General features: G+C 46.6%; 2 protein-coding genes and 1 pseudogene across 2 annotated transcripts in view; all 3 read left to right on the plus strand.

Annotated features, from left to right (window-relative positions):
- The first annotated feature begins 7,715 nt into the window (after window positions 1–7,715).
- Window positions 7,716–8,440, plus strand: LOC146193537 (uncharacterized; annotated as a pseudogene).
- A 17,464-nt stretch (window positions 8,441–25,904) lies between these two features.
- LOC146193538 (carboxypeptidase inhibitor SmCI-like) lies at window positions 25,905–30,478 on the plus strand. Its single transcript, XM_084602791.1, has 6 exons — window positions 25,905–25,984; window positions 27,186–27,374; window positions 28,099–28,176; window positions 29,197–29,382; window positions 29,496–29,540; window positions 30,085–30,478. The coding sequence occupies exons 1-6, from the start codon at window positions 25,936–25,938 to the stop codon at window positions 30,294–30,296; spliced, it is 759 nt and encodes a 252-aa protein (XP_084458917.1). The 5' UTR covers window positions 25,905–25,935; the 3' UTR covers window positions 30,297–30,478.
- Window positions 30,479–71,424: 40,946 nt separating this feature from the next.
- LOC146193539 (uncharacterized) overlaps window positions 71,425–72,089 on the plus strand; it is a 5,400-nt gene continuing 4,735 nt past the window's right edge. Inside the window, exon 1 of the mRNA XM_084600574.1 lies at window positions 71,425–71,692. Coding sequence (XP_084456700.1) covers window positions 71,425–71,692 — 268 coding nt within the window. The remainder of the gene's footprint in view (window positions 71,693–72,089) is intronic.

Here is a 72,089-nt window from a genome sequence, read left to right on the forward strand (position 1 = left end):
GGCTCGGTCATTTGTCAGCGCACCTCGACACAATGCCGGCGCACTGCGTCGCATATGGGAGCAGAAATTATTTTAATGGCAAAGAAGGAGTAACATTTTTTTTATATTTCCACCAGCTAAACGGTATCCCAAGAAGCGAGATGCTTTCATAGCTGCGGTGAAAAGGGAGAACTCGGATGGCTCACCCTGGCAGCCGAACGACCATTCACGAATCTGCAGCGCACAATTTATCACAGATAAGCTCTAATTGAGCACTACAGTTACTGTTGCGCAACAGTTTGCTTCCTATACTTTATTGAACCAGTGCAAAAGAATTCAATGAACGAGAATGTAAGCTTTATGGACGGATCGGTGGCACGTACGGATAGGCTTAGGTTCATGTAGCCTCTTTGTGTTGTTTGTTGCGTTCTCATGCACTTGTTCATGGAAGTCCGATAAGCTGACTAGCCGTCTAATATCGATGAAAAATTACACGGAGGCCGTCCAGTTTATGAGCCATCCCGACTACGTGCCTGCATTCTGTTACAAGAAAATACCTGGTGAAGCTGCTGTGGATCGGCACAACCGTTCTTTGAAAAGACAGAAAGGCAAACGCGTGCTTTCCTTGCGACTATACGCCCCCTGTGTTCTGAAAGTCAGCACGCGGAATGTGCTCCAACACGCTGAGAGTGAGGCAACGGTGCGGTGCGCTTGCTTGAGCGGCCGTGGCAAGACGGTCGTTCTTGTGAATCTCGGGTTTATGTAGCGAAGCAGAAGACGCCGCAGCCCTCTACCACAAGCACTTTTGGAAATGGTGTAACAGCACGAAAAGAAATAAAACGAAAAGGAAAGCTGTCGTCGTTGATTGAACAGTACAATGAAAGATGATCTGCTTGCTCTTGGCAGCAGCGAGTAGGCAATCTCAAATTTCGCGAATGTATCTTTTTATTTTGCAGGGGTTTAGTAGCACTTTATCGCGGCACCGCTAGCCACTTGTAGCATATTTAAGATGTAGTCATTTCAGTTCTCGTGGTACTTAGCATCCCAATGTTTCAATAGTGTTGATTTCTCTGGCCATGTATGCTTCACCATTTGCCACCTGCTTTTCTCTAAATTTCAGAATTTCATTACAGGTGCCGTTTGTGCAAAACAGCTGCATAACAAGCCGATCCTGTCAGATGAACTTGCTGCCAGACAACAGCTTGCAATCCCTTTGCTGACACAAGGAAAATTCATTAAAGGTATGTGCCATCAAACCTCTAGCATTATCATTCAGGGATATGTAGCTTAACTCTCTTAAATGCATGTTATGCTTCCTCTGGTTAGTTTGCTCCAATGTTCTCTGGAAACTCATTCAGCATTCTAAGACTGTGCTATATTTGTATAGGGCAGCAAAATGCCAGCTTTTTCGAATGACAGACGCAAATAGTGGAAGAATAGAGGTGCACTTTCAACTCTCTGTTCTAGCAGTTATTCCTCTTTTTTTCTTTGCTCTGCTTGACCTAAGAAAGCTAAACTTGCGACTGGCTTCAAACAGGAGCAGAGTGGGCTTTCGTTATGTGGCATGAATATCAGACATATATACGAAAGACATGCTCCACCCCTCAACTTGCAGATGGCTACTAGAAGGCTTTTTCTCACTGCTGCAACTTGACCACAAAAGCCACTGGGCCAACACATGGCAGGAGTTTCGCATTCTCTGAATGGCGGGTGCGGACATGTGGAAAGCGCTCAGCGTTGTAACGGTACAGAATGCCTGTGTCCGCATTTTGAGTTGTTTGCTTTGTCACCAGGGTGGACTGGGACCCGAGTTGTAAGAGAAGATGGTTAGAGCTGCAGAGAGCGCAATACTGGGGTGGGCAGATGCAGCTAATGAGAATTCTGAGGATAAAAAGTTTCGCTATGTTTTACTGTAAATGAAAATATCCGTCAATAGTGGCAAGCAAAGAGGAAGGTTAATGCTGTGCGCTGTTTATCTGAAATTCTACTTTATTTGGCAGAGGAAGCTGACATCACTTCAAGCTCCTCAAGAGAAGGTGCCATGGCTCATGAAAATCTGCTGATGGATGCACACAAACCATGCCGCTTCGCTGCACAAAGTAATAATCATATTTTCATTTATCAAAAAACATACGTACAGCTTGAGACCTGCAAAAGCCAAGAGGGGATTTAGTGGCAATGCATGGCAGCTGAGAGCAAGATTTTAAACATCCATGTAGCTTTTTACCTGCGCTGAAATATAAAGAACTACACGATTCATTAGGCATATGGCATAGAGTTTTCCACTGATTAGTGTACATAGAGCATGTTGTCATGACAATCATTTTTTTTTATGTTTGCAGATTGTTTAGTATCTCCCAAAGAGCAACCAACCACTGAAGGATTCTGCGAATAGTGAGCATATCAACTCTTGTAGTTAGTCCTCACAGAGCTGTATTGTCATAGCAGTTATCTTTTTATATTTATAGGTGATGCTAACATCTGTGCTGTGTTGTAAGAAAATGGTGTAGTGCTACTTGAAGAACCGAAAGAGTTCACCGGAGCGTACAAATTGTGATCCTGCCTTCACAGAATTTTTCTGTTTCACCTCATTGTTCCATATTTACAGTGACTGTTTTTACACAACGCGCTTTACTATTGAATTTATTACCTAGCTTACCGAGGGTATGACAGAACATTTTTTAAGAGATAATAAATCATCTTCTGAAGCACTGAACTCATGAAAACCATTTTTACAGACTGTTTCTTCATAGCACACTTCTCCCACAAAAACAAAAATTGTAGGCATAAAAGCGGCTTTAGTCTTGTTGATATTGCCACCTGACGGTTCGAGACGGTTCGGTTGAAAGACGAAGAAGTTGGAGACTCTCGGGCGCTTCGGCTAGCTAGGAGTGTGGACTCTTGAGCTTGTGTCTTTGTTTTACCGTTTCCCGGAAACCTCTGTCTTGACTGTGTGTATCTGCCCCTGTTGCCGATTCCCATAAATCTCTGTCATCGTGACAGTTTTGGTGGAGGTGCTGGGTATTTGTCCTCTCAATGTCGCACACCCCTCCGCGAATCAACGACACCGAGCTTTTGCCTGTGGACACGCCAGTTCATCGCGTCAGCCGGAGGAACCTAGGCCTTCCTCCCGAACACGGGCCCTTGGAGTCCACTTCAACAACGAGCCTCCGGCCAGCCGCGCAAAGTACTACGTCGGTCATGCAAGTTACTCCTGTTTACTTTCAAAACCCCCGAGTGCCGAAATCGTTCCATGGCACTGCGCATGAAGACGTTGAGGATTGGCTAACTCAGTTCGAACGAGTCGCATCCTTTAATCAGTGGGACGACAACTTAAAGCTACGGAACGCCATTTTCTGCCTGGAAGACCATGCTATGACATGGTATGAGAACCGAGAAGGCACATTAACATCATGGCCTCAGTTCGGCCGTTCGGCCGTCTTATAATAGCGGCGTATGTCAGCCTGAATAGGCGCGAACGAGCAGTAAGTGCTCTACAATCTCGGAAACATATGCCAAACGAGCCCGTCATGATGTATACTGAGGACGGGACGAAACTATTTCGACTTGCGGATCCCAACATGTCTGAAGACAGAAAGCTGCGCCACATGATGCATGGGGTTAAAAAACAGCTTATTGCTGGTCTTGTACGTAGCCCACCAACTACAGTTTAACAGAGGCGGTTACCACGGAAAAGATCCTACACCAGCGCCGCTCGGCGGTCTACGACAGCCCAATCCTCGCTACGACTGCTGCCGAGCTTCTTACAGCTGCTGTAAGCAATACTGAACACCTCCGAGATCTTATTCGTGCAATTGTACGCGAGGAACTGCAGAATGTTTGTGGAACGTTCCAACCCAAGGGTGATTCTCTCGCACATATGATCAGCGAAGAGATTCAGCAAGTCACGCAGCCATCTCTGCATGTTGCTGAAGCTCAAAGTGCCCCTATTCCTGATTATTCTCGTCCGACTTACGCTGACATTCTCCGACGCCCAGTTCCCGTATAAGCTCCGTTGTCTACGTTACCACCAACGCAGTGCATGCCCGTCCAGCAGCCAACGCAATACATTCCTGCACAGCAGCCAACGCGGTACGTGCGGCCACTGCGGTCAAACATTCGAAGACGTTGAAGGACGTCTGGCGGGCCCCTCGGAGCCGCCGCCTTTGCTACCACTGTGGGGAACCTGGTCACATTTTCCGGTGGTGCCCTTATAGGGAACTCGGACCGGAGGGTTTTTACACCAACGCACCTAGACGTACGTTCGGTCATCTACCTCGTGACATTGTAGACAACCTCGCACAAGAGAGCCTCCGGATCGCGCGCCGACAATCCAGGTCTCCATCCCCACGTCGGCAATCCTCTTCAACAACTGGTGACTTCCCGCGAGTACCGCCTGATCGCTCGCCAAGCCCCCACCGGGAAAACTGAGTAGAGCGACCTCCGGGAGCGGGGCCGTTAAATGTCAGCACAAAGAAGTCCCCCCAATGAAATCAAATATGGATTTTCGAGCAGAAACGACAGCATTTGGTTCATGAGACCGGCTATCGTTGGACATCCCTGTGTGCATCGATGGTCATAACGTCAGCGCTTTAGTGGATACCGGAGCAGACTTTTCGATTTTGAGTGGGAAACTGGCAGCGCATCTTAGGAAGGTTATGACACCATGGTGTAGCACGCAGATACGCACGGCTGGGGGGGCATGTAATTACTCCTATTGGACAGTGCACGGCTAGAATCCAGATTCGTACGTCAACGTTCGTTGTCAGCTGCGTCGTTCTCCGGGAATGTTCTCGTGATTTGATTCTCGTTGTGGATTTCCTGGGGGAATATGGCGCCATCATCGATCTCCAACAGCGAACTCTCAACGGAGAAAGTGGCTGCCAGCCCCCACCGAAGGCCAACGTACGTGCGCCCTACGAGTTTCAGCCGAGTGTGTTTCAGTGCCTCCCCGCTCCAGCGTGTTTGTGAGTGTTCTGTGCGACGGGCTTCGGGACGGGCCGATAGTAACTGAAGGCAACCGTTCGCTTTTATTTTCTCATGGCATCTGTGCAGCTCGACGCTTAATTATTCTCAGCAATGGTCACTCTGGTCTTCTCGTCACGAACTTCACGAATGAATCTCGCCACCTCTATCGCTCTACTGCCATCGCTTTCGGCGAACTGTTAAAGGAAGTTTCTGAATGTTTTGCGTCTGATATTGATACTCCTAGTGTTCTAGACCACATCGATGTTAGCAGTGACCTTTTTGTCTGTCAACAACGCGACCTGCGTGCCTTACTGCTGGAGTACGCCCCGTGCTTTGCCTCATCATCGAAAGTCCGGCAAACTTCTATCACCAAGCATCGCATCTTAACGTCTGACGACACCCGACCTATTGACAGCAGCCGTATCGTATTTCGTCCAAAGAACGTGAGGCAATTCAGACACAAGTCCAGGAAATGCTTAATGATGATGTTATTCAGCCGTCTAAAAGTCCGTGGTCATCGCCAGTCGTGTTGGTTAAGAAAAAGGATGGCACGCTGCATTTTTGCGTTCATTATAAGGAACGGAATAACATCACAAAAAAAGATGTATATCCATTGCCCCGTATCGACGATTCACTTGATCGACTTCTCAACGCCAAGCTCTTTTCCTCCATTGATTTAAAAAGTGGTTATTGGCAGATAGAAGTGAACGAGCGCGATCGGGAAAAGACTGCCTTTGTGACACCCGATGGCTTATATGAATTTAAAGTATTGCCTTTCGGTCTGTGTTCAGCGCCAGCGACGTTCCAGAGAATGATGGACACCGTACTTGCTGGTCTTAAATGGCAAACCTGTTTTGTTTATTTTGACGATGTCTTCTTGTTTTCAGAAACGTTTGACCAACATATCTTAAGCGGCTGCGAACGGTATTGGACGCTCTTCGCTGGGCCGATTTGACACTCAAACCGGAAAAAATGTCAATTTGGATATCAGCAGCTGAAATATCTCGGTCATGTGGTTAGCGCTGACGGTGTCCGGCCTGATCCTGATAAAACAGCCGCTGTAGCTAATTTTCCCATCTCTACCACGAAGAAAGCAGTCCGAAGTTTCTTGAGCCTGTGCGCGTACTATCGCCGTTTCATTGCCGATTTTGCCAAGATTGCAGGACCTTTGACGCGCCTGAGACGTGATGACGTCCCGTATGTCTGGTCTTCCGAGCAGCAGGAGGCATTCACCGAGCTGCGCCAACGGCTGCACAACCCTCCCGTTCTTGCACACTTCGATGAGGACGCTGCCACCGAAATTCACACCGACGCCAGCAACGTCGGTCTGGGTGCTGTTCTGGTCCAGCACCAGCAAGGCGAGGAAAAAGTGACCGCTTATGCCAGCCGCAACCTTTCTCGGGCAGACTCAAACTATTCAACTTCTGAAAAGGAGCGTCTCGCCGTCGTTTGGGCCACAGTGAAATTTCGACCTTACTTCTACGGCCGTAAATTTAAAGTTGTGACAGATCATCATGCTTTGTGTTGGCTGGCTAGTCTTCGAGATCCATCAGGGCGTCTTGCACGGTGGAGCCTTCGTATGCAGCAATTTGATTACTATATCGTTTATAAATCCGGACGCAAACATGAAGATGGCTGCACACTGTCTCGATCACCCGTGGAGTTGGCCCATGACAGTACGGATGAAGACGCCCATTTGCTTGGCATTATCAGTTCCTCTGATTTAAAGGCCCGGCAAAGGGCTGATCTAGATCTCAAAACTGTGATCGATCATTTGGAGGGTTTCGATTCTACAGTATCTCGACTGTTTGCTAAGAACTTGTCATCCTTCTGTACGCGCGACGGAATCCTCTACAAGAAAAGCGCCGGCAACAGTGACCGAGCCTATCTTCTAGTCATCCTTGCAGATCTCCGCGATGAAATCCTTCATGCTTGCCATGATGAATCCACCGCTGGACACTTGGGCATTGCACGCACTCTAACCAGAGTGCGCCAGGCCTACTACTGGCCCAAACTTACCGCCACCGTTCATCGATATGTTAGAAGTTGCCGCGAGTGCCAACGACGCAAGGCACCGCCATTGAAGCCAGCGGGTTTCCTGTGGACTGTGGACTCTTGAGCTTGTGTCTTCCCGGGAACCTCTGTTTTGACTGTGTGTATCTGCCCCTGTTGCCGATTCCCATAAATCCCTGTCTTCGTGACAATATAAAAATGATTGAAAGCTTCCTGCTTCAAGTTCAACACGGGTATTAGGCAGCCGCAATGTAACAACCCTGCCAAGGGGCGCCCGCACCTAACACTGATTTCAGGAAGTGTAGCTTAAAAAAGGGTCTACTGAGATGCTTCGTTTACATACCTCATTAGAAAATATCACGTCTAATACAGCTGGTTTTCTTTTTTCTTGGCATTACTTGCAGGCACCAAGGAACAGCCATTGCAAGAGTGCAGTTGTCAGCAGTGCAGCTGTGGTAGAATGAGACGAATAGAGCTTGTACTTGCTGAACAACAAAAAATAGTGCTTCAACTTGACAAAAATAACCTCAAGATAGAGAAAAAGCTTGATAATGTCGATCCAAGGCTTCTGATAGTAAGAATTCTTCATTAACAGTATTGATTTTACAGGACTTCCCAGCTTCGAAGGTTTCAAGACCTTGTTTGATTATTTAGGCAACCGTGCCAATAATATCTTCTACTGGGGCACTGGCAAAAAAGACACAAATGACCGTCGTGGCCGCCCAAAGGAATGGGAACCGGTCAATGAATTTTTCATGACGCTAGTCCGCCTAAGAAAAGGAATGTCTGGCAAAGAACTTGCCCGCAATTTCTTCGTATGCGAGAGCCAGGTAAGCCGCATTTTCACTACATGGGTGAACCTACTTCAACGAGAGCTGATAACACTCACCACACTGCCAACCCGAGAGGCCATCAACCGCACCTGCCGAAGTCTTTTCAAGTATTTGAGGACACACGGCTGATTCTGGATGCAACAGAAGTCCGAATCCAACAACTATCCTGACTGAATGCACGAAGGCAGACCTTTTCACCCTACAAGCACCACAATACGTACAAAGTGCTTCTAGGGTGCACCGTTTTTGGGTACTTGACATTTGCATCCCGCCTTTGGGGTGGTTCTGTGTCTGATAAGTCTATCCTTGAACACACTGGGTTGCTTGATCAGTTGGTAGAAGGAGATGCCATATTGTTAGATTAGAGGTTCACCTTCCCCTACATACCAGCAGAAGTGACCATTTATCGATCCCCATTTAGAGAACGTCATGAAAAACAGATGCCACCAGCCGCAGTTAATGACACGAGGCGCATTGCCTCTGCTGGAACACATGTTGAACGGGCTATTGCACGTGTGAAAAGCTTTCGGATCTTAGCTCGGCTATTCCTGATTACTATTATTGACATCGCAGGCCATGTTTTTCAGGTTTGTTGCTACCTAAGCGATTTCAGGAACCCACTAATCAAAGATGAAGACACACCATAACCACTGAGGAGAATATTTGAGTTATTTTAGTAGCTTGGAAAGAATTGCAGCCAAAACTGCAGTTCTTTTATTTTCATTCATAGTACCCACCATTTTGCTGCTACACTATGGCAGCGCTTTGCGTGCTGCCTCCTTCCCTTTTTCAATCCAGCTTCAGTTCACTTCAGCTTTCCGATTTTTGCGGTTAGGCCATCATCCCTAATTTGGCGAACGTAGAAGCTCCGCTGGAATTTCTTATAAGAGACCTACTGTCCGCCTTTGTAGAGCTTTCCAAGCCTTTTCACTCTCTTTGTCAGCATCTCGGGGATGAATGCACGCTGGGCAAAGTGCAGTAGAGCATTCAGCATATCACATTTCCAAGACTCGTCAAATCTAATGCGCTGCACATGTATGGGCGCTGGCATGTCTGGCTGCTTGTTTTCAGTCCAAATGGCGAAATCACACCACTTGTTTCCGGTAATAGCCATCTGGCCCTGAAATTGAAAATATTGCTACGAAAATGACGAAGCTGGCAGTGGCGCGGGGCGGAGCGCTCGCGCCAGGCCCGCTGGCCTTTAAAGCATATTTCATCGTCATGTTATCGCGTCGTTCTGTTTCTGTTGTGTTGCCGTGTTCCATCACTTCTCATGCCACCGCGTAACAATATTATGCATGATCTTTAAGAAAACTTCCCTATTTCCAATCTGGCAGCAGAATATTGGGTCACTGCATGCCATTTCGGTCGCCATCCCCCTTTTTGTAGTCAGATCACTTCACTTCAAGCAAGCCCTCTTGCCCATCAACTATGATGATCCTGTCTGGTGAACTGACAGTTGGCCACTAACCGTATTTCCGTATAATTAGTTCTCAATACTGTCATAAGCTTAACATATTATACTCTCGCTAACAAGCTGTCTTGCAGCACTATGAAAGCACAGCTCACACGTCTGATCAAGGTATCCACAGCAGTGCAGTTAGTCCACTAAATTGTTCAGTATTGTTCAAATTTTAGGACGAAAGCCTTTTATGGCTCATGACTCTCTGGCGTGTCGATGCATGCGGCCGTGCCTCCGTGGCAGCTGTCAGTTATCTTTAGAAGGATTAGGATGGTTTCAGTACTGATAGTTAATCAATCAAAGATGTAGCAGTGAGCGTATGATCATTTGTTGACAATAAATATTTAGTCGATGATAAATATTTATTTACCTAATCAGTAATTGCAATTAGTATTTTAGCCCATGATATTTAGTTAATTAGTGAGGTTTTGAGAAATCGCAAACGCACGCACTGCGTATGCGCAGTGTTCTTGTGCGTAAACCTCAACCGACGCCTAGTAGCCACCACAACTGCGACCGCACAATGATGTCACATTTGACAGTCAGCAGCAAGTCTTCAAATGAAACCAAGCATTGGCCAAACAGATGGTAGAGGTACTGGTGGTTAAAGGCTTTCAACTCTGTAAACTTTAGATCGTCAAAGTGCCCCCTCAGTTTTTATTCAGAATCAGAATTATATTTTAGCATCGCATACACATTGCTGCAGGTGTTGACGACAAAAAGCCTTCTGCAGGCTTGACGAGACTTACATCCTGCAGAGACACAATTGGCAGAAGCAGCAGCGATGATTGCAATTGTGCAGCCAAGAGTACAAAACATTGCGAAAATCCGCAAAAATGCCAAAACACAACCAACAAATATGGATAATTTATACAATTTGCTGTCACAATAAGGAGGCATATTCACAGGAGTGGTTATTAAACAGTATTTTAGCATTTGTTGTCCGTAATGTGTTGGGTAGCGGTCAGATGTACATGTGTTGTGTACTTTGCCCCTTATATGGAAGTCATAACTGGACAGATGGGCCGGCATTTACATTCAGAATGCTTTATTCACTACCTAGATTCACTGCATAGACGAACCTAACTCTATGGAAGCCTGCTTCGAAGTTGTGCGCCAGCAATAGCAAGCAGGGGGCTCTTAGATTGCTGGTCTTCTACAGGAAGCTGCATATCAATCCTTTTGTCCCAGTAATGGCGCCACTGTTACGGGGGTGAAAAGCCGGACCGGTCATATTCATGAAGCACGCGCCTGTTATAGTGGAAGGAGATCACTGTGGGCTACACAGTGCTCCAGAGCACTTGTAGAGTCAGGCAAAGGTGGTAATGGTGCTAAAGCAACAAAATGCTTGCATGTATACTAGACAAACAAGCGGAGAATGTATTGATGAAATGAGAGGGGAAACTGTTAACATATATTTTAAGCAATTACAGCAGACATTCTGTGAGAGGGCCAAATGAAATGTAGCATGCGCTAGCACTTCAATTTTCAATTTGGCTTCTTGGTTTCGGGTCATATGTGCTATTAACTATCACCTTACTTTAACTATCAGCTTCCCTTTCATGAAGACTCAAAAGTAAGCAGCCTTTGTGCAGTAAGAGCCGCGTGCAAGTAAAATCTAAGCGCCCTAGTGTTCTGTTCACTTGAAACATTCTGGTCCATGTTAGCAGCTCCTATCAGTTAGCCCACATCACCTGGGGATGCGGCGACATACACATGGCCGACCAATCAGCCTCCAGGCATGCCACCTGCCGAAAGTATGCTCGAAACGTTGGCAAAGGAGAAACGAATATCGCCGAAACGCAGTAGCAGGGGGTCTGAGTACTAACGAACATAACAGAAATGAAAAATTGATAACTTCCAAGGAAATAAAGGTTGGCTATCTTTGTCTTGCATAACATCGTTTTGAAGCCAGAGTTCTATCCTTGCTTTCATGACTGCTTTCAGCTACCGACAAGCCCATCTCCAAAGTTGATTTACCATGCAGTGAAGCCCGATATGTTTCTGAAGTAAAGGTGTAGGGTATCAGTCTTTTAAATTTATCAAACTAGTTCATTCACTCATACGATGAAGCAGGCTTTCTAGGGCTGTTTCCACTTTGCTGGCTTCTTACTGACCTATAAAGCGTTGTTGTAAGGTTAGCACAACCAGAGAATCTGAAGAACTTAAAAGTGTTTAGGACCCGAAGTTGAGCTGGAAAGGGCATTTTAATTTTTGGTAGGTGACATTGACGTCCATGTAGAGCCATATTGATATATTTGGATCAGTGGAGTGTGACCGGGAGATATTCCTAACAACCTTTCATAACGCAGAATATATTTTCTTGCTAATGGTCCCATCACATTGACCTCAGGTGCTCCACTACATAGAAGGTTTTCTTCTCTAGTAAGGTCGCTTCTATGTCAATGCGCTCGTCAGAGCAGTTGCATCTTTTACAGCCTATGGCTTATTCAAACGTTTCCTGTTCCACGTTCCTTGACATAAAATGAATCATAAAGTTCTGACTAAGATTGTAATATATACACCACAAAGGATAGCATTCAATATTGTTTATTCATAGGGCACCGAGAAAGCGAGAGCATTTTTTTGTGGCCCACTATGTACGAAAACAGAACATGGTAGATAGATGGAAGAAGTGCAATGCATGAATTAGCATTTATAAGCAGGAAAAAATACAGCTGCTTACGAATCACAGAGCATAACGAATTCGTGATTGTATAAAAGCGCAAAAATACTAGAACTGGTAAAACCGATCCTTCACATTTCACGAGAATATTAAACGACCACATTCTTTCCTCGTGTATGGAGAGCAATGAAAGGAGCAAAGCGCATCTCGCATCTACGAGATTCGAGAAAGACAATACAACACTAAACCTAGGTGTGTCGTAGGTGAAGAGCCTGGAGCTTCCTCCTCTGATTAGATAGCACGGCGAATGTTACACACGCCTCAGCCCATTCAGCCGATAGCTGAAGGGTCTAAGTATTGTGGTCACGATTCAATATATTATCGCCAGCCGAGTGGAAACACCCTTCACAGCTGTCTTTCGTAATGTGCAACGAACTTCACGCCACGCTATCTAGAGTCTCGCCGAAGCCATTGTCATGCGCAATCCTGGAAAGAAGGCCTCAAATCTGCGTCCCTGTTTTTGAGACAATCCATCAATGCTCTACATTTGCAGCACTTGAGACCTTAGTGGTGACACGTCTACTGTTACTCCTATAGCAGCTCAATATTTTTGTGGAAACCGTTTACGAACTGACATCAAAAAGTACATGAAGGAATGAATGATTGCAGTTACAATAGGCCATATTCAACGCTTAGAAATAAAATTTGAGAATTCATGACATTGTTACTTTTATTTACACTCATAAGAAACGCAGCTGGTTAAATGGGACGCTCTCACTGGGGCGACCACACTGTATTAGCTGCTTACTCTTTAATAGGTGTGCAACTTAGACCGCTCTTTAATGTGAAAGAGCGAATTTAATTTTCCCCTTACTCTTAACTTCAGTATACTATCAGACAAATATGACGTTATTTTGGGACAAGTATTGCTGAAGAGAATATTTTCGACCTTGTTTATTAGGGGTTGATGTTTTGAAAATAAATACAGAAACGTAAGAGACACCTCAAAGTTATTGGCGTTGATATACACTCGTTTAATACAGAACAGTCAGTTTTTGGTTTGGTTTTCCTATTACATTCCTCAGATGTCTAACTTAGGCGGCGTTTTTTAAGGCATTATTCAAGACACGTACAGAAAAGAAAGAAAAGAAATAGGGCTGCATATGTTGCTGCAAACGAAACAATAAATCAACCAGCAATCAGGATTCGGAGAAATCACGATATAGCGGAATTCAGCATAACTAGTAACGAACGACACCCACCAAGGACCGACAGGGGCCGCATATATGGGTTGCTGTAATCATGTAATAGAGTCAAAAGGTTAGGCGCACAGTCGGCAAAAGGCATCACGCTTTCGAGGGAGATAAAAATAAATAAATAAACCTTGTCTCCATCGGAAATCGAACCTTCATACCTTGGATTCCTAGACGATCGAGCGCTTTACAAACTGCGTCACGCCCCGAATATTTTTTCAGCATGGTATTTATTACATGGGTTTAAATTCAGCGTAGAGTTATGAACATTTTTTACAGAGTAACCAGCCTGTAGGCGAAAAGTCCAATTGGAACATACAACACAACACCACACAATTAGAATACGACGACTTAGCACAACTTCACTAAAACGATGGCAAGGAAAGACAACACCTCAACAATGGCATCCAGTCCGGTTGATAGTCACTAGCTTCGTAAGCGTCTCTAAGCTGGTGTACCATCTCGCCGAAATGAGTAGCGGGGGAGACTAGAGGTTCAGCATTCCGGTCCAACATACGCGTTTTCCACAGGCTGTGCAGTCCAAGAAGGAAAATCATGTCAAAGGGTTCGTGGTCATGTTCGGTGGTTATCAAGTAACGCACACTGTGGGAATTCAAAATAAAGCCTTCTTCAATGTTCTTTGCAGAACGTCCCAAAATAATATTGCATCTTTGCAGGCAATAAAACAGTGTTCGATGGTTTCAGGTGTATCACATAACCGGCAATTAACAGAAGAAACGAAAATACTTTTTTTTCTGAAGCCACACTTTAACAGGCAAAACCTCGGCATGAAGTTTAAAGAAAAACGTTTTAGTAGAAGGCGAGATCGGCATTTTGAGCACCCTTTTTAACACATAATACCCCATATAATTGGAATAGAGTGAACGATATAAGGGAGGCGGGAACAACATAGATATCAAATCTTGATATAAATATTTCCGTGAAGCAGAGAATAAGCACTCATAAGAGAAGCGAGCTGCCAGAAAACGCACTGAATCGTAAACTTCTTTCCTAAAACCAAATAATAAGGGCCGATCGGTAAAAGTGGAAGAGACTACTAAGTTTGGAAGAAGGTTCACTAGGTTAGTTTGGAGGGATGCTCTGGTAATTGGATGGGAGCTATTAGGGAAAAAGAAGAAACGAGCAACTAACTGTCTGACGTAGAGATGTGTCCAACCTAGTCCGCTAGCAGAAACAGGTCTGAATAAGTTATCGCGCCGCATTGGCTCAAAACTGGACGACATATGAACGTCACAAACGTTCGGTGAAAACTGTGGATGCAATTCCTTGCGCAATGGAGTACCTGTAAAACATAATAAAGTCTTGTAGCCAGAAACATGTTACATGCCTGTGCTCGGCCAAAAATTGATAGGCGGTGCGGAACAAAGGTTTGAGCATGGCTTTTGAGTGCCGTGACCCGCTCTTTCCAGTAACGCCCACTAAACTTGAATGCATGAAGGAGAACTCCAAGATATTTAGGGGGAACACGAGACCATTCAATTCCAGCATAATGAGTCGGCATTGCTCCCCATGAACCGAACCACAGACCCGAACTTTTAGACTTATTCATTTGAGCGCCAGATACAATGCCAAACTGCTCAATGGTGGTTATAATTTTGTCAATGCTGGGTTTGTCTGTGCAGAAAAACGCCAAATCGTCGGCGTACGCAAGCACTTTGACTTGATCACTGAAGGCAACATAACCACGGATACTGTGGTTTTGCAATACACTCAAACAAAGTGGCTCTAGGTAGAGGGCAAAGAGTAGCGGTGACATAGGACCGCCCTGCTTCACGGATGATCGAATTGACACAGGCTCCGAGAGGTGACCGTTAACAATCAAGCGAGTGGAACAGCTGTCGTAACAAAGTTGCACCCCTTTCAGTACAGTTGATCCAAGATTTGCACGCTCGAGAAGAGAAAATAGAAACGAATGCGGGACACAATCAAATGCCTTCGCAAGGTCAATCTGGAGTAGAGCAAGCTGCTCATAAGAGCCAGAGCAAGATTCGAGAATTGTACGTGCAATATGTATGGTATTTTGTATGGAGCGTCCCCTCAAGCCACACGTCTGACGAGGGCCAATGAGAACCGTCATGGCATACTGTAACCGATTTGATAGTACTTTCGCAAACATTTTGTAGATTTGCCAACGTGATTGGCCTGTAGCCATCCACTGAGAGCAATTTTTCTTTATCCGTACTCTTTGGAATTGAGACTGTGTGCTTTCTAGTAAAGGACTGAGGAAGGTCCCCCCCATCAAAACTTAAAGCGAAGATCTGCAGCAAAACAGGGCTCAACAAAGGTTTAAAAGTTTTGTAAAACTCGCACGATATGCTATCAGAGGTAGGTGTTTTAAAGAGGGGTAACTAGTCAATTGCATCTTCTATTTCTTCCAACGTGAAAGGACCATTGGTAAGAGTACAGTCCTCATCTGATAAAGGCGTTATAAGAGCTTTAAAGTTAGCTAGTAGATCCGATTTAGAAGTAGCAGAAGCGTCACTGAACAGTGCCGTGTAATAGCTCACAAAGACAGACATGATGTCACACGTTTTCGTTACTAGGGTGCCATTGTACATCATTCCCGGTATCAATTTGGTCGTAGCGTTGCGGTGCTCATCAAGTAAAGCTTGTCGCGTAGGGGTTTCAGAGTGGAAAGCACGATTTGTACGAGATCGAACTCGGGCACCCCTGTATCTTTCAGCGTCCTGTTTTAGTAGGTCACACTTTACCTTAGCAATTTCATCTAAATTTACTCCAGGTGCCTCACATTCTAATTCATCGAGGTTATACAAACGCTTATGCAATGTCCTCTCTTGAACAGACCCAATTTCAATATCTATCGTTAGCACCTCCTGTTTAAACAGCTCCTATGCAGCAAATATTGGCATGACACCTGTCAAACACACTTGTAGCTGGGAGCGTATCCGAAAGGCAAACTCCTGATCATTTACAAGTAAAGAATTTAGCTTCCAAAGCTCCCATTGCGGCCGAAATTTTGAACAGTAAGTTCTCGCGAGCCGAGCAACCACCATACAATGACCTTAAAAGGAAACCGGTACAGTTTCCCACAACAAATCACGGAAAATCAGTGTGGAAGAAGCACAAATCCTGTCTAGGCGCGCGTGGGACCTCCCCTGGATATGCGTGAATAGTGTAGTTGCATGACATGAGGCCTCTGTATTAATGAGTCCTGAGCCATCTATAACACGCGACAACACTCCACCGCTTCTGTCTCTGTGTACACTAGGCCCAGCACGATCATTCAGGTAACATACACAATTAGTCTCCCATTAGCACAACGTTCTTATCACAATCTAGGAGGTTAGCCGTGGCTTCAAACATATAACATGCTCAGCTGCACTATTAAACGCATAAATATTGATAAGTCTCCATGGCTTCCCGTGGAGCAAAAAATCACAGCTTGCTAGCCGCCCTTCAGAGTCGGTATAGTAAGATAACGCAGAATAAGGGAGAGCCTTTCGCAGAAACAAGAAGAAACCCGCCGAAAAACCAATAGCATGCGTCACAATAACATTGTAATTAGACAAAAAGGGTCCTAGTGCCCTCTCTGTATCCTGCTCACTCTCAATCTTCGTTTCCTGGACGGCGACAAAATCAAGCCGCCTGCTGCTGAAAAGTCGACGAAGTTGCACCTGCTTCTGATGAGACCTAAGGCCTCTCACATTCAGCGTTGCAAACACTAGCTCCTCAGGGGTCGCCATGGTGACCACACAAGTGCTAACTAGACTTGCATTTGTGTTTCCGGAGATGGCGACGTCGCCTCCGGACCTCCACCACGACTGCGGGAACGCGAACATTGGCACTTTCCCTTGCGTTTCGACGTGCGCCGGCGGCGGCGATGCTTCACGCTTACCAGATCATCATCTTCACTCGATTCAGCTGCGCATTTTCCCCGGCGCTTATGAAGCTGCTCTTCAACAGGAGGGACGGCCTCAGCTGCAGGTAGAGTGGCCTGACCTGCAAGCTCTTCCTCGGCGTTGACCTCAGTGGCTGGAGTAACCGGGGCAGTATCTTAGGCAGGATTAGAACAGGTGGCAGGCTCCATATCATGTGCCGGATTGGGCGTCTCATATCGAAGCAGCGTCTCACATTCCTCCTTGGAGTCACCTTGAGGAACAACCGTTGTATTAGCTGTGGTAGCCGTGTCCACAGTAGCAGCTGAAAGGTCACTAGCCGCGTCGAGCACTTCTGTGGCGTCCATAATATGCTCTTGTAAAGCCTCATCCGGTGGCCGCACACGATGCCGCAGCTTGTCCGCATAGGTAACGACGCACTCTTCTTCGTTGTGACCGTCACGCTCCGGATCGTGAAACGTTCATCATAATTCCCTTTGTCTATGTGAGGATAGCGGGATTCCGCGAGTGATAGATACTGCGCCTTTAATTTACCGTAAATGAATTATAGAACGCCGGTGGACTTTGATGCGGTTAATGGAATGGTGCTTTTGTTCGCCTTTTATTTGGCGCTTTTTTAACGCTGCACCACACAGCAAACAGAATCAGACCCAGATGTTTACGAGGCATTAGTACAGCAGGCATCAGAGGCATTTGAAATTGATTCACAGGATAGAAAAGGCGCAGTATCCCTCACAATTCTCCGCGGAAACATGTACCCCGCCATAAAGGAAGGAGTGAAGGTGGGAGTGAAAGACGAGAACGAGATGGAGTGGCCGTAGTGGAGGGCTACGATCCACCGCGCTATAATGGCTTTCGCCTCGTCGCATTTTAGTGATCCAAAGTGCCCTGTACAATATTTTGTTCCGCCGGTAACTATGCAACAAGTTGCTTAATGTCCGCTCTCAGCACAGTCAAAAATGTTTCACCCGGATGCGATGCGATCAATGTATGGGATGCGATCAATGTATTTATTAAAGACACCTCATAAAGAATTGGTTGGTTGGTTGGTTTGTAGGGTTTAACGTCCCAAATCGACTAAGGCTGTGAGAGACGCTGTAGTAGAGGACTCCGGAAATTTCGACCACCTGGGGTCCTTTAATGTGCACTGACATCGCACAGCACACGGACGCCACTCCGTTTCGCCTCCTTTGAAACTCAGCCGCCGAGGCCGGGATTTCATCCCGGTTCCTTGGGCACAGTAGTCGAGCGCCGTAACCACTGCGCCACCCTGATCCCTGTTCACTGCTCCTTAGAAATCAGCGATATATACATTACCGCACTGAAATTTTATAGCTAAGTCAACGGCATCGGCTGGCCAGAGTTCACCTCAAATCGGGCGCTAGCTGCCGGCGCTTCGCTCCTTCCAATTCGCCCATGCAGCGTGCAAAGCTAGCGGTGCTCTCATATTCTGCTGCTAATTCGCTTCTTCTTCTGACACTTGCTGCTGCTTCTCCTTTTCCACATACCTGGCAAACCAAATTCGTAACGGCACATATCTCAACAAGTATACAACATTGCCAGACGCAGTGCCACACAGCCTTCCACTCTTTTGCTTACCCTTTCCACTAATCGCCATCATTGGATATCTTGATTGCCGCCTGGGACTTCGTCCTTCAAAAGGCCTCGTCATTTTCGTGTCGTCTAGATTCGACTCGGGTGTCCTTGAGGTGCGCAGACAGCCGTGGAGCAATCGCGTGTTTTAACCGGCGCTTCGGCTGCGCTACCTCGACATTCACGACAGCCTTGGAGGAGAGAAACCTCAGCTAACAACATCTTACCATGCTTAATCGAGCTGCCGCTCAGCAAACTTGGTTACTCGGTTATACGGGTCTAATCTGGCTTAGCAACACAACATAACCACGCATAACAGAGCTTTTACTTGTATAACCGGGCTTAGGTGGGTGAAGCAGCCGCCATTGTTTTCTTCCTTCTGTGTAGGAATATTTAGAACGGTAGCAAGAACTCTTGGGCTTTATTCATGTACGGCAGATATACTTTCAAATCATGAATATCAATTAAAAAATTAGACCTCTAGCACAAAACCCATGACCGCTGTATGGTATCTCTACTCACGTATACGACACAACCGCAGAACCTAACGAAGAGAGCTCAACATACACTGAGTGCAACGCAGCCGGCTATAAAAAAGGAAATCAGTACGACGTTAAGACATAGAAATCAGAGTACTTCAGGGACCGAATGCGACTTAGACATTATCGCAGAATTTAGGAAATTTATTTGCAGGGAATGAATAATTCCTTTTCTGAAAGTCAAAGCATATCAAGAATTTGCAGGAGGACAGCTTATTGGAGGAGGTGAGGTCCTCCGCAAGAATACGTTAGATGTAACACATAGAATACAGCATAAGTGGCCCATATTTAGCCACCTGCTTGCCAGGTTGTTCGGGGCAGGTGTAGGTCGAACTATGATGATGTTGATGGCAATAATGTAGCTGCAAACTAGCTGCAAAGCATCATGTGAGCTAGAGAGATAATTTTAAGCATTCTTCCCGTCGCAATGTTTCTTTTTTTCACCCTACTTGATTTTAGTTGCTCAAATTCACTCATACCTTTTGCGTTTAACAATTGAAGTTGATATTTCTATCACAATATCAGCAATATGTCTAGTTTCCTAGTTCCTATGTCCTATAAAATAAGCCCTATGCCATATGTGTTTACATCAATTCACTCCTACAAAGTTTTTATATTTAGAAAAGATCTGTCCAATTTTCGAGCATTAGGAAGGCCTTCGAATCAGTCGATTTTTATCTTATCTTGCTCTAGAAAATGTACTAGGCAGGCAGCGAAACATCTATTTTATTGCATTAATCTTCACGTATAAACTTCAGTAGGTACAAACCATACATGAATAAGTCTCAGCAGTTGAACAGCCGATAACGATACATTCCCCAAGATTTTTCTCGTGCGCATTTAGTGAGAGCAGATGCCGCTCTTGCTGGGTCATTATTTTTATGCTGCTCGTAAAACTCCGGGAATAGGTCATTACACTGCTGCAGTATTTTATGCCCTCGCATTGAGTAAAAAGACAGTGTTGTATTAAAAGCAGAACATATTACTTTCATATGTCCTCAATGTATTATTGACTACTATCCTCTAAATCATAAGGGCATGCAGGTTGAAATCAGATAACACCAAACGTACACCACATACACTGCCGCGTTCAACAAGGGTAAAACACTCCCGGAAGAGTTTCGAAATGAATGCCTTTTTATTCAATGCAATAGATTCATCGACCCTTCGTTAGCCGCCAGCACAAAGTCATTGATGCTAGCGATGGTTAATGTGAGGTGTCGGAACTGCTCCCATTATCGAAAATCCCAATTAGAAAAAAATATGTAGGCTGAAATATTTTTACAGACAGAAATATCAGATATACACCATTAGTACAACAAAATGCCACCAAATATATTAATTTCGCACAGCATATTTTTTTTACGGTGTAGTGATGGGACAATAATGTTCTCCAGTCATGCAAATATTTTTTTTCGTGAACACTTATAAACATATATATTATCATCACTGATATTCTTTCTTCATATAATGTCAGGCTGCGGGAACAAGGTCGATGATAACAAATGAAGATTCTGGGAGTGCACTAAAGAGACTCATTTTTGGGCTTACTTGCGCCCGCAGAAAAACTAAGTGATTCGCTGGTGGCGATGCAGCAATCGTGCTCGCTGGACGTCGAACAAAAAAGGCCTATCGCGCGTGTCAACGCTCAATTTATAGGCGACGAAGAAACGTCTAGATAAAGCCGCAAACGGTTACTAGAATAAGCTGGAATATTGTAGAAACGCACGAGACTCGCTGAAATATTCAAGATACAGCTCAACTCATCCTGCGCGGCAAAGAAAATGATACTACATCGTTTCGGGACAACAGGCATGAATAAACGAAAATTCAGAATCGATCCGCGCTCTAGATTCACTGTGATAAGGCCGCTTTCCAGCGGCTGTCTAAAAAGAACAAATATTCGAATCAATCGCGGCAACATGATCAGCAGCAAAGGCAAAGACGGACTTCATGCTTTCCTATAGGGATCAAAAGGGCAAGATACATCACAAACATAAAGTTGATACTCCTAACACTTCGGTTATTATCTTAGGAAGTATATCTGTGCCAAATTTGAATGCGTAAATAACCAATATGCAAATTGGTTTTGGTTTGGTTTGGTTTTGGGGTTTAGCGTCCCAAAGCAACTCAGACTATGAGAGATGCCGTAATGGAGGACTCAAGAAATTTCGACCACCTGGGGTTCTTTAACGTGCACTGACATCGCACAGCACACGGGCGCCTAGCTTTTCGTCTCCATCGAAAAGCGGCCGCTGAGGCCCGGATTCGATCCCGCATCCTTGGGCACAGTAGTCGAGCGCCGTAACCACTGCGCCACCCCGGAGGGCAACATGCAAATTAAAAACCTATGCCGTTTGGGTGATCATAACCCGACTGTAAATGTGTCTGCCACCTGGTTCGTTTACTCAGCTGTAGGGGTAAAGAAAAAAAGGAAAACTAGGCTAATGGATGAGAATGGATAGCCAACAAAGCCTTCGGTCTGGCCATTTTTTGTGGCCTTGAAAGGCAACTTCGCCGATTTTTCTGCGATATTAAGTTGATGGCTGATGTAAATTCCTGAATCCTTGCTCATCATAGTACACAAATGCATTTTCTACAACACGTAAGCATTACATAAAACACTGTTATTACTTCAAACAAACGCCTTGCTATCAATTCAGGCATGCAGTATCTACGTGTCTCGTACGATGATTGACAGTCGCGTGCTGACCGCTGCTCTCCCGGGAAAGGCGGTGGTTTATGTTGATACACGTTTTCTTCATGTACGCCTTTCTCTTAAAACTTGGTGTAGATCGTATCAAGAGGTAGTAGCAGTTACCATAAAATTTCTAAAGAGAACCGTTATGATTGTTTCAGTTTACGTCAGAACAGCCACAGGCGCCCCTTCATGTAATAATCTCGGCTGGTTATTAAGTGTCCGTCTGCCATACTCGTGTGTCGGAGTTTTTAGGAGGTGGCGTCAATACCCCAGTCGGATTGGTGATATCTCACCTCAAGCACTCGTGGCAGGCGCGTGCGAGACGCCTTCACTAATGCCCTCTCTGTTCTGTTCAATCGCCCTGGGACAGAAAAAACTGCATGTGCGTCACGTACGTAGTGCTGCCTATGCTCCAGACTTGTCGTGGTGGTCGGGCCCGGGAACTCCCTCGTGGCACATGGAGCCAGACTGCTGGGGAAGGGATTACCACCCTATCAGCATCGGTCTCCATCCCTCACGTCTCCACCCTTTATACCGCAAGTGTTCTGTGATCAACGGGGACAGCTTTTGCTCATGTCTTGGCAGCCTGTCTTGTGATTCTTCGTCACTGCTTGTTGAGCGCATACAAAGAACGCTAAACCGTGCTACGACTACTACCTGGATTGATGGTGGCCGTCCTGCACCAGACTTTGGCCTGCTTAACTCGTGAGCTGCCCGGCGTCAAGCCGAGCTAGGTGCCATGACCTTATTTTGACGCAGGCAAGTACACGACTTTATTTTATTGCTAAGGCTAGCAGATATGAACGCGATCTCTCGCGACGCCAGTGGCAGGCATGGCGTGAGCAATGATCAGCTAAATTCTCGAATCCCTCACTCTGAAAAACGTTGCGTGCAATGGAACATGGTGGCCGTTCTAATGACGCAGCAGCAACAGCATGCTTTGCAGCTAATTTGTCGCCGGGTGATTTTGCAAAAAGAGCAGCTGGAACATGTTTCCCGAAGTACAATGCATTGCTTCATTCAGCTGCTAATCTTATTTTGGCAGGTATCCCTAAAGATGCATATAAGCTACCATCTGCTGCCATTGTACATGGAATTGGAAGTCCCTTCTCTGTGCCGGAGTTGCTGGCTGAAAGTGATGGGAAACAAAAAACAGCGGCCGGACAGGACACAATTCAGCATGAGGTTTACAAGAACCTGAGTAGCGTTGCACTCCCTCAACTGCTAGACACCATGAACAAAGTATGGCTGCATGGCGTCGTAACCGAGAGCTAGAAATCCGCTGTCGTGATCCTTATCCCAATACCAGGAAAGCCCCCAACAGACTTCGCCATTTTACGACCAATATCCTTAACACCAACGCTGTGCAAGTTTGATGAAAAAATCCTAGCCACACGACTTTTGTGATGGCTTGAACAGCAAGGGTTTTATCACCTTGATCAAATTTTATTTCGTCCATACGTAGGTACAAAGGAAGGGTTGGCTGTCTCGGCATTAACTGTTCTGTCATCTACCCGCACACGCAGTGTGCGTACCATATTGGCAATTCATGCTTAAAAAGCATATGACAACATTAGTCATGCTTCAATCCTGAACTCCATTGACATGCTTTATCTCCCTTTAAGAGTATGCAGTTCGGTCCAATAATTTTGAACGGAAGTAAATTTGCAATATGTCTGCGTGTTGATGACGTTGGTTGATTTGTTTCTCTACGCGCCGCGCCCCAGGGATCATTATGTTAAAACAGCGCTAGAACACGATAGATAGAGGCAAAACGCATATTTTGCTGAACTGACGACACTTTCATTCATGAGGCATACACAGCGTCGGATAAAAAAGCCCACAACACGGCTCAGATCTCCTGTAGAGCTCTTAGAATGACGCACAGAAGTACAAGACCTCACGCTGCATATTTGGGCATTCCACCAGTACTGATACTTACCTACACTTGGAGTCGCCTCAGTTCACTTATGAGCTAAATCTAATGGGAAATTTCTAGAAAAACTGAAATTACCCCTGCGAAGTAAAGAAATCTACCATGGTGCAATGATTTCTTAAGATTCGGTGAATTTATATTTTCGGCGAGTGGGCTAGGCGACAGTTGCATATGAAGCATGCTTACGTGTTGTCTGTTCACCACGTAGTTCGCCGACTACCTGGCTACCTTCATAATCATGGATGCTACGGCGCATATACCAGACGTTGTGGTCTGCTTGGACTCGCTATCCTTTTTGGCCGGTGCACTGGCTGTGGCGTCCAGAACGTGCATAGATTGCCCTATCTACAGTGCGCATGACATTCATGGTTTATCCGTCCTCACTATAGCGAGCGTCTAACGTGCTATGCCTCTTAACGTCAACATCATACTTTGTTTTGCAATCATCGACAGGCCGAGTTCTGCGACGTCAAGGATCACGGTTATGAAAGAGCCGTCGACGGCTTCCTTCTTCAATGGGGTAGGCAACAGCAGCACAGGTACGACGCTTGACCATTGCCTGTTCATCAGCCCGGTCTTGCTTCGCCACTTTTGGGTGCATTCGGATCGCCCACATGAATGCGGTCATGGTTTTATGTATGTTTCACTATATTCCGAACAGGCAAACGCTGTCAGGAGGCCTCTTCTGAGTGTCAATGTGGAATCAAATCCGGGCCCTCCTAAGCAGGGTACGTATAAGTCTGATCCCAACACACGTTCGCGGAGTGATTCCGTTTCCCATGAACAATTGACTGCTGCTGGCAATCAACCTAAGGTTGCAAAATGTATGCTGGACTCCTTGTTGGCCCAAACAAACTGACACAGAATATTGCGGACATCAAATCTTTTGAATTGTCTGACAATGCCACGTTCGAGGCTTTGCAAGCCCGTGTCTCTTCAATGCAATTCCCTACGGCATCTGGTAGCGTGCCGATGCCGTTCAAATTAAAATCCAGTCAATAACACAAGAAACCTGAAATGTTTCTTCAATAAATGACAACTTAGAAAACTGATCACATAGAAACGATAGCATCCTGGATTTTCTTGGCGAAGAACTTGACGAAGACTACGAACATCTGCCTTCAAAATTACCGTGCGATTTGAACTCTCATGACCTTAAGTGTCATGAGACGGGCTTCGAACTAAATTACTGAGCTTTATCATTACACGAAATTCGCTTGAGCGTTTACAGGCTATAACCAAATGCCTCAAGGTGAGATAGCTAGCGAGCATACACTGTGATCAGGATATTATCACAGCGAATGTTTCTCGCGGAAGGGATGTAGGCTTTGTCATTCCATTCAATTGCGGCCGTAAGCACCTACTCTATCTTCAATGCGAGCAGTAGGAAACCCGCCGGGGTGGCGCAGTGGTTACGGCGATCGACTACTGTTCCCAAGGATGCGGGATCGAATCTCGGCTTCGGCGGCCGCTTTCCGATTGAGGCGAAAAGCATAGCACCTGTGTGGTGTGCGATGTCAGTGCATGTTAAACAACCCCAGGTGGTCGAAATTTCCAGAGCTTTCCACTACGGCGTCTCTCATAGTCTGAGACGCTTTGGGACGGTAAACCCCACAAACCAACTAACCAATGCGAGCAGTAGGGAAGTACTGAGTACGTTAAATTGTTAACTGCTGCAACGAAATATTTTACGTGAATAATTCATATTTTCGTGAATAGTGTCCTCGTTATTACCATGAACTAATCTCTATCAGATATGTTGCTGTCACAAAAATGTGCCAAGCATTTGATATTGTTCCCTTGTCATATATTTTTTCTTATTCGCGTTTAGATCACTTCGCATCCCATAGGTGATCGGGTGAATACAATTGCTCAACTCTTACTGTTTCGATGTTGTATGTGCCAGCTGCAAGTGATAACGCCGGAAATGAAAGACACAGGATGTGAAATCCCCTGAGCCAGACACAAGAAGACTGCTTTGTTACATGATTTGCGTTATCTGAGACGTATGATGAAAGGGAGCTATGGATGGCTGCGCAATGATTGTTCTTACCCTATTATGGCATTGTTTTATCGAATATAAAAGCTGGCTTGTGCCTGGCAAGTGTCATTCACGAGCCGGCCAGGCAAGCGCCTTTCAGTTTTACAGTTGAAATGAACATGAAGGCCTACGTTTTACTCCTCATTGTCAGCACCGCTTTCGGTGAGTTATAGAGTTATAAGGGTTTTTCGTTTTTGGTTTTAAGGTTTCCGTACAGTTGCCCATGAAGTACGTGTTATGTAGCGTAACTCTATAAACATTTTTCGTCGAAGGTAACGGTAGCCTTGGTGAAAGATAAGCCTGCTATTGAGGTCATCATAGAAGGTGAACGTTTGTCATACGGCAAAAAAAACTACTTCAGACAAGTCGTCCTTTTACTTGGATTATGGTAATTAAAATTAAAAAACTGAACAGGCCTACGCGCATACTTGTAGTCGCGATGACGAGGAAGTCGAAATCGTTTTGAAGACGTAGGAGTTTTATTGTTTAAAATGAAAATGCAGTGTACTCTACTGATGGGCGACTTCAATGCCAATATAGGCAAAACACAGGCTTAAGACCAGGCATAGGGTGAATATGGCATTGGCTTTAGAAAACGCCGAGGAAATTACAAGTTGAATTCGCAATAAGCAGTACCTTAGGAATCAAGAATATCTTCTTCAGCAAACGCAAGAGCCAGAAGTCAAGTTCAAAGAGCCTTAATGACGAAACTATATTCAAATTGGTCTCATAGTATGTTCTAAACTTCGCATTATGCAGGATACAGAGGCAGTAAGAAAGGTGCGGTGCAATGAGCGGAGGATAGTAAGGTCTCGAATTAGTACAGATTTTGAAGAGGCAACGGAACAAATCAGTGGAAGATGACCATCGAAGAATTCGCGATAAAATAAAGTCTAACAACTCCGAATGTCAATACAAAACCGATATTGAGCTTTATTCGGGGAAGGAGACTCTAGTGTAGAATCAAAATAACGCCAATTTAGGAGAGATAATAACTTAATGTGCAGTAGAAAGTCGGAGATAGGATAGTTGGACAAAACATCGGTAAACTATCTAAGCAGAAGAAAAGTAACTTTTACGTAATGCCAAACATTGGACGAATGCCTCAAAAACAAAGAGAAAGAAAAGACCTATCCAAGATATTAAAAGTAATGGGTAACCGTAAATATTTGTGTGGAACTTTGGACCACTAATGTGCAATAAGGCGAGAGCCGTATTCCTGATTTTACTGCATCCGCTTTTATAAGCTGTGTTGTGCGGCGTTCGAGAAAGCGCCAAATGTAACGCGCCCTGGAAGCTACTAATGTGGAATTTGTTGTTATTCCGCTCATAATAACGAGAAACATTAACTCTTTGTTTCCAGCGGCGGACGACTTTCAAAAGAAGTGCAACCAAACGAAGGACGAAGGGTCATGTCGTGCATTGTTGCCGAGGTGGTGGTTCAATGCGACCGCAGGAGAGTGCCAGCCATTTACCTACGGCGGCTGTTTCGGCAACGAGAACAGATACTTGTACAAGGAAAGATGCGAGCGCACTTGCATGGGAAAAGATAGTGAGTCTGTCATTTTGTATATACAAAGTACTACTTTGAAAAAAGAAGGCACATCTTGAATAATTTAGAGAAAATATTTATCTCGATTTCGAGGCTGATAACAGCTCCATTAAAAGGAAACATAACAAAACAGAAATAAACGCTACTTTATAGTATTTGAGGCCCCTGTACGTCTGTTAAACACGTTCAGTCTTATGAGAAGCACACGGCGTATCGTTCGCGCGTAACAGGATAACCACAGCTCTGTGACATATGCGCAGTATTGTATGAAAATTGTTGCGCTGCAAATGTTTCAAAATTTACGTGAACAGCTAGTTCAGAGAACATGCAAATAACCTAACAAAATCTACGCGAAGATAAAAACTTTTTGAACGTTATTTATCTAGCCACAGTCTGACGAGTATAGACAATGCCTTTGATCCCGAGAACGTGTAGATTAGTAGGAAGAGGAAAGAACACATCATACGAGAAATCATATAGTCAGACTAAATATCTAATCTGGGAAAGCGTCTGTGCGGTTTGCCTCTATCACCCTATCGTAGCCAAAAGCCGAATTATCTGTGCATCAGTTGAATATTACCACGGCTCGCACAGAAAGTAATATGCGTGAATCATTGATAATATATTTTGTCATTTCAGGGTAGATCTTTTTCCGCATTCTAAGTTCTTGTCTTTTTGCTCTGCTGTGTTTTCATGGAAAGTAATGCTTTTATTGCCTATCCAGCTACGGATCCTCCTTGCCCAAAACACGCAGGACTCAAGGAAGCGCAAATCGGGCTACCAGTGAACGAAAATGGTCCCGGTAAGTGGATTAGCATCTCGAACTATACTGTGTGACTTCTAAAGCCAGATAAAGCCGACCTCAAAGACATATAATTATGTGACTACAACATTAGGTTCGTATTTATTTCGCAGTAGGGTTATTTTTTGTAGTAGCGCGGGGCCCTTCAGCGGAAATGAAAGCTTAAAGAGTTTCTTTGGCACCACCGGTGGCATTTTCTTTCCGCTTCCTTCACGATGCCAGTGCACTCTCCTTACTACACTTTCTGAAAGAGCGAAAATGAAGGGCTGTATTTTAGCCACCGGCATAAAGAATATTCGCATATTGCAGTGAATTCAAGTTTGTCGACACTGGGGAGTGTCGCATGGTGAAGGCAACATTTCCACATGCACCCTCCAAGACATGCTTGGGTGCTCCGTACTGAGCAGCTCTGTACCATATAGGTAAACTTGGGGGTGGTGTTAGGCGCATGATTTGCCCTTTAAGCTGCGGCTTCAAGCTTTAATAGAGGCTTAACAACGATATATATAAGTGAAAATTGCATTTGACATCTTTCACTAGAAATAAAGATAGGTTGTGATGAATTACAGGGACAACGATCTGTGTGTAAAATCCATTTGCTTCATAAAATAAGCATTTCCTATAATGTAGACTCGGCTAAACCGGCATCTCGGCCTGGCCATCCAGACGATATTCACCGGTTCGACTATTTGTGAAACTAGGTTGTTCGTGCACAGATCAAGATAGTTTCACATTGACCGGCATAACCAAGACCGACGTTAACCGATTTTGTGCTTAACTACCGTGAGGTAATCACGGGCGGATTGCTGTAGTCGCAACTCACATGTACGCAAATGTAAGGTTCGGGCAGTGACAAGATCTTTGATGGCGTGGTATGCTGAGACAAGTTTTCATAAGACACTCGAAGGCACTGAATAACAATGAAAATATCTCACTTTGTGCACATCGTACATTTAGTTTCGTGTGTAATGTGAGTTTTATTTCCGATAATGAAATTTGTACTTTTCGTATATTTACCAGAGACGGTGTCCAACAAGAACTGCGCCCAGAAGTACGAAACAGGGCCGTGCAAGGCTAAGATTCCAATGTGGTGGTTCAATACCCAGTCTGGCAAGTGTGAGCAGTTCAACTACGGAGGCTGCGGAGGCAACCAGAACCGCTACGAGACAAAGCGACTGTGTGAGATCACCTGCGGAGCCAAGAAGCGTGAGTGTTTTATGGAATTCATGCACACGTTATAGAGCACCTCTACACTTCTAAGTGAAGTTAATGTGGTTGCCCCTTCCGCTATAAACGAGCATGTGTTTTTTTATTCACAGCTATTGCCTGGCCAGAACCTCTAGAGGCGCTCAGTGTACAGCCTGGTATGTACAGGTTTCGTTAAACCCTATTAATGTTATTACTCTCCTACCCTTGAAAAGAACCTTGAGATGCTCCCTTTTTATGCATATATGCGTTTGGTAAATTACTCTTCTTGAGGCGGTTCACTCTCAGTAAGGAAAAACATGGAGGGAACCAAATTCTATTAACTGCTATTGGTGCGAACATTCGTGTTGTTAGGCAAAAATGGAACAGAGCTTCATTTAAACTGCTTGACATGAAACAGGCTTTTAGTCAAGCCTAAAACTCTCAAGGGTCCTCTTCAGCCATACGCAGGCTACCCAGCACTTCGTGAAATGCTCCCCGGTCAAACAAGGAAACCTAGAAACGTCCATCAAAAACCTGAACTCGTTCTCTCTAATACTGGGAAACGCTGCACTAATCCCGAGACGGTAAAATGGACTGCTAGTGATTGAAAGTTGAAAGATGTGGCACTTCGGCCTTATTCTATGCATCTTATTGTGTGTAGTCTCTCACAAGGTGTATTTCTTTTATACCAATTCCATCCTTACCTTTTCCATCCCTCAGAATCTGTGGTTGATGTTTGCCGCCGTCCCCCGCACACCGGTCCTTGCATGGCTTACATGCCACGCTTCTACTACGATGCTCAGTCAAAGCAATGCCGGGCATTCATCTACGGAGGCTGCGACAGCAACGGCAACAACTTCGAGACGATGCGCCAATGCATGAATGCGTGCGCTCCTCCGGCCCCTTGGAAGCCCGAGCCAATGCCCGCATAGAAGCCTACGCTGCTCTTACTGCTTCTTAAATACGACTCTGTCAGACATTTTCTGCCACGAGCGTTAAAATGGACACGCATGACGTATGTTCATTAATGGTTGCCGTGATAAAAAGGACAAGAATGATTCCAGGAGATGTAAAGCGTGGAAGAAGAATTAATAAAGCTCTTTATCAACCAGTATTTTCGTTTCTGATATGCATGATTTGCCGCTCTTGGTTTGTGGAAGGCGACAGCGTCAGTCTAAAAGGGGCGGTGTGAACTTAAAGCGTTTCAGACGTGATCTGGTCGCTCTAATTTTGAACAACTCTTATGTGGGCTAAGAGCATCACCTTGACTGAAAAAAAAAAATATTGTTAGCCGGGAAATGCACATAACGTGGCAGAAGCCCAGTGCAGAACAGTGAGCACTACTCGCAGGAAGTAGAGCGCTAACGCTACGTATTTCCCTTCTACCAATCGCAATACCTTGACGGTTATGTGTTTTTAGAACTCCAAACACACACACACACACAAAACATTACAAATACCAAGTACGTGAAGTGCAGTATTAGGGCAGCGAGGGTGTCACCCGTTAATAATTAGTGAGGTATTATTAACGATGCGCCCTTAATGATGCGCACACTCCCAGACACCCTTAGAGTGAGCGGGGGTAGCTGTTCCGGTCGCAAAGGAGATGCCCTCGACCTGCGTGGCAAGTTCAGCCGGAATCCAACTACATTGTAGTGACAAAAGGGGGTGGCCGTTTGGTGCCCAGCTGTCGCCGGTTCAAACCAGAGTAAGGATCGGAGCCAGAAGTAACAAACAAAACACAATTTATGCACAGCAAGAGACGATACAAAGGAATACACAAGATCACTTGAAATGCACAGACGAGAAGTTCACAGAATAACAAACGCTAAGCGTGCAATTACAGAGGTATTCAATAACATAGAGACTTTACAACACAGATGAAACACGAGAGAGATACATAAACAAACACCAAATTGTTCACCGGGCCCTGTTGCAGTCCGACGCCTCAAGAGTCACGATGTGGCCGCCATACGAGACGAGCGCCGCTCCCTTGCAGGTCCGTGGGCTTGCCAGCAGCGGTTGATCCCCGGGAGTCCAGCCGAAGCACTGGCGAACACGCCGCAGCCACTGACTGACTGACTTTACAAGCGGCGCGGTCTGTTTAAATAGGGCGCGCCGCGTCTGTCTTAAACACGCGCCAAAGCTAGCGCGCACACACACTTAGCTTCGCCGGTTAGAGCGCTCCCTTTTCCTCCCGTCAAGCCGCGCGTCGTCATTGGTCACGACCCGTAGAACATTCTGGAACTTTCTGGCGTATTCCAGAATGGTGAATAACCGTTATCGCCGGGTGATGAGAAAGATGGCGGTGGCGACGCGTACAAAGCTACGCGCTCTCTCGCGGCTAAGGAGGCTTTTCTCGAGCTTTCCATGCGATGCCGCGCGGGCCACGCGCCGCGCCGGCTTGATAAAAATGTGCGCTGATTTCGTGACAGAGGGCATGCAGTTCTTTGCCTGAGAAATGTATTGTTAACTAAGCAAAAAACAAGTTACTGCTTTGAATGAAGCTGAAGAATGGCCACAAATAGCTCGCAGATAAAAGAGGACTATCACTGAAAAGTCAACTAACTCATAGAAATGTTACAAGACGGTAATATTCCTTACAACATTGCTTGAGCGTAGTTTGTAGGATGAAAAGAAAAAGAAAAAATTTCATACGTTCGACCTCTACTCCGCATAGAAGGCTGAAGTAAGGACTGAATATGCACGAAGATTTTGAGAAAAAGAAATGAACCTATTTTTGGAACTTGCATCGAAGGTGATTTGTTATATTATGTTCTACATACAACTTCAAATAGAAAGGATAACGGCACTACTGAATATCTCCACAGCTACGCCGTCATTTTAACGCTATCACCATATTAACTGTAGCAACTGCCTTGGCGCTTCCCGTGTTTCTCCCATATGCGCGGTATGAATTTGTACACGTGGCTTAAGTTTACTTAGCAAGCGCATTTCTGTCGTTACGACTTGAACGATGAGCTGCCATGCTATTCATTCATTGATGGCTCCTCCCCCTGTAGTGGTCGCAGCCAGCAGCGCTCCAAGCGCGTCAATTGTTGCGCTGATGCTCACTCAGTCTGAGGTTATGGGGCGAATAGTTATGAACTTGTAAACTGGCTGTGAGAATAAGAGTGAGTAAACAAGCATATTAGTACTGAATGAAAATCTTGTCGACTGGTAGCGCACTAAGTACTTATTGAACACTGGTTATGAGATCCGCAAATTGGAACGACATCCAGAGCTGCAGCTCTGCTGTCAAGTAAATGTTTACGCCGCTGCGTCGTGCATAGAAATTTTGTGAAAACTTTAAGCGAGGTCCCAATGGAGCCAATAGAAGAAGCTGTTAAGCCAGATTTTATAAACGTTCGCGTCAAGGAAAAAAATCCCTTCACCCCTCCCCCTTCTCTTGCCCTGACGGTCTCTAAAAAAAATTAAATTTGGACGCGCCATACCTAAGACACGCGGAATATGCATTCCTTTGATTTTAAAAGATTGATTGTTTGAATAAGAATCAGAGCGGATTACTGCAAGTAACCAGCTTAAATTCTTTGTTCGTTTTGCCCTAAAAAGCGCCACTGACAAACGTAATTAATTACGAGTTTGTGACATGCTGTGTCGACTTACCGCTGTTATGAGGATAAGACAGGAACCGTGCGCAAATGTATGTGAAGTCCAATTTGTTGATTACTAGATGGACGTTTCTTGTGACTTCAATTCAGCCAAATTTATTTTCAGCATCTCACGTGCGCTGAACCCACGGAGGCTTTTTACGTACAAGCCATCGGTGTTCAAACACTCTCTTATTGAGCAATCTGCCCGTTTGATCGATATACACATAGCCACGCTACCAGCCCACAAATAAATGAAAGCGTTCAATGTTCCTGAATCGAATATGGAGAGAAAGCGGTGACCGAGCATTTTTCATCTTCTTCGTCTTCATCTCCTTCTTCTTCTTCATCTTCTTGTTGTTGTTGTGCCCACAGATAATGACACATACCCACCAGGGGGATTGGCCACACGTGAAACCAGAATTAATGGAGTAATGCTTTTAGATATGAGAATAAAAAAAACCTAATACATATGAATATGCAATACGGCAGAAAAAGGCCCTACTGATCAGAAAAACCAAAAGAAACGATTTCAACTCAATAAGAACCTGAAGTGGAATCGGTACACCTAGGAAGGAATCCGACCAGGGGCATTAGTAAATTTGTGTACCGCTGAGCGCACTATCCCGCTGCTGAAACCCAGCTGTATACCGCCAAACGAAAGTAAATTGAACTGTCAAGGATATAGATAAATGTTTGCAAGGAATTTCAAGGAAAAGCTTTCGGGGGGAGGCTCCACGGCGACAAGTCAGGAAAAAATGTTCCAACGTCTCAGGTTCATTGCAGTATGAACACATGGCGGAAGGAGCACAACCCGATCTATGAAGAAAAATGTTAAGGGGAGGAATCCTATACCTGAAATTTGTCAAACACCCCTCGCACTGTTGAGAAAGGCACTGTTCAGGATTCCATTTATACCTCAACTGCCGGAAGTCGACAAAAGACAAAAAGGCCGAATTTGAGGATTTCATCCAAAGAAAATTGTTTGAATCGCGCCGCCACGCATAAAGAGAAGTGTGGAATTGTTGACAGGATAGGGTCAGTCAAAGAAGCGGACGCAAGAAAGTCCACGAATTCGTTCATTGAAATTCTACAATGTCTGGAAACCCACACAAGTCTGATTTCCAGGATATGAGACGGCGCGAGGTAATAGAACTGGCGACGCAAAGAAGATGCAGAAGAAGTCAAGGCAGTACAAACTGAAAGGACGTTCATTCTTATAACAACGTTGCGGTGATCTAAACAAACTCTTCGAATGGCTGAAACAATAACTAAAAATTCCGAAATAAATATGGGGATATAATTGGGAAGGCGGAGTGAAAAATCTCAATCAAGTTGAGAAGAAAAAATCCCAACACACGCTTTTTCCTGGCGCTGTGTAGCAACAGTGGCAATTGGAACATATGAATGGAAATGTTGCAGATTGTCATTCAAAATGGAAACCAAGGTACACACTGGCAAAGAGTTGGCATGATTGAGATAAATGTCATCATGGGCTAAATTAACTTGAAGTATATGAGAACAGGCTTGTGAAAGAGAGAACACATCTACTGACAACGGAGTTAATAGCGACTGCACGCATACAGCCTGCGGTCTTTGATAGCGAGACCAATGTGTACTCAAAAACAAATTAGGTGAGGTAATGAAAATTATTTGTGAACACGATAGGTAAGAATCATATAATTTTAGAGTGGGCTGTAGAGTAAATTGCTCAAAACGGCAATCCAAAGGAAGTACCCGAGACTCAGAGTACAAGACATTCAATGCCACAAAAAATAGGAAGGTCCAGGCAAAGCCGCAACGCCTGCCGTTCAATCAAGAGAAGTGGTCGAAGTTTGTAAGCCGCACAGCCTGTAAACAAGACGCAGCCAAGTTCGAGAATAGGGCGCATATAAAGTTTATAGATCATAACAAGGGCTGATCTTCTCATTCCATATCTCCAGTGGCTAATGCAATGAAGTAGACCCAAGGCACGCTCCCCTTCGCGCTTAATATGTTCAATGTGCGGTCTCCAGCTCATTGAAGAATCATAGCAAACGCCCAAGTACTTAAGCGTTATCACCTGAACTGAAGGCTCTAGACGGTACGAAAGAGAAATAGAAACAGGTTGATTGACCGGAAAAACTAGAATGAAGCATTTATTGGCATTTACAGTAAAGGAAAGATTATCTAGCCAGGAGTGAAGAGCATTTAGGTAATTCTGTAGGGTACGATATAAGGTATGTATATCTGTGGATGAAGAAAAGAAGGCCATATCGTCTGCGCAGCCATAAGGTGAACATCGCCTCGCAAAGGTATTGAATAAAGGAAATGATTGAATAGAAAAATTGACAGGACCGAATCTTGTGGAACGCCTTTCGATTGAGAAAATGTGCGAGATGAAAGACCATCCTGATAACAGCAAAAAAATCTTCCTGATAAAAGTTTTTGAATCCAGGCAACTATGTAGTTCGAAAATTGACAACTTATTAAGTCAGAAATTAGTAGTCTGTGATCAACACTGTCATAAGCTTGTGAAATATCCAAAGTTACTAGAGCAGATATTTCACGAGACCGACTAGCCAAACGAATTCTGCTTTCCAGGGCAATGTAAGTAGACCATATTGAGCATTCTGGACGGAAGCTAATCTGTCTGGGAGAACGTATTTTATATCTTGAAATAAACTGCGACAAACGCGAAGGAATTGTGCATCCTATTGTTTTCACCAGAATAGATGCTAAAGAAATCGGTCTGATATTGTCAAGGACATAGCCAAGGCTTAGGCTTTGATTCTTTAGTAGTAAAACCACTTTGGAGAGCTTCCAGGAGCTAGGTATCCAGGAGCACTTTAACGAACAGTTAACAATATTTAATAATTTTTCACAGGAATAAGATCTTTAACATACCAGCAATAATACCATCAGGGCCTGCAGCTGAAGCTTTTGTTTTTGAAATGACAGTTGCCAATTCCGACGTAGTCACCTCGGAAAAATTGGTCGCAGCAACCGGGAATTCCAGCGGCCTGGGGCATGGCGACGAAAAGCGAATTTCTGGTCCGTGACCAACACTATCCAATAAATCAACTGCCTTGTCAGGGCTCAGTACCATGCAGATGAAGGCCAGACTATATTGCTGCTGAGATTTAGCACGGCGTAGGAAAAGTAAATAGCACACTCCGGTGCTTATTATCAGATAAAAAAAATGTAAATCAGCCGTGTGTTTTTGCTTGGCTGATAACACAGCACGTTTAAAAAGGGCAGCATGAAACTTGTAACCAATTAGACGGGGACTGATTATGACGCACTCGTTTATGCAGCTTTTCGGCACCAATAAGCACGAGTGCAGTCAGGATTCCACCAAGATGAATTTTATGGCTGACAAGATGGGGCAACAGAAAATTCAGCTGGTTCAATCGCATCGTACAATCATAACACCACAGACGCCGCCCGTGAATGAGCGTCAGAAGGGGAAATAGACGAAAGGGAAGTTCGAAGACCAGTTTCGTATTTAATATAATTTACAAAGCGCCTCTTGTGAGCCAGGTTGACAGATTCTGAAATAATTAAATTTTAGGTAATAGGAAGATGAACACTGCTGGTTCCGCTATCTATAGCTGCCCACGATGATATAAGAAGTGCAAAGCGCCTCTGGTGAGCCCTGTAGACTGATTTTGAAATACTTAACTTGCAGGTAATACGCCATGCGCAGCGCCTATAGGGGCGCCACTGAAAGCCGCCTAGCGGCGGCCGTCGGAACCCGAGGCGGGCCTGATGCGGCAAGCCTGGCCGTGGTGCGCGCGTGCGATCTGCCGTTTGTGCGCGTCTCGCGGGCACTTCCGCGGTGACAGTGTGCGCAAGGGGATCGCCCTTTATAATAGCGGACATGTGTTTGATATCACGGCCGTCTGAAACTGCATCGCCTCCATATCCATCAAGTGTCTCCTGCAGACTGGCGTAAAGAAGGTTGCGTATATATACGAAGTGCAGCTCATTTTGGGTGCCCCGCTTTCATTACAACGCCACCCTAATTCGTTCATTCCTTGACCTATGCACCAATGCTCTTTCTTTGCTTCATGGTACACGCTTGCTTCGTTTACATGCAATAAATTTCTACAGAAAACTAGGTAGCGTCTTCGAAACTGCGAGTGGTTTCGTAACGGTGCGACCGCAGGAAAAGCCAGTGAGCTAGCAAACCAGCATTTTGAGCATCAGATAAATAGCGCATATTGGGCTCCTGTAGCAAGAGTTCAGATTTTTCATGCTTGCGCTTTACCACGGCCTGTACGGCATGGATTTCACGTATTCTGTCGTCAAAAAGGCAGATCGGGTAGATAATTTCATGGGGGAATGAGATATCAGCATATCTGAAAAGCCGCATCACAGGTTAGCCAAGAGCATATTAGATTTAAACTTTATATCCTATTTTATTATTGTCATATCATGTTCATTTCATTTTTATCACCCTCGCGCCCAATTGCAGAATTACAGCGCGCTTTATAACAAGCTCTAGAACATTTAGATTGAATATCAAGTACAGCGACATGTTATGTTTTCGTAATCTTGCCAGCCAACAAGAACACTGGCTCTGGTCTTCAAAGTAAATGCATGGCAAGTTTCAAAACGCATATTGGAAATTGTCTGTTCAATAACCTGCCGCAGCGGCTCAGGCTACTGAGGAAGATCGAGTTATCAGGACCGAAGTCGACCGCGCCGCCCGCGTTTAAGTGGAGGCGAAACGCAAAATGCAACCGTGTGCTGTGCGATGTCAATGCACGCTAAAGATTGTCTGGCTAAGCATTTAACAAATCTAATGCGTATTGTATATTCCCGGTAGCAGAGCCAACCAAATTTAAACAAGAAGTATTCATGGAAGGTGCAATGACAAGCAGAAAACACTAAAAACATAGTTATCAATAGTTTGCACTCAGCCCTGCCACACGGTAAATTTAGTACCTTTTCCATCGAATGACGTTCGTTCAAAATTATATTTGTTTGCTGCTACCCGAGAAAATATAATGACATTCGATGAAAACGACCTTAGGTATCGAATGAATGTGATGTACTCATCCGAATGCGATCAACGAGGAAATGTGTTATCTCGACGCCAGAGACTCGATGAGGAGATACACCCAAAATAAACTACAAACGTGCCACCTGCAATAAATGCTACTGTGCTCCTATAATTGTGCAGCTTGTCATGTTTGTGAAATATGCCAAACACCATCGTAAAAAAAAAAGAAAAAACTGGCACCCATTGCTGCCAGCCAATCCGTAGCCACCGCACCCAGCGCGGGCGGAACAGGTCTTTCCTGCTGCCGCGGTCTGTCGGCGCCGAGTTGCCGACACGGCGAATTTCTTTCGTCACCTTCAGAAACGCATGCTCTGTTGATTATGGATAATAAGCGCCTAATTTGATGAAGGAATAAAAAAAATTACTATTTCCAAAGCGCTTCCAGCTACGGCTTTGATGTGAAACCGTTTAGGCGCTTAGGCATAGCGACGACTAGGGCATAGCACGTGGCCAGAGCGCCGTCGTCGGCTGCTTTCGCGGGAAGCGTCGTTGCGGTAAGCTCGCGGTATCCGATGTGGTAAGCGTTACGAATTTGCCATATGTTTTCTTGATGAGGACAAGCTAGGGCATTTTTCGACGGGCCTTAACACGCAGAGCGAACGATTTGGCGAAAACGTACGGGAATCAACGGGGCTGTAGTATGCTTCGTCGTATGGCGATACTCGAACGTTCTATAGAAGCGCCTTCGCACAGTACACTAGATACTGCCTATTTTACGTGTTGCTCTTGTTACTTGCTTTAGTGCGCCAAGTGTACGCGCTGTTGAAACTCGTACGCGTTTCGCAGTCGAGCGCAGACGTGTGCACCTTGCGTGCCCTTTCGTAAACAAACGCCGCCGACATTGCCGCTGACTTCGTAATTGATAGTCCTAATCAACAGGTTGGTTACAAGGCATGCAAGACAGGAATGTCAATTTAAAGGCTGCTTTCGTTTACAGCGCAGTGATCTTCGCAACATATTGAAGGCGCACCAACATTTGCATGTCAATCGCAGTTACCATACTTTGGAAATGACATTAGCTTTGGTAGTGTAGCAGCGCGTCGAAAAAAATGGCATTAACCTGAACAAATGTCATTCGGTGCGATTTCTTGCTTTCTGCGTCGAAAAACCACGATTCACGGCCGCCGTCGTTCTCGTGAAGCATCACTGGAAACTTATACAAACGTGTTCCTGGCAAGTTTTTATGTCTGTTTGAAAAATCAACTACGCAGCAATTCTTCCCGGACATTGCTAAAGATTGACAGCGGCGTTATATCAGTTAAACCACGACCAAAGACGAAAACGCGACGCGCGCAGGTTGACATGAACAGCGCCCGACCGAGCCCGCCTACGCTTTGCGGCTTTGGCGACAGGCGGCGTTGTCGGCGTTTTGCGCATCGCCTATAGGGAGATGATCACTGCTGCTTGTTCCGCTATCTATGGCTGCCCACGAGGATAAAGGAAAACCAGCAGGTAAAAAAGTTAGATCCAAAGCTGAGGAGCACTCTCCCCCCCCCCCCCCCCCCATGAAAATGATATTCCCGGAATTGTGGCACTAGCAGCCATTGTTCTGAATCCAGTCCCACAACTTACATCCACAAGAATCAGTTTTCAGGCCCCAAGAAATATGATGCGAATTGAAATCACCAGCTAATATCAGGTTTCGAGAACACCGAGTTAACAAATCATCCAGTTGCGAAGTACAACGAACGCCATGTGGGAAGTATGCATTGGCCAATGTGAAAGGGGTACTACAGGGCAGCGTAAACTCCAAACCAAGTGTTTCACAATTTCAACAAACAAACTCATATGAAACTGAAACCTTATGTCACAATTTTGACGAAACTAAAACCGCTATCACACCGCCCCTGCCTGGGCGATCAAATTTGTACGCCTGAATATTGTTAAGAGGGAATAGGTTTTGAAAGGAAAGCCAGGACTCATTAAGTAAAATAATATCAGGGTACATTTTTAGGACTAAGCAAAGGAGATCATCAAAACCAGAAATAATTGCGCGGCAGCGGGATGTTCTTCGTCATCGCCTTCTCCTTCGTCTTCTTCTTCTTGTTATTCGTAATCGTCTTCTTCGTCGACTTCATTTTCGGTTTCTTCTTTATCTTGTTCGTCGTCTTCTTCTTTGTCTCCTTCTTCTTATTCTCGTCTTCTTCTTCTTGTTATTCGTAATCGTCTTCATCGTCTTCTTCTTTGTCTTGTTCGTCGTCTCTTTCGCGGCTGGTCTTCTTTCGCGATTTCGTCTTCGCGACTGGTCAAGGTCAAACGTGGCCCTTCCCGGGACGCGTATTGCCAAACCATAGCCTGTAGGAGCACTCGAGCCAGACGACGCTCTCAGTGAGTAAAAACGGGGATTGTCACTGAAAAGTGTCTCTGAACGAGACCTAAAGGTAACATACACTCACTGAGGAGGGAAAATGATAACAGTCAAATTAATTTCATTGTGTTTACTGTTGTCATACCGTCCCCTCAATTCTCTGTTCAGGGCTGGCGTTTATGCTATTAAAATTCAAAATAATCACATAATTCAACATAAAAAAGTTGTTTGTAATATTTTTAATGTTGTGAATTGTTAAAAACGTTGCACTCATGGGATTCGAACAGATGTTTTCTGTGCAGATATACTCAGTATTAAGTACTAACACAATGCGCCACAGAAGCTATTTTTTTTCTGCTATTCATGCGCCACCTGGCGACAAATCAGGTGCCATGACATCACGCGACAAAATCCCTTGCCAGAGCGTCGTCTGCTCGAGTGCTCCTACGGGATATAGTTTGGCAATACGGTCCCGGGACGACGCGACGGGCCGAAACCTTTAGCAGTATTGCTATCGCAATAATAACCACGTTCGTACGCAAGTCCCTATGGTCAGCCTACGGCGGCATTTTATAACTACCAGCTCTGAAACCCACCTTGTTCCGGGTCGCTGCGACAAAGAATACTCCGCAAAGACTCACCCTCTTTCAATCGCAGTGCTAGACCGCCTATTCAGCGAATCCATTCACCATCGCCCCGCCGCCCCTCTGTATGGCAGTTTCCGGAAAACTAACTGCTGTGGCCGATGAATGGGAGGTCGCGAAATCGTCTTCACCAATTTATCTTACTCTCCTTGTGTTAAAAATAAAGGTGTCTTTATGTGTTGGTGGCATAAATATTTTTGCGTTGGTGGACATCACACTGGTGCCACTATATTTCTGATGAGTATTGGTTTTAAAAACCGCCTTGGACGGAAAGGTGTGTTTGCGTGGGATTAGCCTGCTAGTTTTCCTGGTGAGGGAGGTGAAATTTGCACCCTGTTGGTATGTAGTTCGTATCAGTCATCGCCAGTGACAAGTTTCGGACAAAGTTGGTCGTATTGCTCCACGCAACGCACGATGTCATATTAGGTATTGAGTTTTTAAGTGAATGTGGGGCTACATTTTACTGCTTTGCTGGTGAAATTTCTCTTCGCCCGCCGCAATACGCTTGCTGCATTCGTAAACGATTCAACCGACCCCCGCGACGGAGCATTCAGTATAACACAGGATGTGCTATTACCAGCCAGAGCCGCAATGTTTGTTACAGTTCGCTCTTCTCAGAATCTTGTTTGCACTTTCTATTTGCTGGGTGAGCCTGATTTGAAGAACGCCGCGAAGAAGAATGTTCAGGTGCTAAGGGTTCTTGTTGCAGCTGCTGAAGGAAGAGCACGCGTGTGGAAAGTCAACGCATCAAATAAACCTGTTTTACTCCCATCCAGCATCAAACTCGCCCGGTTTGATGCATATGGTGCTTTCCACATCCGTTCTCTGGAGCGTCTAGATGGACGCCCACTAACTGAAATTAAGATGCTAGGTCCCTCGCCACGGCGATCGTCTGCGATGAAGGCCTCCCAGGCACTGCTCCGCTTTATGAAAAGCACAGGACTGATCGAAACGCTATGATTTTTATGTTACGTGATATGTGACGTGACATATCTGTGATGTAACTGTACTGTCATCACCCATCCCTCTCTCACCCACAACTTTTATACCCATCTACCCCTCTCCCCCAATGCAGTGTAGCAAACCAGTTCATTTACCGGTTTACCTCCCTGCCTTTCCTCCTCATCTTCCTCCCCGTCCTCCGTTCTCTGACGACGGGCATGCCTGCCCAGACAGCCTTTTCGGCTAATCTCGATGGCATGATCAACAAATTGCTTCCGTCGTCCGGGCGTCTCGCATTGTAGCATGTTCTCGCCAAGAATGCGTCGGTATTTGACTTCGCTCAGCCAGCCACTACCACTTCGCGGCCAGCTTCTCGTCTGAAACACCAGATTAGCACCTCCCATTCGACAAAAAATTGATCGTGTGTCCTCAGCAGAGCGAAAATTAATCAAGGAAAAAGTACGCGGCATGCTACAGAAAGGCGTCGTTCAGGAGTCATCAGGTTCGTTGGCTGCCCCTGTTTAATTTGTGCGCAAGAAGGACAATTCATTGTGTTTTTGCGTCGATTACCGTCAATCAAATGCCGTCACGAAAACGACTTCTACCCTCTTCCAAGTATAGACGATGCCATGGATTGTCTTCAGTCTGCGTCGTACTTCTCGTCAGTTGACTAATGGACGGGTAATTGGCAAATACCCACGCATCCATCGGACCGGGAGAATACAGCATTTTGTTATACCGAACCGGCTGTACGAATTTACTGTACTGCCTTTTGAATTGCGTAATGCCCCAGCTACATTTGAGCGGTTCATGGACAGTATCTTGAGTGGAATTAGACGGGAGGTATGCATGTGTTATTTCGACGGCTTCATCATTTACGGCAAGACCTTTGATGAGCACAACGAACGATTGAGTGTTGTGCTCGCCCGCATTGCACAATCTGGATTGGTTTTGAACTCTAAAAATGTCATTTTGGTGAACGGCAAACACCTGTTCTCGGATTTCCTGTCGATCAAGATGGCATCTGACCCGACCCACAGAAGACAGCTGCCGTGAGTGACTTCCCACAACACCGTACTCTGAAACACCTGCGAAGCTTCCTGGACCTGTGTTCCTAATTCCGTAGGTTCATTCCGGAATTCACTGAGCTCGCCCATCCCTTCACTTCGGTGCTACACAAGGGCACTCCATTTATGTGACCGTCTGCATTCGAGTCTGCCTTCAAGCAGTTGAAGTATTCGTTAACATCTGGGCCTCTTCTGCGCCACTTGACTCAGCGGCGCCTACTGAAGTACACACGGATGCCAGCGGCATCCGCGTCAGTGCGGTCCTTGTTCAACTTAATAATAGCCTCCAGCACGTTGTTGCGTATGCAAGCCGCACGTTAACCAAAGCGGAAGTGAAATACACATTAAAGGGGTTAGAGTGTCTGGTGGTCCTTTCTGCGGTCCAAAAGTTTCGACCATAGCTACATGGGCATCATTTCAATATCGTGGCAGATCACCACTGTGTGTTTGCTTGTTGGCCTGCGCTATCCATCCAGCCGACTCACTCGTTGGGCCTTGGGCCTCCAGGACTGTGACTTTACTCTCTCATATAAAAGTGAACGCTGACGCGCTGGCGTGCACTGTTCGTCACACTTCCCTCTACCGGATACAGCGAGGACCAACGACGACCGCGATGATTGTTTATTTACCCTCTCCGTGGAGTTTCCCAGTATTGACACAATTGAACAAGAAGAGCGGAAAGACCCTGGTTTTCAATAGTTCTTCGACCTGGTGCTCCGCCGGGGTGGCGCATTGGTTACGGCGCTCGACTACTGTGCCCAAGGAAGCGGGATCGAATCTCGGCCTCGGCGGCTGCGTTTCCTTGGAGGCGAAATGGAGTGGCGCCCGTGTGCTGTGCGATGTCAGTGCACGTTAAAGAACCCCAGGTGGTCGAAATTCCCGGAGTCCTCCACTAAGGCGTCTCTCATAGCCTGAGTCGCTTTGGGACGTTAAATTCCACGAACCAACCAACCTACCAAGCCCGCACGTCTGCACCTGAGAATTCGTCATTCATGAAAATTTACTTTTTAGGAACTATTCATTTGAGGGTGCCCGCCTGCTTCTGGTCGTCCCTGCGAGCCTTCGTGGCGTTATTCTTCACGCCATGCACGACGATATTGCATCCGGCCATTTGTGGTTTGCCCTTACGTACTACCGAACGTGGCAACAATTCTACTGTCCAATATTATACAAGGGAGCGCGGCAGTACGTTGCAAGCTGTGTCCAGTGCCAACTATTGAAGCGCCACAATTCTCCCCAAGTTGGACTGCTGGAACCGATCAGCTCGTCACATAACCCATTTGAGAAAATTGGAATCGCCTTGCTTGGACCGGTCCTGAAGTCAGCAACCGGTCACCGCAGGATTATCGTATGCGTCGACTATGGCACACGATACGCCGACACCACTGCTTTCAGTTTTGCAAGAGCAGGAGACATTTCCTCCTTTTTGTTGCACTCAGTCAATCTTCGCCACGGCGCCCCTCGAGTGATTATCAGTGACCGTGGTCCTCAATTCGCCACCGATGTCGGCGAACACCCAGTCGAAAAAGACAACAGAAATATTCTGTAGCAGTAGAGAAATTTCTATCGCGCTATTGTTTTTACTAGAGATATATCTGTCCCGACAACAGAATTTTTGTTTTTATGTCGAAACTTTGTATTGTTACGGAAAAACATTCTGTTTTAACTACAGAACGTTGTGTCGTTACGTCAGAGCATTTTGTTGCTACGACAGAACGTAGTGTTGTTACGTGATAACTTTGTGTTGTCCAAACAGACAACGCAATGTTCTGACGTAACAACACAACGTCCTCTCTGTTGCGACAACGTAACCTAGTGTTGTCGCAGCAGACAACACAATGTTTTGACGTAACAACACAACATTCCGTCGCAAAAAAATGATCTAACGCAACACAGCCTTCCCTATTGCAAAAACCAGCGTCTCCAGTGCGAAACCAGTAAGATTTTCGCGCTGGTTTTGCACTGGATCTGCTGGGCACGCTGGAGGTCTGCGATATTCACTGGAGCAGTAACGGGAAGACACTGGCTGCACTGGTGCGATGGGAGAAAAACGCTGGGTTAGACTTTTGATGCTGGGTGTGTCGCTGGTATCCGCGATGCACTGGGAGAAGCGCTGTATGTGCGCTGGGCTGCACTGGTCCCAGTGCCCCAGTATAGCCGGTGCGGCCTGCGGCGTCAGCCGGAGTAGCATCCCTCTGGCGCCAACAGGGCAACAGCGTACTTTCAATCGACCATCGGGGGGCATATGAAGAATATTGTTCAAGCAAGCGCTTTTTGCTGCGAAGTCGTTGCGCATTTGTAAGAAAACAAAGGCAGTATCTTTTTTCTAGAGTTTCCATGTTTCGATAGGTCTTTTCGAGCGTTTCGAGAGCGACAACGATCGCCGCGCCTCGATCTCATGACAGACTGACGATTAACGCACTACTAAAGCTGGAATTGAATAATGTGGGCTACCATGCATAACCAACTTCACAGCTGATCTTAAGGGCACTCTAACACAATGATTACTGCCAAAATGTTCAATGCGGGCTCAATCGCAGGCGAGCGTAGCCTGCACCACGGCCTAGTATCAACAGCAGAAAGAAAAACTAAAACGAGGAAGAGAGTAGTTTACCGAGCGATGGGTCCATGAGAGAAAAAGCAACAACATACAGCGCTTGTAATACATAATATTTGGCGTGTTTCTCAAGCTTTTGCGCTCCTTCTTACTCTGCGTATCAAGCAGCCGAGCCCTCGGTCATCGCTACGCTTCCCGCAATGTTTACATACAAATAAGTTTTAGTTACACGCAATTAGGGTCATCGCTGCGGCGCTTGCCGGTATTGAAGCTTGGTCGCACGTTTTTCCTTGAAGTCTTCCACTAAAGCTCCGTGTTCAGCCAAAATTACGCCAACGGTACCAGAGCACCACCCAAGAGCCGGCGTTGGTAAATTTGCCAGCGATGTCAAACTCCACATGTTAAAATGATTCCAGTGCACAAAATAGCGCGCATAGGCACCCAGAACATTAGTTGCTAGTCGTGAGAGCAGACAGCAAGCTAAAATGATGAAGAAGTTGCAATTGTTAGAGCGGTAGCAATGGCCTGTAGACTGCGAAACATGAAGTCCCAACCTTATAAAAGCGGGCCATGACATAAAATGCAGAAATGTTTATAGAAGACCCAGTTCTCGGCGTGGCCGAGTGGTTAACGTGCTGAGCTAGTGATTGGTAGGTATACCTAGGGACTTAGTTCGAGGCGCACTTGGTGCGCTAATTTTTTTTTTATTTTTTTTTTTTTACTTTTTTTATATTTTTTTATGTACCCAACTTGTTTCGTTACTTTTTACTTTTTAATTTTTATCCCACGTTTTTTTTTCCGGGCGAACAGTGCCGCCAGCGCGGAGCGTCCCAGTATGCCGCGTCCCAGTGCGCCGTGTCCAGCGTCATACTGGGACCATAATCAGGTATGGCGCTGGGGCGCTGGCTCCCAGTGGCACTGGTTTTTGCAATAGGGTTCTTACGTTAATGTCGTAACAATCCAAGCTATGTAGGTATGTAAGATGGTTCTGTGCCTGGTCACAGGAAAAATACTATAATGTGTTCTGTAGTGGCAAGAAAATTTGTTTTCGCGCATGCAGAACCATCCTATTTTTTTTTGTTCAAAATAAAACATTATGCATTCCCTATTGCAAAAACCAGTGCCACTGGGAGCCAGCGCCCCAGCGCCATACCTGATTATGGTCCCAGTATGACGCTGGACACTGGGCGCACTGGGACGCGGCATACTGGGACGCGGCATACTGGGACGCTCCGCGCTGGCGGCACTGTTCGCCCGGAAAAAAAAGGCGTGGGATAAAAATTAAAAAGTAAAAAGTAACGAAACAAGTTAGATACATAAAAAAACCTAAAAAAAGTAAAAAAAAGAAAAAAAAATTAGTGCACCAAGCGTGCCTCGAACTAAGTCCCTCGGCACATACCAATTACTAGCTCAGCACGCTAACCACTCGGCCACGCCGAGAACTGGATTTCCTATAAACATTTTTGCATTTTATGTCATGACCCGCATTTATAAGGTTAAGACTTCATGTTTTGCAGTCTACAGGCCATTGCTACCGTTCTAACAATTGCAACTTCTTGACCATTTTAGCTTGCTGTCTGCTCTCACGACTTGCAACTAATGTTCTGGGTGCCTATGCGCGCTATTTTGTGCACTGGAATAATTTTTAACATGTGTAGTTTGACATCGCTGGCAAATTTACCAACGCCGGCTCTTGGGTGGTGCTCTGCTACCGTGGGCGTAATTTTCGCTGAACACGGAGCTTTAGTAGAAGCCTTCAAGGAAAAACGTGCGACCAAGCTTCAATACCGGCAAGCGCCGCAGCGATGACCCTAATTGCGTGTAACTAAACCTTATTCGTATGTAAACATTGCGGGAAGCGTTGCGATGACCGAGGGCTCGGCTGCTTGATACGCAGAGTAAGAAGGAGCGCAAAAGCTTGAGAAACACGCCAAATATTATGTATTACAAGCGCTGTATGTTGTTGCTTTTTCTCTCATGGACCCATCGCTCGGTAAACTACTCTCTTCCTCGTTTTAGTTTTTCTTTCTGCTGTTTATACTGGGCCGTGGTACAGGCTACGCTCGCCTGCGATTGAGCCCGCATTGAACATTTTGGCAGTAATCATTGTGTTAGAGTGCCCTTAAGATCAGCTGTGAAGTTGGTTATGCATGGTAGCCCACATTATTCAATTCCAGCTTTAGTAGTGCGTTAGTAGTCAGTCTGTCATGAGATCGAGGCGCGGCGATCGTTGTCGCTCTCGAAACGCTCGAAACGACCTATCGAAACATGGAAACTCTAGAAAAAAGATACTGCCTTTGTTTTCTTACAAATGCGCAACGACTTCGCAGCAAAAAGCGCTTGCTTGAACCATATTTTTCATATGCGCCCCGATGGTCGATTGCGAGTACGCTGTTGCCCTGTTGGCCCCTGAGGGATGCTACTCCGGCTGACGCCGCAGGCCGCACCGGCTATACTGGGGCACTGGGACCAGTGCGGCCCATCGCACATACAGCGCTTCTCCCAGTGCATCGCGGATGCCAGCGACACACCCAGCGTCAAAAGTCTAATCCCAGCGTTTTTCTCCCATCGCACCAGTGCAGCCAGTGTCTTCCCGTTACTGCTCCAGTGAATATCGCAGACCTCCAGCGTACCCAGCAGATCCAGTGCAAAACCAGCGCGAAAATCTTACTGGTTTCGCACTGGAGACGCTGGTTTTTGCAATAGGGTTTTTTGATGAATATAAGCATATTTATTCAAGTTCAAAATAACAATCACATACAAAGACACTAAACAGTGTTAGAGACAGTTCTATGTAGAGGCTAATTTTTACGAGCTGTTCTTTTTTTTGCGCGACTACCCCTCCGCCTTCAGCCGCCTTCAAACAACTTTAAAATCGACTGATTGTGCCAAAACAGAGCGCGCCTTGAGTGTCGATCTGCTGCCATGCATGCATACCACTAATTGCGCCAATCGCGCGCATGTCAAGTAGCATCATGGGTGATTGCCGGTGCATTCGTGACCGCAGCACGCAAGTTTCGTTCCATGCGGTGATTATTTTCTCGATAAGTGCGAATGATGTTGCATAAGAACAATCGCAAAGCCAATTATGTTTTATCTCAATTCTGAAGACAACCGGACGAATGAATCTTTCTCACCTGTGAAATCTGCTTCCAGATTTGTAGCGGTCTCGTCAAATGATCTATCCTTGTTCTCACGTGGATGATACATTTCATCCTTTACGCATCACAAAAGAGTTGACTCTCGTTGGGCATCCTGATATCACATGTTCTTGGCCAAAAACGAGGACGTCATCTACTTGCACAAGCAACTTCCCCGCACGTCTCCAGCACGCGCGGAGTCCTTGCTGGCTCACGCCAAGCTTCGCGGGACCGACGCTACAGACACGGCCGCTGCACGGGTAGTGTCAGGGAAAAAAGGGGCTTTCTAGAAATTTTGACGCGGTGGAAGGGCAAGCTATTTTCAGCACGATAATGGTACGGCATTTGAAGGGAAATAATTTTCCACGGCAACCTTCCCACCTACGTGCATTAGCTCGCTACAAAGCGCCCATTCCTCCCCGATGGACAACAGGACGAAGAGAAACGTTTTGCAAAACACGTTTTGGCGTACTTGTAGGCAAACCGCCTCTCTGGAGGATCGGATTCGGGAACGACGGTGATATGGGGTCCAGTAACCGGTTTCCGCCCGTCTCGCGCGCGTGCCTCCCCCCACGTCCTCTTCCGACCAGCTGGCTGCATGAGGACTCTTGGCTGCAGGGAGAGAAGGTATTTCTTCGCTCCGGCATAGTGTTCCTGTATGCGGTAGCCTGTGTAGTGTTCGTGGAGGCACTGTGCAGCCATTTGATGCCTATCCGTAGGCTTTGATATTGTAACAATGAGCGGTGGGCATCATGCTATTGTACACGTTCCATGTGACTGACTTTATATCATTATAGCCTGCCGCGTCTTTTCTTCCGTATGTCCCTCCTTTTCTTTCCTATCCCTGTCTTCGTACTGTCCTTTCTATTCCGAGTCGCAGCTCGGGCGCCGCTGTATTTGATGGCATATGCCGCGGCTGGAAAAAGTCCTTTTCTTTTTGTACTATTTAATAGTTAACTACGAACTCGCGACAAGGAGTACGTGTTATTGTTACATACGGCACTCTGGAAACGGTGAACCACTGCTCCTTCACCCTACCGTGTTCATCGAACCACGCTGATAATGAGAATTCGACATTTTCTGCCAAATTTTACTGTCTGGAAGCCTTCTCTGCATCTTCTGACTTAAAATGATTTGATACTGCATCTTTATATCGGTTCAGAGCCTCAGATTCTGAGTGTACTTCGCGACTGCGCTGTCGAAAACTTTCTTTCTGGCCAAATAATAAAACGATGTATTGATGTGAAGAATAAATTACGATTAAAGTGTGATGAATGATCGTCGAAGATCTGCGCATTCGGCGTAAACGAACCATGATCGATAGGGCAGCAGAAAGGGCCCTAAATCAGACTAACATCGTCATCCGTCGTGCAATGAGACGCTGCTGGCTAAGGCAGCAGACCTCGTCATTCTAAAAAAAAAAAAAATAAACTTTAACCAGGAAACAATAAGCATGCAAGAGACAAGACAGCATGCAAGGAACAGTACACCACTCATAGGCTGCGCCTAGCACCACCTACCTCGTAAAAAATTGACATCCCTAAAAATCACGAAGCACACAGTACCCCATGGATTCGTATTAAATTAGCGTTACGTATACTTACGCCGATGTATTTCACCCTTACCCACATGGCTTGAAAATGAAACATTCCGCCGAGAAGGGGGTACGTCTTAAACGCTTTACCTCTGTGTGCGAGTCACCCCTGATTCTAATACGCGCTCACGTCTAAAGACCATTTGCGACATTTGCGAACAATGCTAGGGGAACTCATAGAAGCGCACGTTTAACCTCTGTTTCAGAAGCCGTACGGCGGCACAGCTCAATGGATCCATAAACCATCAATCTCAAGGCCCTCAACAGCATGCAGTACACTTGACGCGGCGGCTGTGTGAGCACCCATCGCTGGACTCTCGCGCGTTTGCAATATTTGCTTAGAAGAGGCAGCTCAAATAGGACAAAAAAAGGTTAAGCCATCGGCATTCCAAGCCACATTTACGACAGACAAGGATGTACGGGGCAGGACTGCTAGACAGCAAGGCGAAACGGTCGTCTGCGGCGCACTCTGAAGAAAATGAGGACCCTTTCGGCGGTGCATCAAAGTGAAAACAACGTCAGCTGGTCCAAACGAAAGCGCTGACTAAAACTTGATAACGTATTTCGCATAGAGCAAAATGTTAGGATAAAAGGTGGCTGAAAAGAGCAAAAAGAGAGAAAAACTTCAAAAAGAATCAAATGGCCAAAAGCCTGTACAGACACGTAGGTCAATAGCACAAGACACCTGCCGATCCGACACGCAGCAATTCCGGGCCTCCTCAAAACGATCGTCGACGACGGCACCATGCAAAAAGACGCTGCCGACCGAGTGAAGACTGGAGAACGTGACAAACGAGGTAGGGACCCGGAAGGGAACTGATGGCCTCAGGAAAGAAAGGAAAAGGATACTTGCGGGGCGGCAGGCAAAGCCGTTTTCTGTTGTGTATTTTATTTACCTAGGCGCCCCCACAAAGGCGAGCGGGATTAAACGACAGGAAGCGTTACTGGTAAAGTGGGCAATAGAAAAAATGGCCGGAGCTCGAGGGAACTAGGCGGAGGATAAAAAAAGCTTAATAACAATGGAAGAAGAGAGAACGAGAGCTGTAACTAAGGCCTGAAAGAAATTAAATGTCCAGATATATAACGTCGCTGTGAGCAAGGTTGATGAAATGGTCGCTACACTGTGTACGAATTCCGTTGTGCCTTCATCATGGTCGCCCAGAGAATGAACTTTGTGACCCGCGTAGCCCATGTGAAGATACATGTTGTTGAACAAACGATCACCCAACAAGGTCAAGGCAGCCTATCATGAGAAATAACCTCAGGCAATAACTGAACTTACTGATTTTCTCGCGTGCCCTTAGGCGAAATCGATGGTTCACATACCTCCTAATATAGCTCCTGCAGGCATCCTCCAGATCACACTGAGGCCACAGTTAGTCAAAGGGCTCCGATGTGTTGGTGGCAGTGGTCTAGCGCCATTTGATATAAACTTATCTTCCGGTAAAGACCTTTGTGGCAATCCTGTCCCAGGAAGAGAATTTTCACTCCGGTTTGTTGTTTGTTTTTGTCATTGGCATAGCCCACAAAAGTAGGAAAGGTGCGGCTTCCCAAGTATTGCAAAATCAATTATTGCAAAGACTGTAAAGCAAATGACGTTGGGTCACATGTATTCTATGCACAATAATCGTGAACACGTCTACAGCGATGGCTCAGTTGCTTCAACAAGCTCCGCGGGGTCCGTAGTGATACCGTCGAGGTCCATCGTGCTGAGGATCAAGACGACGTACCCCACCTCTTCAGCTGGTGCGGAACTGGCGGCCTTACGTGCAGCTATTGAATACATCGGCCAGGAACTTCCAGGTGTCTGGTCCATTTTTACGGACTCGAAAGCAGCGCTTCAAGGCGTTCAAGCTGCGCTACGTCGTGGATCACATGAACAACTAACTGCAGAGATCCGCGTGCTATACCACGACGCTACATCAAAAGGTCATGATATAACTTTCCAGTGGCTACCTGGACATGGCGGTATTGAGGGAAACCACCAGGCAGACCAAGTTGCCCGTTCTGCACACAACGACGGAACTACAGTGAACATTCCTATATTTAGAGTTGACGTAGCTTGTCGACTTCGTTCCTTAGCGGCGGAGCTAACGCTTTCAGCCTGGAACAAAGGAGAATTTTCCAATCGACGCCTCAGGGAACTAGACCCTGGGCTGCGCCTTCGTGTTCCCCCTAACAAAGGGCGGCGCGAAACAACACTGATGTGCCGTATGTGGCTCGGTGTTGCATTCACCAAAAAATACGCTTATGTGATGAGAATGGCGGATAGCCCTAACTGCTAAAGATGCGGCTGCGAAGAGACCACACAGCATCTCCTTTGCGAGTGCCCTGCTTTTTCAAGCGAAAGACATGCGCTGCGCTCGGCTCTGGACCATCTTCACAGCCGTCCCTTCACAGAGGAGAAAATCCTCGGCCCATGACCACAGAAGGCGTCTAACGGCAAGGCCTTCAAGGCACTTGTGTTTTATGAGAGACACAAACTTGATTGAGAAACTGTGACTGTGCTCCTCGCCGCCTTACCTTTTCTATCATTCTCTTCTTTCTCCTTTAAACTCCTCATTCCCCTTCCCCAGTGCAGGGTAGCAAACTGGAAGCTTTCCTGGCTAACCTCTCTGCCTTCTCTCTCTTTCTCCCTCTCTCTCTGCATTGGAGGAATGCGTAAGCACAGATGCTGCTGCTGGTTACTTGTTGCTTCTAGTTGCCTAATTCACTTCTTGTTAACCCATTTTAGTCATATTTTAGTCTTTGGTACTTTCAAATTGCGCGCCAACATCCTCCTTGCCGTGTTTCGGCTCTACTTCCGGTTGCGTGTCCTCACATCCTCTATGTCACTTAAGGCCATTTGTTTAACCTACAGCAGTGTCGGAAATCTCTTATGCCCTGCTGCACTGGTGTAGGTTAAACAAATAACCCTACTAATTCACTTCTTGTTTACCTTTGGTACATTGAAATTGCACGACAATCCCCAATGCAATTTTGCGGCTCTAGTTTCGGTCACGTCACGATTGACAGCTTGATTAAAACTTTAATTTCCACCGATTTAGAATGCCCCCTACTCCCCGCTCCTGGCACGCAGGCCTGAGGAACGGGGGCTGGAACCTCCGCGACTAAGGACTGGCGAATAGACATTGGTTATTCGGGGCCTCAGCCGCCAGGCGGACGGCTTTCTGCTGGTCAGCGGGGACGTCGCTTCGCAGCAGGGTTACCCAGGCTTCTCTACTTTTTGTGTTGTCCCTAGCACCCGGAGACTTAGGGCATTTAAGCTAGGATTTATTTTATTTAAGCTAGGATTCGGTGGCGGCATCAGACGTCTTCCTAATCTATAATTTTTGATTATTTCTTTATAGGTTTGCAAACGTTCGTCCATCGCCTGGCAGTCGGGCGGCTCCGCATTTGCCCGGAAGTAGAGATCTCGGGCTAAATCATGGGCCGCCTCGTTGCCGGGGACGGACGTGTGTGCTGGGACCCAAATTAGGGTGATTTTGCAATCGTTTTTAGTAGCAGCTTTTAGGATTCGGGCGGCTTCTTGCGAGACCCTGCCTTTTCCGATATTCCAGAGAGCAGTTTTACTGTCGCTAAAGATCAATCTAGCCTTCGTTCCGACGCAAGCGAGCTATATTGCGACCTCTTCAGCAGTGTCTATGTTTCTGCTTCGGATGGTGGCGGAGCGACTGGTGCGCCGCTACCATCGACTACCGCGGCGACTGCCGCCCCTGCCGCTTACAGCGTCTATTTAGGCAACTTCTTTTACTCTGAATTCTTTTGCACTTTTAACCAGTGCCTCTGCTCTCTTCTCCCCTTTCTCCTTGTGGTATGTATGTATGTATAACTTTATTAGGGAGCCGGCAAACGACGGGTTAACGCGTCGTGACGCTGGCCAAGCGTCTACCCGGGGTTAAGCCCTACTCTGCACTACCTCATTTGACCCGTTTGTGGTGGGTGTGAGGCTTGTGCTTTTCGAGCGCACCCCGGGCCTGCTGGACGGCCCATAGTTGCATGTCCTTGTCTGTATTCTGCACAGCATCTTGAAGTTCCGGCGGGTATGTCCTGGATGCAGCTTCTGTCGGGAACCTGGCACAGTCCCACATGATGTGCCATTGGTCCGCCGGACCCACTTGACATACACTGCACATATCACTCGTGTAGATGTCTGGGTGGAGGACGTGTAGCATTGCCGGGGCTAGGAGTGACCCGGTTTGCATTTGCCTTAGGATGACCGCCTCCTCCCGACTAAGTGCCGGGTGAGGCGGCGGCATTGTCCGTCGAGCTAGGCGGTAAAATTTTGTCACTTCCTCGTAACTGGTCATTCTGTCTTTTGTTTCGAACCACCATTCGGAACGGTCCTTCTCGGGGGCGCGGAAGGTAAGCGCTCGCGCCGCCGAATGGGCCGTCTCGTTGTGATTCGGTGAGGATGCACAATCTCCCGCGTGCGCCGGGAACCACTTGATGCGGATAGTGTTGCCGCGGTCTTGAAGCTGGAGCTTACTGATGATGGCGGCCGCCGGCGCGCACACTCGCCCCTTGGCAAAGTTGCGCACAGCGTTCCTCGAGTCGCTGAGCACGGTGCGACACTCGGCCTCCGAGATCGCCAGAGCGATGGCAACCTCCTCGGCGTCTGTGGCGTCCGTGCACCGCACGCTCGCTGCCGTTGTTTTGATGCCGGTAGCCGCCGCGACGGCCACTGCCACGAATCCTTCTCGCTTGTATTCCGCAGCGTCCACGAACCGGGCGTGCGGGTCCTGGGCGTGTTGCTCGACGAGGACTTTGGTCCGCGCCTGCCGCCGTTCTTGGTTGTACTCGGGGTGCATGTTTTTCGGGATGGGGTCCACGTGGATGTGGGCCCACGCCTCATCGCTGATATCACACGATTGCCGACTGGGAGCTCGGGGATTGTAACCCAGGGACGTCAGTATGCTGCGGCCTGTCTTGGTGGTAGAGAGGCGCTCCATTTGCGCCGTGAGCTGCGCCTCGGCTATTTCTTCTAAGGTGTTATGGACGCCGAGCTGCAGGAGCCGAGCCGTACTCGTGGTCCCCATTAATCCCAGCGCCGTCTTGTAAACCCGTCTGATCAGCGTGTTTATCTTTGTCCGGTCAGCGGCCTGCCAGTTGAGGTAGGCCGCAACGTAGGCGATGTGACTGATCACGAACGACTGGACGAGGCGCAGAAGACTGTCTTCACGCATGCCTGCCCATCGTGTCGAGACTCGGTGTATGAGCCGGATAGCGTCCATTGCCTTGGTGGTGATCTTGTTGATGGTCTCGTCGTTGCGGCCGTTCTTGTTTAGTAGCAGGCCCAGGACCCTGATCTTGGGAACTTCGGGGATGCGCTGCCCCGATGCAGCCACGATCTTTATGTGATCGCACTCCCGAGGGGGAGCGCGTTTCCGTCCCCGTTGTAATGGTGTGAGGACGAACAGCTGGGATTTGGCGGGCGAGCACACTAGGCCTGTGCCGTTAAGGTGTTGCTCGATGGCAGTAACAGCCTCTTGGAGCTGCTGCTCAATGCTGGCGTCGGTGCCGCCTGCCGCCCACAGGGTAATGTCGTCGGCGTAGATCGTATGCCGGACGCCGGTCCCCTCTACTGCCCTCGCTACCCCGATCATGACAAGGTTGAAGAGCAACGGCGAGATGACTGAACCTTGCGGGGTACCCGTGCTTCCGAGCTTGTGTTCGGGGAACTTAAGGTCTCCGGCGTGCAGTTCCACCGTGCGGTTGGTCAAGAAGTCTTGGATGTAATTGTAGCTCGCTACCCCCATGTTGAGTCTCGATACTTGTGCTAATATGGCTGAGTGTTTGACTTTGTCGAATGCGCTTTGTAAATCAAGTCCCAGAATTACTTTGCTGTCTTGTGTCTTGTTGTCGATTATTTCTTGTTTAAGTTGTAGCATGGCATCTTGTGTGCTGAGTCTGCGCCTGAAGCCGATCATCGTATCCGGATATAGGTTTTCCTTTTCCAGGTACTCCTGCCATCGGTTGGAAAGCACGTGCTCAAGCACCTTGCCCACGCAGGACGTGAGCGAGATGGGACGCAAGTTGCCGATATCCGATGGCTTGCCCGGTTTCGGGATTAGGATTGTTCTTGCCGTTTTCCACTGTCGGGGGAGCTTGCCCGAACGCCAGCATTCGTTATAGTAGCGGGTTAGGGCCTCGATCGATGCATAGTCAAGGTTACGTAGCATCTTGTTGGTAATAAGATCGGGGCCGGCTGCTGAGCGGGCGTTGAGCTCGTGCAGCGCTGCCCGTACCTCTGACATGGTAATGTCTCGGTCGAGCCGCGCGTTCGGCAGCCCCCCGTATGGCGGGTGGGTTTCCGTTGGCATGTGTGGCAGATACTTGGCTTCCAGGGCCTTGATAACGGAGTCTTTTCCTCGTTGTTGTGTTCTGGGTGCATGTTGCGGGAGAGAGGACGGGCAATGATGTTCTCGCGACATTGTGGTGGTAGGGCAACTTTGTCGGCTATGCCCCTATCTATTTTTCGACCCACCCATTCTAGGAGGGTTCGACCCGTGCTCGACCTACTTAATCTTTCATATTGGGCGATTCTCACCGCTTCAGCAAGTTCCGTCCAGCTATTATGCACTCCTATTTCTATCAGGCGTTCCGTAGAAGAGGAGATGGGTAGACCCAGCGCCCTCTTGACGCAACGCCTGATGAGTGCGTCTATCTTATCTTTTTCATTGGTCCTGAGGATTCTGATTTGCTGGACTCTTGTTACGGTTTTGTCGTCGACCTTAATTTCTACGTTAAAGTCGCCCTTGCACCTCATTGATTTTGGATTATATATGAAAAGTTCGGATTTTTGCGGAGAGCACGAAAGACCCCTTTCGGCCGCGTAGGACGCAATGGTGTCCGCCGCGGCCTGTAGGCATTCCTCTATGCTGCCATCGCCGCCATTGTTCATCCAGAAATTAACGTCGTCCGCGTAAATGCTGAACTTCAGGTCTTTTATGAGTTTAAGAGCGGCAGGAAGGCCTCTCATCACCACGTTAAAAAGGAAGGGGGAGAGCACCGAGCCTTGCGGAGTTCCTTTACTTCCCAGGTGGACAGTAGGGGATTTTAGGTCCTGAAACTTTAGTTTCAACGTCCTGTTTGTCAGGAAATCCATTACGTAATTATATGTCCTCTCGCCAACTCCTAATTCCTGTAGTCCCGCGAGAATTGCCTGGTGTTTTACGTTGTCAAATGCTTTTGTTAGATCTAGGGCTAGAATTACCTTCGCGTCTCTGGATTTCGAGTCAATTATGTCATGTTGTAATGGGAGCATTACATCCTGTGTGCACAGGCCCGGTCGGAATCCGACCATCTCGTGCGGCCACAGGTCGTTTTTCTCCATGAAATTAGTTAGCCTTGTTTGGATTACGCGTTCCATAAGCTTTCCAATGCAACAGGTTAGAGAAATAGGGCTGAGGTTTTCCAATTTCGGGGGCTTGCCAGGTTTTGGAATTAGCACAACGTTTGCAGTTTTCCACTGCTGGGGAAGACTACCGCTACTCTATACTTCTTGCATGTAGTTGGTGAGTGCCGTTATGGAAGCGTCGTCTAGGTTTCGTAGCATTTTATTTGTTATTCCATCGGGGCCGGGGCTTTGGGCTCAGTATTTCGGCTCTAACTTCCGCTTCTGAGATGGGCGCGTCGAGGGCCTCGTTCAGTGGGCCCGCGTATTGCCTAAGAGGGAGGGATGTTGTATCGCCGACATATGTGTCTACGAGTTTAGTTATTAGTTCCTCGTCAGTCTCCTCGAACGCGTGTCTTGCCTTTTCTATTGTTGTGTTTGACTTTGTTTTCGAACTGTCGGGATCAAAAAGATATCCTAGCAGGCTCCACGTCTTTGAAAGGCTCATGCTGCCCTCCATTTCATCGCACCTGTTACACCAGTTTTGCTCGCAGAGTATAAATGCATAATCCTCAATTTACTTATTGTGCCTGGCTATTTTTCACCTTAGGTTTCGGTTCCATCTCTGACACCGGAGGCGTGTTTCCATACCTTTTTTTGCTTCCCACATGTGTAGGAGTTTCCTGTCGACTGTTTTCGGTGCATCGTCCCCCTCTAGGGTAATGGTAGCGGATTTAAAGTGGTGCATGAGGGTTTCTGCCCAATCGTCGATATTTTCAATATTTTCGTCCATCTTTGCAGATTTCCTAATTTGTCTGAATTTCTCCCATTCGATTGCGCTGATAATCTTTTCTCGTCTTACTTTGACTCGCCGTTTAAGCGTTAATTCGAGGACCTAATGATCGCTTCCAAAGTTGTCCTCTGTGTTCTTCCACCTAAGCTCCTCTATGTTTTTGATGAATGTTAGGTCTGGGGTTGTGTCTTTGCTCACACTGTTTCCCACCCTGGTCGGGCAGCCAGAGTCTGTCTGCAGGGCGAGGTTTAATTCGTGAAAATCTTCCCATAACTGCCTGCCCTTCGGATCTTGCCTATTATATCCCCACTCTTGGTGGCAGGCGTTGAAGTCTCTACAATTAGCAGGGGGTTAGCTCCGGCTGCCTTCATTGCTTTGCGAAATATTGCCTTGAACCTAACTTTGCGCTGCTGAGGAGAGCTATATATATTTAGGACGAAAATACTGGGTTCCTTCTTCTTGCCCGTGATGATTTCAACGAAAACCGCCTCAATGACGCGAGAACTAATTTCATGTTCGATCACCGCTACGTTCCTTCTGACGAATGTAGTGACCCTGGATTTTTCTCTCCGTCCACTAGCAAACGCTTGATATCCTGATAATTTAATTACTCCTTTGCCAGTTTCCGGTAGGGCTACGGCTAGAGGTTATTAACTATTTGCTCGAGATGTTGTTGCACTAACTCTCACTTGCGCGGGAATCCTCGGCAGTTCCACTGCCATACCATCGAATTAACATTTTGGTTGCGTTTTGCGCATGTTGGAATTGGTCAAGTATCCCTTCTCTCACTGTTTACCTTTCTGCCATAGCAGCAAGAGCCGCGTTTGTTTGTTTAGATTGTTCCTGAATTCGGTTTAGGGCGCCTATGATGTTGGTCATGCCTGTCTCAAGCCGCTCGAGTCTCGCCCCGTATTTGGCGTCTAGTCTATGCTCTATTGCCGCCAGCGGATCTGTTTCCCCGCCTCTTCGTTTCTGCGGGGGAGGTGGCCTGCCCTGTTCAGTGATCATTGCGTCCTCCTCCGCGTCTGACGCCGCGGGTGGTGTTAGCACCTTTGACGTCGCAGGTGGAGGTGTCGGTTTGGCTACTTGTTTTGCGGGGGGAGTCTGTGGAGGCGTGGGAGCCCCCGAATTTGGCTTGATTTGGATTGGTGGAGGTACTGGGTGCGTTTTTTAATTATCTCCCTCAGTTTCTCAACTTCCTTTCTTAACTTTTCTATTTCTTTATCTTTTTCTTTGTTTTCCTCATCTTTAGCCTGGGGAACCCCACTGCTGAAACTCATGGTTTTACTATCCCCGCTCGGGCTTCGTTTTTGGGTGGCTGGGTCCCTGCAGTTAGCCGTGACTCTGGATTTGGACCCCGACCTGGGCTTGGATCCGGACCGCTCCCTGCTGCTGCGGGAGCTTGAACGGTGACGTCGGTTGGCGTCCTCCAACAGCGGGAAGTCCCCGCTCCGCGCCCGAAAGCCTCCGTCCCTATCTTGAGAATATCCGCGTTGGTCACGGTGGTCTCTCCTGAATTTCGAGCGTCCTCTGCGGCCGCTCTCAGGTGTGGTGTTGGGATATTGCTGCTGCTCGTTGTGCTGCTGCTGCTGCTGTTCGGCAATTTTCTGCCCCCATTGATATTTTCTGGTCTGGTAGGGAGTCCTGTAGAGTTCTCTGCACTTCTTGTCGCCAAGCGGATGGTCTTTACCGCACAGCTGACATTTTATTTCGCAGGTGTGTCCCTGATCTGGGCGCTCTTCTCCGCATCCTCTGCACTTAGCGTTATTCCGATCTGGGCAGACATCCTCGCGGTGCCCTAGGCGCCCGCATGTGTTGCAAACCTCGTATTTGTTTCTATATAATACACATCTTTGCCATGTAAGGGAGAGTTTTACCCACCTCGGAACCTCTGGTTTTTCAAACAGTATGAGCACGGTGGTTGAGTTCCTGCCCAGGCGCCTGGCTCCTAGCACGGGGGGGTTGCCTTTGATCGTGCGTAGCCGTTGCACTATTTCTTCCTCGGTGATGCGAAGGGGAATGTCGTGTACCACCCCCTTACCGCAGTCTTCGGGCATAGCGACGTACGCCGTGATTTCAATTTTCTGGCCCTCGATTTCGAGGACGCGTACTGTGACGTATTTTCTTTTCCGTTATTCGCTGTCTGTTGCGATGAGGATAGACTGCTGTTTTGTGTTGAACGAGAAGGTGTCTTGCGCGGCCTCTCTGGTGTTTATATTCGCGGTGCGAGCGATCAACTCCGCAAGTTCAATGTTGCCGTACTTAAGTAGGCGGTTGACTCCTCCCCGTGGGCGGAGAATTATTTTGTCCGTTCCGTCGGGTATCTTGATCGATTGCTTTTCAACCGACTTTGCTGCCAATCTCTTTCGGCGAGCTTGGACGCGGCTCGCTCTCTCCCTTGATCATCGGTGACGCTGCGTTCCTCGTTCTCAAGTGGCACCGTCTTTCCTCTTTTCTTAGCAATAAACCACTGACCAGGTTCTTTCAGCTCCGCAGAGTCTGTGCTCGTTCTCTCCACAGTTTCCATAATTTTCGTCGAGCTTCTAAACGGCCGGGGGTGCCTTTGTTTGCCTAGGCCTAACTAGGCCTAGTATCCCCCGTGGCATGCGAAGTTCTTCAAAGCCTCAAAAATGTGCGAAAGAATTGGCCCCCCTTGGAGTCTTGATAATCCGCGGTGAGCGCTTCCTGAATAGAGTCGAATCCCAGAAAATTTCCGAAATCCAGTGGCCGAAATAGAGAGCAAGCGTTCGTGGTCGATCAAGCCCATCGATTGCACGTCCGCTCTCCAGCTTGGTCGGCGTGGAACTCCCGGTCACGTCACATTACATGCGTGACGCCACATCCACTACCCGAAACTCTTTTTCTTTCCACGCTTTCACTCCCACCTTCCCTTCCCTTATGGCGCGGTTGAGGTGTCCACAAAAAATTGGGACATTACTGCGCCTTTTCCTTCCTATAAATCAATCAATCAGATGCCCACAGAACGTGTGACAGATACTGCCCTTTCATTACATGTGAACCAATTATTATAATTATTTACCTAATTAACTTATTGGCGACAATATTTTTGAACACAACATTACGTCACTCTCTATCGATTGACACCACTCATGAACCTCTACCATTTCTCAATTACAACTGCTACGGACACGACTTTGCGGACACCAACTGCTGGCAGAAATCTGTGAACATTGCGAAGTAAGCTTTTGCATTATTAAAATGGTCTCTTAGATGTCTCTTAAGAGGAGAATAGCGAAAGAAGACTCTTCCTCTCCTATCCCTTACCTCTCTTATCGGCATTCGTCGTTGTTTTTGCGACTGTAGGAAGAAAGAAATAATGCACGGGCCTGCTACTGACTCTGTAGCTGTAGGAGGGTTGTTGTGACTGTAGGAAGAAAAAGAAACTGCACGGGCCTGCTACTGCTCTGTAGCTGAGCAACCTCCACTGCCTGATTTATTTATAGCAAGGGAAAGGCGCGGTAACTGTCTCACTTGTTTTCTGTGGACACCGCAATCGCGCCGTAAGAGAAGGGAGGAAGACAGAGTGAAAGTGGAAAGAGAGAAATAGGAGTCGTAGTGGAGGGCTACGGAGTAATTTCGACCACCTGGGGATCTTTACCGTGCGCTGATATCGCACAGCACACGGACGCCTCTTCGTTTCGCCTCCATTGAAACGCAGCCGCCGAGGTCGGGATCGAACCCGGGTACTCCGGCACAGTAGTCGGGCGTCTTACCACTGCACCACACCGGCGGGGCCCTCCACTGCCTTGTGCGGACATAAGAGAAAATAGAGAAGAAAGAAAAAGAAGAGGGAGAGAAAGACGCGTGCCGCATCAGCCGTTCTCCCCAACCAAAACGGTGGCGGGTGCAATGACGGCTTACAACAGTTAAAGTTAGTTGGCAGGCTAGCCCCCGTCGCAAACGGCAGTGATCTACCTGTCCCAACCTGTCCCGAGCCCCATCGGGGCCAGGATCAGCCACCCTCCTGACCCGGATGGAAGATAAAAGATGAAATTAAACGTGGCTTAGCTCATCCATGCCTGCATATACGTAGCGAAAAGCAATGACTACCTCGGGATCAGAAGTTAATTTCTCCAGTCTTCTGCGTTATTGGTCAGCAGCTGAACAGTCCTTGGCTTCCATGTTCGCCGGCGTTCTATGATTCGTTTACAGGAAAGGAAAGGTGCAGAATCTGACTCGCGGAAGGCAAGAAGCGCCGCCCGGCGGCGTTGGAGTGCATTCCTTCCCGCTTGGTCAACATCTGGTGTTGGCTTGGTTCTCATAGCCTCATAGCTGACGGCAGATGGGTGATGTCACATCCTTGACGTCACCCAAATTGAGTGCCTTAACTATTTTAGTCTTTGGTACTTTAAAATTGCGCATCAATCGCAGAATCTGTCACGCGCGGAATTCCGCTATCATCTTCACGGTACACAAGCGGAATCATGAGCACGCTTCAGGACGCGCGGCGTGGCACAGCCGTAATTGCTCGGCTGGGAATCCAAAGAATATAGGCTCGGTTCCCGGATGGATACTAGTTTTCTTTATTTTTAATAAGGACTCGCACACCTCTTAAGCGTTGCTAGGCAATGCCGGCAGAGCTTGGTGAGGAGACTGCGTATTTGGCCTTGGCTGTGACGTCACAGCATACGCGAAGCTCGGCTCTGACCCTCGTAGTGAAACCTTTCGCTTCAAACACCTGCGCCTCTGCTAGCGACATCACTCGGCGAGTTTGCGCACGCGGAGCTGTGGCTAAAAGTGATCACACACACGCCAGACCCGGTGTTGACTAGCCAGTGAAGCTTTTCGCTTCAAAAGAAAAGAACGCTCGGTCACCCGCAGCTAATGCTTTCGCTCAATATTTGTTGCAGCAGCGTTGAACCCTTGTAATATTTTTGTGCCACGGTTGCCTAAAACGTTTCTCAATGACCATGGCCGTGATTGTATTGCGAAAACAATACTACGACAGCAAATGCGAGACCTCGCATGGCGACAGCTACGCCGAGAGGAGACGTAGCTAAGATTTCCTCATAAAGAAATCAGTCTGACCTGACATTTGAATTCACGTTACCCCTATGCCAGGGGCAGCAGCTTGGAACTCAGGTCCCTCAATTCATATGGGAGGGTGATATCAGAATCAGCCTGCCAGAACCATCTACATTCTCGTTACTCCTACGGCACGCTGGCAAGTCCATACGGCTTGGTTTTAGTGTGACTTTATATGTGGGCTGGGAGCTTACGCTCTCGTTTCATACCCTGCATAGGCCACTGTTCAGGTTATGATATTTAAGCAAGGAATCCCGACGCTTCGATCAGGTACCGGAGATAGTCTGTGAAAAATGCTACAGCAATGCACGCGCCACAAAGCAGCAAAAAAACAAAAACAAATCAAAGCTCTTTCATCCTCCCCTTCGAGAAACCAGCTTCCCCATTCTCTACGAGCCGCTAGGCTGACATCGGAGTAGCGGAGACATCCATTGATCCGACTCGCTGATTTACGGGTGAAGGATGGGCGTACACGACTAACTGTGTGCGCCGACTGCGGCGGGCTTTTCCCTCGCCTTGGCTAGACTGACTGCGCTGAATGCAGATGCGCGCGCTCCCTCGCCCTTGTCGTTTTCGCTCACGCAGAGTGCCACGCCCCACCTCCCACCAAACACGGAAGAGGAAGGAGAATTTGGCTTGCGAGGGCTAGCGACCGGGCAGGAGAGTGAAAAACCTTTACGAGAGAACAGGAGAAAAGAAACACCAATGAATCGGGTGATTGCTGTGGCTGTAACGGTGTTATTAGTTACTCTTTTTAGTAATAGTTGGTTCAGAGGAAGGGAAAGGCGCAGTATCTGTCACACGTTTTCTCTGGACACCTGAACCGCGCCGTAAGGGAAGGGAGGAAGGTGGGAGTGAAAGTGGAAAGAGAGAAAGTGGAGCCGTAGTGGAAGGCTACGGAGTAATTTCGACCACATGGGGATCTTTAACGTGCGCTGACGTCGCACAGCACAATGACGCCACTTCGTTTCGCAGCCGCCGAGGTCGGATTCTAACCCGGGAACTCCGGACAGCTTCTCTTTTCAAAAACATTTCTTTTTCCACCTTGCATTCTGGGGCGAAGCCTCCTAGTCACGGGGAAAGAAAATGCTTTTGATTGTAGGGTGGAGAGTAGCCCTTTAAAGGATGAACGTAAGTGTACCCATAATGTAGCACCTTACACTGATAGGGCGTGATAAGGGAATAATGTAGCAGGCAAAAGAAGCTTCCGCCGTTGCTTTCGCAATTCAACTATAAGGGCAACCAAACCTAAACTACAACTAATTCTTCTTTCCGATACCGTCGAAGCCATCATTCCGCAGTGCGGCATTGTTAACAATTCTACCTAAGCCAACCATCCGCAGACGAATAGCGAGGCTGAAAGTTTTAACCGCACCTAAGTGATATGCTCCTCATGTATGTCGCATCCGACCACTAAAACTACTACCGGCTTCTCCCGTTTCTCAAGTACGCCTACAATACTGCCACACAAAGCACGACCGGCTTCTCTCCTTTTAGAGCAAAGCTCTTTGGCGCCCATTCCTGCATTTCGCGTCGTCGTCGCCGTCGGCGTCGCAGCTGTCCCTCATAATCAGCTCCGTAGCCGGGGCAGCGCGCGCTCCTGCCGCTCCGTTCGCCGCTGCGCGTACCCTCTTCCTCGTGTTCTCCGGTTGCTGCGTGGACTCCTGCCGCCAAAGTTCGCCGCTGCGTGTATCTCCCCTTCTTCCTGCGGGGCGGCGATGGTGTTCTCCGGTTGCCGAAGCACCGGCTCTGCATTAGCGGATCACGGTGCATGCAGCCCAAGCCGAAGCGCAGAGCCACGGTGACTTGACTCGCTAGCGGCGTCAGGTGGTGGTGGTGGTGAAAACATTTATTATTATAATACATATAGGTATGTACACTACGTGGGATGCCTAGACAGGCACTCCATTGGCGTTTGCCGCAGCCCGGGCGCGCTGCGTTAAGACCTTTTTTTTTCCTATAGGCCCACGTGTGGCTTCCCGCACCCTCCCGATAACTTATTGCTCTCTTCGCTCTTCCTCCAATGCCACACCTGTGCGGCGGCAATCAGAGCGGCGGGCTGGTGGCGAAGGATATCGATATGTACACCGCCCGAGCCGAAACGCATAGTCGCTGCCGTTTGCCATTAGGAACCGTCTGTCTTAAAGTTGTCTGTAATTTTACATACATGTCTTGCTCGATTCTTTGCCTCAATCTATCGAAAAGCTGCAACAGCTGAGGAGCTGCGTTTAAATTTCGCATCAAGAAATAACGCAATCGTCGGCAAATTTTTCCTCCTCTGCGACCATGAACTGACTTCTACTATGAACTCTCTTATTGCTCTGATACCTCCGATTTGACCACAATATCTCAAGCAGCAGCATATGCCAAAGAATATCTCCAGATTGTCCGATCATGCACAACCCAAACCCAGACTCACCAAAAGTACAACAAGAACAGAACGTAAGAAATGTCTACAGAATAAAATTACCGCGAGACGGAAAAGGAGTGCTTACTAAGCACTTGGTACTGACATTTGCGTTCAGCAAACTTCCAGACACTGTTGGTGTAGGATACATAAGCTAAATATCCGACGGGACATTCGAAATCCACGTCGTTGCTACAACTTTCCGAAGTATGGCCAAAGTTCTCAGAGCTGCCGGGGCCAAATAACCTTTGGCAAATGTTTTTCGCATGCACTACTGCCGCAAATTGCAAAAATTAATTTTTGTGCTAAGCTGTCATGGTCACCATGCAGTATATTCACGAAGCTGTCCAACATGGAAAATGAAAAAAGAAATTGTGAGACTGAAATTCACAGAGAACATTACCTTGCAAAGTAGACCGAATCCTACTCTCATTGCTATGTGACCCTGCGTACTCTGCTGTGGCACAGGAGGCCGCGGCGTCACAGCCGGCTTCAGTACCTGCCAAGGCCACAAGAGGTCAGCCTGGTGCAGGGCATCTGCGCCCTAGGTGGCAGTGGCTTGCGCTGCTCCATCTCACAACAAGCAGGCCATGCGGTCTTTTAAGTCAGCCGGCCACAAAGGCTCCCCGCAAACGGGCAAACCAAACTAAAATGCATTCGTGCGTTCTGCACGGACGTTCATTGCATCGTAAGATGCAATGGACACAACAACCCGAGATAGTCCTGAACCGTCAAAATCCCAGAGGTAGCGGGAGTCCTTGGAAAAACCTAAAAAGACAAGCTGTGAATGACGGGGCCAAAAGAAGCAGTTTGTTCCCGTTACCAACATAGGATAGGGTTGCTTTAACAGTAAACTGGAACTGCAGAGGACATATTAGCTGTGCACTTACCTATCGCTTTATGCTTACAAGAAACTAATTTGGGTCCCTAGCACATGGATATCAGAAAAAAAAATGGCAGTGACTTAACTCTGCTATGCCACGATATACGTAGCTTGAGATTGGTTTATCTTGGCTTGTCCCTGTTTTCCCTTGCTTGATCTTAGCTTATCTCGGCTGTTCGTGGTTAATCTTGGCTTGCCATGGATTATCACTACCCCCTCGGCTTCACAAGACAGACAGCACTGTATACGATGCACACAACATTCCGCCTCGTGTTCGGGAGGTACCAGGTTCGATCCCTGGTGCCGCCGGTTACTCACCGGTTTTTCAATGGGTACAAGTTTTCCCCCGGCCTGGTGCTCGGCCCTTTGGGGTGAAATGTTTGGGAAAAGAAAAAGGGCCACATAATGAGCTTTTGTCGCACAAGGCGGACTTACTGTTGTCCGATGGCGGAACTGATCACCGCCACATCGGAGCAACTATTTGAGACCTATGACCCCTTTCCCAAACATTTCACCCCAAAGAGCCGAGCACCAGGCCGGGGGAAAGCTTTATGCAGAAAACACCGGTTGTTTTAGGAACGCCGGACTAAGAACTACGAGCTAGGAACGCCAAGCTACTCTGTCACTGACACGGTTGCGCTCCCTTTTAAGACGAAAGCCTTTAATGGGTCATACTATGTCACACTGTCGTGGACAAAGTGTGTCCCATTTTTGCGGCAGCTATCGCGTGCCGTTCATGGGCGCATGTTCAAGTGTAGGATTGAAGATGGCAGGAACGCTAGACAACATGAGACGTCTTTAGGAAAGGCACAGTAAGTGTGGCATTGCAGATGGCAGGGACGCATACCGCCTCGGCCAGTCACAGAGCCGCAAAAATGGGACACACTTTGTCCACGACAGCATGAGCCATTAAAGGCTTTCACCTTAATACCTGAAGCCTGGAAAGAGGTTGTTATTATACATTTCTTGAAACCCGGAAAAAAACCAACCTCCCTCAATAGTCACAGGTCCATAGCTCTCACTGGCTGTCAGGAATAACTTTTTGAAACCGTTTTACCATCAGTCTAACCTTAAATATAGAATCTCGCCAACTTCTCGATGACCATCAATGCGATTTTAAAAGAACACGCTCAACTACAACTCACTCAGTTCGACTCGAAAATACATTCAGTGATGCATTCACACACAAACAGCACAGCCCTGCTGTCGGTTTAATACTTAAATCTGTTTCGTATTCAGTCTATGACGATGATTGCAGATAGTCAGCATCTCCTGAAATGTATCAACCTTTGAAATACAAGTACAAATAACAATAAATAAAATGCAACATGGGCAAAGAAAAATGGATTTCAGTTCTCTCCTCAGAAACCAGTGGCGATTGTGTTTTCTCTCAAAGGAGGAGTGTATCTCAATTCCTCAGTGTACATAAATGAGAATGAACTACCAGGTAAAAATGAACGTAAGTTTCTAGGGATAACTTTTAGAGAAAACTACTTACATTCCTACCTCATATAAGAACCCTAAAGAGAAAGCTTCAAAATCAATTAACATACTCAAAGGTCTTTCAAGAAAACACTGGGGATCCGACAGGACATGTCTGTTTCATATTACAGCTGTGTTGTGCGGTCTTGTTTAGATGATGGTGCTATACCATATGGATCCAGAAGAGCATCCAATTTTTAACGATTGCATTTATTGCATAACCTCAGCTTGCGTCTCTCAACTAGTACTTACCAAACTTCTCCAATAAACAGCCTTTACGTTGATACATATGATCCTCCCCCCGAATACAGAAAATCGTTGCTTACATTCTCGTGTCTCGAAAATACAGTCCCTAGCAAATCATATATGCTAGCTCACAGTTACAAAGTGCACGTCCAGAATATCGTTCCAAAACATGCCACAATCAATCAGATCCTTATCTCTCCGTTTTGAGGAAATACGCCTAGAACTAGAAATACTGGAAATACTTAAAATCATTGCCCCGAGATACGATCTAGTACCACACTGGTGAAATCTCCCCTCTCTCTGTGTCTTCAAACTAACTCAATTTAAAAAAAGCTTTCCGACGTGAACACATGCTACAAGAGTTCCTAGCTTTGGAGGAAAAGTGTAAAAATTGGATAGCTTTTTATACGAAGAGTTCTTAGACGGCACATCAAGTGGAAAGCGCTATAGCACAAGACAAATGGGAAAATACAGTAAGACTGCCTGAACGTGCATCTGCTTTCACTGCTAAATATTATGAAATTGTTCTACCAGTAAATCATATAATCAAGAAAAACATAGAAAGGGCATAATCTTCACTGATTCCCTCAGTACAATCACAGCTCTGCCTTCCAGTAATGCAGTAGAACCCTTAGTAGGAGACATTACATACCATAATAGCAGCTGAAACACGATGGCAGCAACTAAAGTTCTGCTGGATACCAAGCCACATAAGGATCAGCGGCAATGAGAGACCCGATGCAAATGCTGCGGCTATCTGTAATGCAGAAGTTCAGAAAGTAAATTACCGCACTGGAATGCCATAAAATTCGTACCAATGGAAGTAAGAAGAAAATGGGACATTCCATGCGATAATGAAGCAAACAACGAACTGTACGCTGTCAAACATAACCTTGAAGAAGAAAAATCATGCAACCATCAGAAACGCTTACTTGAAGCAATTTTATGCCACCTCCGTAACGGACATACCCATATGACGCACAAATTCATTCTTAGGAAAGAAGATAAGCCGATATGGGAAGAGTGTGGAGATGAGGACACCTTAAACGACATATCATTCTCCTGCATAAATTTCGAGAATCTAAGGAAAAAAATAATTTACACACTTCTACAGAAACCCAACCCCATTTCATCCAGCCTTGCTCCTCGGAGAGGATGCATTTGGGGTACATTCTGCGTTTTTAAATTATTCGAGGATGCAATGGTCCCGAACAATTTGTAATGTCTCTGACGTCTGTAGTTTGTATTCATAACATAAATATAATGCACCTCGTGTTTGGCCCTTAATAGCCTTAGTTGATTATACGCCATTATGGCGCATAAGCAACTCCATCCAACACAACACAACTGTAATATGAGGGAGCTCAAGTCAGAGTTCCACAGTTTCCACTCGTACACGAGGCTCCTTTGTTTTGGAACTGCATGCACGTGATAGGACAGTATTAACCCAAGCGTCTTTGGACATGATATTAGGTTTCCTCACGTCAGTTGATAATGTTCCTAAGCACTTTCAAAATTGCGGACTATCATCATGATGCCTTTGCTGATGAAAGCTATGTATGCTAATAATAATACCATTTGCTACAAGGTCTATAGAATGCTTGCCTTTTTGCTTCTATATTCTTGTGTACTTTAATAAACTGTTTTAAAAATAACTACCTTGCCTTACAGCTTGCCCCAGATTTGTATTTTCAGGTTACTTTTGAGACGTTTTCTGAAGCCTCAGTAAACAGTTCATGTAAGTGCACAAGTTTTCACTATAATAATTTTCATGTTTACAAACACTGCTCTGCAGTATAAATGCAACTTACGTGGATCCTTAAGTAAAGGGCAGTGATTCTATTCCAACATGACATTTTTCTTTCCACAGAAGTTTCCCTAGACTGCACTTCTCATGACCTATAATCATATGACCTATGACCTCATCACTGTTTTGATCAATCACAAAAATGTATGATGACCTCAGGTTTTCGGCCAAACATGCGCTCTTAGGCTTCTCCTTTAAAAAAATGTTTTGTGTAATGCAATCTAGTCAGCATATCTTTCCATCCGACATAAGAATGCATTGAGGCACAATTCTTGCGTCACTAAATAATGCAAGGCTAGAGCAAACATGTGCATACAAAATTAAGCACACTCCCAAAAGTTTATTGCTGCAGAACAACTAAAAAAAAGCAGAACAATCCAGACCATGCAGAGTTACGTCCACTAATAAAAATGTACTTAGGTTTCAAACATTTCAATTTACAAACGGTCAGTGGCATGGAAGGACGGGTCGCATTTTTCAACCCAGCTATTTAGCTACCGGAGGCTTTCCCTATTTTGCAAACCATTGTCCTTTATGTATCCAAATTACGCTCTTTTATCAGAAAGAAGTAAAGGAGGCAACTAGGTAGACAACTGCATGAATAACAATAGTCTGATCATCACCAGTCGAGTTAATTTTTTAAGCACACATACCCCCGTATTCTAAAACACTCCTTACTTTAGACTGTTTCCCTACCTTATGTAGGGAGCCCTCCATGTTCCCAAAACACAAGGAGTGCCCGAAGGGCCTGACCGAATTCTGAAAGCTTCCTGAAGCCTTCCTAGCGAAAGGAGCTCCTCACCTGTTTAACTGGCGGATATGACTCTCCTGGTTACGAGATTATGTATATTAAATGTGAATAATATGCCAATAATGAACAAAATAAAGGAGCTGCGCTGTTAGTTTAAAGTTTATTTGATATATCTAGGCATGGCATGCATTTTATTATGCACGTTTTGGATGAAAATTCTTGAAATGGCTGAATTCAGCAAAGAAGCAAACAGAGCCTGGCAACACTAATTTCGGTGTCGCGCCGCGCCAGTCGCGCCGTCTTCCTGTTCTTCCTGTTCTGCCAGTCTTCCTGTTCGCGTGTTCTGTATCTTCGATCCTTGTACGTGCTGTGTTTGCCACCATACCGCCAGCCGACATGCCGGTAAAGATGCCATTCCTTGACGAAGAAAAGGATCTTCTAACTGAGCTGCTAGGGAAATACAAGAACGTTGTTGAAAACAAAAAGACTGATGCGATGTCCCTGCACGCCAAAACGAAGGCATGGGAGCGCTTGTGCCTTGAATATAATAGCATGCCTAACGTGCGTCCCCGGGAAGTCAAGCAACTTAAGAAGCTGTGGGATAACTTGAAGCAAAAATACAAGAAAGAAAAGGCGAGACAAGCTAGAGAGGTGATGGCCACAGGTAAGTTTCAGCATTTTATAAACTGTCATGTGCCGTTGTCACCCGTTAATAATTAGGGGGTATTATTAACGATGCGCCCTTAACGGTGCGCACACTCCCAGACACCCTTAGAGTGAGTGGGGGTAGTTGTTCCGGTCGCGAAGGAGATGCCCTCGACCTGCGTGGCAAGCTCAGCCGGAATTCAACTACCTTGTAGTGACAGAAGGGGGTGGTCGTTTGGTGCCCAGCGGTCGCCGGTTCAAACCAGAGTAAGGATCGGAGTCAGAAGTAACAAACAAAACACAATTTATGCACAGCAAGAGACGATACAAAGGAATACACAAGATCACTTGAAATACATAGACGAGAGGGTCACAGAATACAAACGCTAAGCATGCAATTTCACAGGTATCCAATA

This window comes from Amblyomma maculatum, chromosome 4 (assembly GCF_055883805.1).
Source record: "Amblyomma maculatum isolate TAMU_Amacu chromosome 4, ASM5588380v1, whole genome shotgun sequence".
Classification (NCBI taxonomy): Eukaryota; Metazoa; Arthropoda; class Arachnida; order Ixodida; family Ixodidae; genus Amblyomma; species Amblyomma maculatum.

Coding starts and splice junctions, on each gene's coding strand:
- LOC146193538 (XM_084602791.1), top strand. CDS start 25,936: ATGAACATGAAGGCCTACGTTTTACTCCTCATTGTCAGCACCGCTTTC. Junction 25,985..27,185: donor CATTGTCAGCACCGCTTTCG/GTGAGTTATAGA, acceptor CTTTGTTTCCAG/CGGCGGACGACTTTCAAAAG. Junction 29,541..30,084: donor GGCGCTCAGTGTACAGCCTG/GTATGTACAGGT, acceptor TCCATCCCTCAG/AATCTGTGGTTGATGTTTGC.